We start from the raw sequence: 72,089 nt of genomic DNA on the forward strand, positions 1-72,089 counted from the left end.
TTATAGTGTGTGTTTGGAGTGCAAAGTATTATAGTCTAAAACATAGCCGTTTGTAAAATAAATATTGATTATCTTAAATTATGTTTTTTTTGTTTCACTATTATTTTTTGTCATACATATTCAAACTAGTTTATTACTACATGATATGCATATGTTATAAAATTTAATAATATAACCTCTCTTATAAAAATTGATATTTGGTTTTATTAAATCTTGTTAATTACGTTAATCATTTAATAAATTTAATATCATCTATATATATGCTTTTTAGATTTTACTGGGATTTGAAATAAAATTTCAGACTTTTGTCACTTTTAACTACTTTTAAAAATGTCATGGTTTTTTAGGGCAATCTATATATATATATGTGATATTTAGATCGTAGACAATCGTGTACTATAATCTAAATGATTTAGACGATTTAGATCATATTTTAAACAATGAGGAAAATGTTTCAAATTTAAATGATTGGATAATAAATTCTAAACGACGTTGAGAAAGCTTCAGGCGTAAATGATCTTATACTATAATTTAAATGATCATCGAATTCGAATACACGATTGTTTAAATGATATGGTGTTTTGTTACATTTATCATAAACTATTGTTTTATTCCAAACGATTGTTTTATCAGCTTTTGCTTTTTGTTACATGATCGTGTTGATATGGTTTAAATGATCATTTATCATAGTCAACACGATTGTTTGACATGGTCAACACACATTTTTCTCATCGTTTAAAAATTACACGATCGTGTGGATATGATTTAAACGATCACTTACCATCGTCAACACAATCGTTAGCATGGTCAACACGATCGTTTAGATTTGAAACGCTTTTTCATCGTTTAAAAAGAAACTGCACGACCATGTGGATATGATCTAAACGATTGCCCACCATAGTCAACACAACCGTTTAGCATGGTCAACACGATCATTTAGATTTGAAGCCCTTTTTTCATCATTAAAAAAAATCTATATGATCGTGTATAATGACCTAAACAATCATAGATAATTTGTTTAAACTGTAGTACACGATTATTTAGAAGTAGATTACTCACGCGCACGTGTCGCCGATTAATCTCGTGGTTGACTAGGGTATATTACGTTTTTTTACCAGTTTGTTATATTTTTAATAAAAAAAAAACCTTTTAGTGTTTTATCAATTAATATATATATTAGATTTTTATAAAGTTTTTGGGATTAATTTTTCAAATGAAATATAAAATCAGCTTATTCCCATACATTCTTAATACCATTCTCATGTACAACCCAACACAAATATTCTTAATTTCGCAATCTTATTCTTTGATTTATTATCACGACGCATCATTAATTTTGAGTAATCTTATTTCCATTCAAATTTAATTTCTCCAATCCAAACCGTCCAGTAGATCATAGAACAGTCATCGAAAAAAGTACAGATAATGGTTTGGAGAATAATGCTTGGCTCAATAAAATGAAACAAAGAAATATTCTTTGTTTGGAGTCAATGAGTTTGATAATACTGTGATGTCAATTAATTTAAGAAAAATCTCAAGTTGTTTAAGCAAAGCTCTTACGAAAAAGGCTTCTCTAACACTCCAACCTTATTTTAGGTAATAATCATTTCAAAGTTTTAGAATAAAAAGAAAAGTATGAATGCCTAAGAATTTGAAATCGTCTTTGGCACCTAGTGGGAAAATGGTCCCAAGTGAGGTCCTTTCAATTTTACATTTAAAAAATAACATGCTTTTGGAAAAGTCGTTTAGTGCTTTTTTTTTTCGGTCCTTCTCAACCGGGAGCGTTCCTGAGATTGAGTTTAGAGTAACTATAATTGATAACCATTTTAAAAATAATAATTAAGGATATAACAACATTTAAAAAAAATTACAAATATAGCAAAACTATCACTCATAGATTTGTATGATCTATCAATGATAGACCAATATTTACAACATGGTCTATCGGTAATAGACTTCTATCATTGATAGAATTTGACAAGTTTTGCTATATTTGTAATTTTTTAGAAATGTTTCTATATACTTAATTATTTTGCATCTAATTGCTAAATTTGCAACTATCCCCTTTGTATTCGTAGAAATCAATTACTTACGAGTTCAAAATTATACCCATCGTGTGGGTTTTCTTTTTTCGTACTCTCTTTTGGTTTGACTATACACGGTAGGATCATTTAGATTTTGGTAGTCAAATTTAAACTATTTTTTTCACTATCGTTTCATTTAAATTTAGCTACTTAAATTGATATCTAATGATTTTTTTTTTCAAAATCTTTTATATTCAAACCAATATCCAACAATTTTTGTTGTACTTATTCGTGATACATCATCTTGAACCAAATAGATCGTTGAAAAGAAAAATACAAAATAATAATGATTTTAAAAAATATAAAAGAAAGAATGAAAATGAAAGATAATATTTTTTTAAAAATAGTCATCTTCATTTGCTTTTTGATTTGGTTACCCTGTTTATGAAAATTAACCTACAAAAATTATTTATCCATTCTTATTTTAAATGATATATAAAATGATATAACAAATATATTAAATAATAATGATCTCATACTTCTAATCAAGTAATTATATAATTTTGATTTATATCCATCACAATTCCCCATCTATTTATAGGATAAATAAACACATATATATTCAACTTTGTGAGATTAATAATCCCACTTATTCAATTATAAACATTAATTATCTTAAAGTCATATATATACGAAACAATATATGAGATCAAGTAAAAATCATTTAAAAGAAAAGTAAACTATAGAGTCTTGTGGTCTTCCAATTTTAATATTTATTTGGCCACTGTGAATTTAATTTTAAAATGTTTAAACATGACATAATGAATTGTTTATTTTGTATGTTATCTTTTGAACAAGTTGGCATGCCCCCTTCAACGTCTTAGCTACCTTTTAACATTTCCACATTTTAATACATTGGGTTCAACTTTTACTTCTTCAATAATTTCACATAAACTATTTGTTGTCTTACGTTGAGTGAATTGATAACTGAATTGATAACTTCTAATATATATTAGAAATGATCTTAAAATAATAAAAAAACGTATATTAGATGAACAATTATCTTACATCGATGTTAAGAATGATTTAAAAAATATATAGTTTTCATATATTCATTTTCATATAAATACTTTCCGTAAAAACTCTTTAAAATTAAAACACACCGATGTTTGATAGTATTTGATAAAAAGAAACGCCCATAAACTTTTGTGTTAAAAATGTATAGAATGTTTCAAAAGTTAAAAAATAACTTCCATAACAAGTTCAAAAATATTCTTACGGTTAGTTTCGGATGAAATTTGCTATTATTTTGTATGAAAAATACATCTAAACTTTCAAAAGCTTCGAAATTGTCACTTACTTTTTTTTTTTTGTTAACTATTATTTGATACTTTTTTTTAAACTAAATTAAATAAATAGATAATATTGTACAATTTAATTAAGATATATGAACTATTACAAAAAGTAAGATAATAAATAGAACACCAAATAATTATATGACTCCAATATTTTAACAAAAGTGTACTTTAATAGTTGAGTGCTCGTTAATAGCCATACACTTGTTTTTATTTGACTATTTATTGTTTTATGTTTTAGGAGGAGATTTTGATTTGGAATTTTGTGGAATTTTTAAAATTTAAAGCTATTTTTAAAACTTTTGAAATTTTATGGGAATTTTATTGATAAATTATAAAGTTAAATGACATTTTTTATAATTTATTTTTGTATACACAATTTATTTATTGTGAAAGATGTGAAAGGATAAAGCAATATATAATCATTAGAATAAGGTCAAATAATAAAAATTGAAAGATGTGAAAGGAAAAAGCAATATATAAACGACCCAACGAAGGAGGAACATATTTGTACAACCACTAATTGTAAAGTTACATCATACCAATTCGGTAATATGTACACACAAATGAGAACATTAATTTAATTATATTGACTAATAATATGCTTATGCTCAAATAAATTATTCTTAGTTAACTCTCCCATTCAACAAGACATGCTTTCTATTTCTTCTTTAATTAACAACACTATTAATATTACAACTGTTGTAATTAAATATGTAATATTATTTATTAATATCATAAGACTATGCTTATAAAGAACCTGATCTTAATTCTATCCTTACTATCAAAATCATGGGGAGTAAACCTCTGGCAATTCTTCTCTTCATCTCCATCCTCCCTCTTTGCTTTTCACTTCCATTGCGCCAAGTTTCTCGATTATCATTTCTCAATGACCTCCAAGGAAGCAAGAAAGGTGATAATGTCAAAGGCATATCCAAGCTTAAGAACTTTTTCCGTCGTTACGGTTATTTAAATCATCAAATCAATGTCACTGGTCATTTGATCGACCATGATGCCGACGACACCTTTGACGATCGCTTCGAGTCTGCCGTCAAAACCTACCAACAATACTTCCATCTAAACTCCACTGGATCTCTGAATGCCGAGACGCTATCCCAACTTGCAACACCTCGGTGCGGTAATCCAGATATCCTTAATGAAGCCACTGGTCGAATGCTATTAGAAAACAACAACAACGATAGTAGTCACGATCACTACCACCAACTCTCCCATGCTGTACCACACTACAGTTTCTTCCCAGGAAGGCCTAGGTGGCCACCTACCAAATATCACTTAACATATGAGTTTCTTCCCAACACTCATGCAGACGCAAAAGCACCGGTGACACGAGCGTTCGCAACATGGGCTCGACACACACATTTTAAGTTTTCTTTGGCCACAAACTCTAGAAGAGCTGATTTGAAGATAGGGTTTTATAGAGGGAACCATGGAGATGGGTACCCATTTGACGGGTCAGGAGGAACTTTGGCACATGCTTTTACTCCAACTGATGGGAGAGTTCATTTTGATTCAACAGAGAAATGGGTAGTTGGGGCAGTAAGAGGGAGATTTGATTTGGAAACAGTGGCTTTGCATGAGATTGGACATCTTCTTGGACTTGGGCATAGCAGAGTTAAAAATGCTATAATGTATCCTACTATAGAATCTGGGTCTACTAAAGGCTTGAATGCTGATGACATTGAAGGGATTGAGGTTTTATACAACGTACCTTTACCCTAATTCAAAAGCCTTTTCAACAAAAGTTTTACAGTGTGTTGCATGTTTAAATAATAAGAATAATACTCGGGTGCAAACAAGATTGTATCGGTAAAATGTAAGATTGATAAGCAACCGAAGATGCATGCAAGAATTTTTCTTTTTTCTGATATAGGGTACTGTACGTGCAAAAGTTTCCTTTTAAGTCATTCAATTTTCTATGTCACATATATCTAAATGTCTTCCTTTAATTTGATTATATTTTCAATGTTTTTGTTGGGTTGTTTTTCATTGACCTATTTGATCACATAAATTTCAAACCATTATATTGTTTGAAAACTTTATATTATTAACTTATTTTATAGGGTATCATGAGTAATGAGCATAGCTTAACTTGTCACCACGTGTCCCGAGATGGTGTGGAATAGTCGACGTCGTTGAAAAATGGTAAATTTTAAAATAAAACAAGTAAGAAATCACCATCAATCCTTTTTACGATGTGATTAGACGTCATAATAAAGTAAATATTGTTTTAATAAACTTAATAAAAATAACCTACGAAAAAAGCTAGAGTTGAGCTTTGGTGTCATTTGTATATGGGGAGAGTGTTAGCACTTCATAACACCTGTTTAGAAAACAGTGGCCAAATTTTATATTTTGTCACACCCCATTCTAGGTTTTCCTCTTTAATCTAGATCGTGGCATGAAAAAACACTTTTTAAAACAACTTTTTCTAACTTAACTTCTATGGAACGCATATTATGAATTTATATAGAAATTTTGACAACATCTCTCCTAAATTATGGGTTAGCCCAAACCTGAAAAGGAAGAGATTTTTAACTTCTATATGTATGTAAATTGATACTTTAGATCTCCCAACACAACAAGTGTCTCACCACACACATCCGGAAAATTTCAAAGTTTCAAGGAGAGTTAAAATTCAAACTAAATATTACATACAAAATAATTTTAGTCTAATGAGGGATCTCTCAAAATACAAGTCCTTAGCGTCACTCTTGTTACATTTAACTACCTCATGATGCAATGCAAAAGTTAACTATATCCATACAAAATGAAGGTCTACAACGTTTGGCCCTTGATCACTACCTGATGTGGGGGTGCTGGAGGGTAGAAAACATTGAAAACGTAAGCTAAAAATTCAGTGAGTGGCAAGTTCTTAGAAGTAAAAACTTGTAAAACATGCTAAAAAAGAACATGTGTAAATATGCATCAATAATGAAATACTAGTTGAAACGTCATCATCACATAACCACCAGTCAAACCAACAAACCAACAAACCTAAAGCTGGATGTTGCACGATAAGGAGAAAGCGTTAAGACTTAGGTTTCTATGTATATAAGCATGATTAGTTCTATGCCCTAAGTCATTGGCCATGATCATTGTATACGAAGTACTCACTATGTTCCTCTTTATCATGATTACTAAGTTTGTATCGCGTATAAGCTTTCCTGCTGCTTGCCCAAGTATAAGTAAAACATGTTTTCCTAATTGAACCAAGGTTGAACAGAGAGAATTGATATCAAAACTTAGTTTTATGATCTACTTCTCAATTATGCGGTATAAAAGAATAAACAATTAACATCTAAAAGTAACTGGAAATAACATTACTTAAATATGCCTAGAGAACCTATAATGGGTGGAAATGAATGCAAGATAAATGTGTGAACTAACTTGTATGTGATACGAAGGTGAAGGAAAGTCTATGCACTATTATATAATTGACCATGTGATAGTGTTGATGCGAAATATATTTACTTATTTATCTTATGATTAAGGCGTGCTCCTTTTAGAGTCATTAAACACCTTTACATGATTGCCTGTCAGGATCCATGTGACTAACTTAACAAAGTGATATAATTCTAGAAGTGGTCATTTATACTACTTATAGCGCCCCACGTTAAGAACGGGAACCTCTCGACACCACATGTCCACACTTGCTCACCTTTCAGGATACAAGTAATGTGAGTCCTCTCACCAAGGAGGAGTTTATCGCCAAACTCATCCTTGTGCATTAGTCTTGTCCTTGCTACTTGCCCTCTTGGGTAGTTGACGACATGCACCGACTAAGTGATGAGAATAGTGTTGGAATTTATGTCCTAAAACTCGTAGACTGTAAATATAATCCATTGATCGTTGTTAATAAAGTGTTATTGTTGTAATTTCAATAAATATTATTGATTATATTATTAGTTTTTTCTTAATAACCTAAATCCAATAAACTAACATCCTAAGTTGTTTGATGAATCTGAAACAGTATGTAGAGACATACATGAATCAATGTTCAAAATTAGCTTAAACAGTCTACATTATAGGGATAAGGCTGAGTACCTTATCTTGATAACACTATGGATACAACTCACTTTGTATTTGATACAAATGCAATGATCTAACGCGTTCGTGTAGTTGACATACGAGTGAGGGTATCCTATGCAATGAGTTTGCATAAGACCAGACCACAAAATAGTAACTACTAGATGTAACTCCGTTAACTAGTTAGGTTTCTGTTTCATTAGGATGAGCTAGGTAACTTAGTCTTCATCCTAAGTGTATTATAAGCTCTTGTTCGTGAGAGATTATCCTTTGATTTGTATGAGTGAAAGTGGCCAGATCGCTGACCCAATAAGCTTATCATTTTGAGGATAAGACTGAGTGGGGAGCTAAAAACATAATTACACAAGATGAAATTCACTTTTTCCCTACTTTAGGGTAAGTAGATGAATGTTCTCTTAAATGGTGTCTCCGGGACTTAAACAAATGACCTCCAGATTTTTACTTACATTATAATATCAAGTTAATCCTTCAAGAATGTTTGTAACACCAACTAGCTAAAATTACCATTTTATCCTGAGATTACCTCTAATCCTTTAAATACTAGTGCTCCTCGAATGAACAACATGTTTATGGTCCACTAATAAATAGAAACTCCTCTCGTGTCATAGAGAGGGTAGAACCCTTTGTTCAAGTCTCGAAGACACCATTTAAGGGAACACTCATCTACTTACCCTATAGTCGGAAATGAGTGAATTCCATCTTGTGTGATTATGTTTCCAACTCTCCACTCGATCTTGTCTCCAAAATGAAAATCATATTGAGTCCACAATCTGGCCACTCCCACCCGTACAAATCAAAGGACAATTCCTCACTAACGGGAGTTCATAATACACTCAGGGTTAAAACTAAGTTACCTAGGTCATCCTAATGAAATAGAAACCTAACTAGTTAACAAAGTTACATCTAGTGGTTACTATTTTGTGGTTTGGTCTCATGCAAACTTATTATATAAGATACCCTCACTCGCATGTCACATTCACAAACACTTTGAATCATTGTGTTTGTAGCAAATACAAAAGTGAGTTGTATTCATAGTGTTACTAGAATAAGGTGCCTAACATTATCCCTATACTATAGACCCTTTAAGCTGATCTCAAACATTAATCACTTTATGTCTCTACATATTGTTCATGACTTACCAAACAACTTAGAATGTTAGTTTATTGGATTTGGTTTATTTAGACAAAACTAAAAATATAATCAATAACATTTACTGAAATTACAATAATAACACTTTATTAATAACGATCGAGAATAGCTCACACGTGATTCATATCCACAAGAACACACGCTGCCAAACTGAGCTCATCCATACTTAGTACCCACCACAGTAACAATCTACACATTCGCTCATAGTGTTAAATTAGGCTTGAAGCCATATCTCAATCCTCCATCCATATCCACATCAAGGCTCAGGTTCTTGGATCTCCGATCACAACCTCTTTTTGCTTCGGAACCCCCTAACAACGTAGGTGGTGCTATGGAAAAGACATTCACATAGCCTCAGGGAAATCACCTTCTCGTTCATCATAAACATATCGATCAATCATATTTAAAAAAAACAAGTACAATCAGAAACTTTATATCACGTTTTTATAAAGTTCAAGCCATACACATTCTTAAAATTTTGATGAGTGTAAACACATTGCTTAAGTATAAATGAAACACATAGTCATAAAAAGTTTAAGTCATGGTAGTTTTCAAGTGATATCATAAAATGACATGTACAAATTCAAAGAAAACTTAAAAATGAGCCACTCACAATCAATAACTCAATCCCCCGAGGTTATACGCTTTCCCCACAATAAATTGGCTTGAAACAACGATCAAGGTCTCTTAGTTATCTTCATAAGACATGATGCTACAACTATATGTAAAATACTTCACAAGGTCACCAAAATATATTTGATGCTTCTAAGGTCTTTGAATTTACAAAGCGCTTAGGATTAGACTAAACTTTCCACATACGAACCCTTGGGCTCGAAATCTAGATACTTAACTCAAACCTAACTTAGTTCAAAACTCAACGATTCTTTTATATAGATACACTTTTACCTCCATTATTGATGATGCTTGGGATTTATACTCAATATATTACTATGAGTCAAACAACTCAAACACTTCCTAAAATCACCAAAATTCATTTTATAATTCGAACTTCATAGAAGTAAACACCCAAGCATACTCCAAGTTAAAGAAAAACTCAATTTCAACCTCTAACATTTATCTTTAGAACCCGAGTACTATGGGTAATTTAATCTTAACACTTAGACTCAATAGCCACTTGTGAACTTGAAGAAAACACACTTAAATCACTCTGACCCTCAACAAGAACTTAGCAAAGTAACTTTAACTTCAATGGAAAACATCCTAACCACTTTCTAAATTCACAAACAAGCATACACCATCCCAGATTACACCAATACTATCACGAGGATTAGATGGGTACTCAAGGTCAACCCCAAAACTTTGAACCTTACCCAAGTGGTGCCGAAACGCCTAAATTCGAGCTTTTGAGTGGCTGGGCAGCATCTCAAACTCTTCTAAAACTCAAATCTAGCATTAAAACGTTATGGGTAATGTGTAATTCAATCAAAATTTTAATGGGTATTCGAAAATCTAAAAAAAAAATCCAAGTAAAACAATGAAACTTACTCCTAATCTAAAATTTGAGGTGAAATGGTCAAAAAAGAGCAAGGCTAATGGCGATACAGCTCCAAAATAGTGACGAATGGTGACTGGGTGTTAGAGTAGCTGGACTGGCAACAAAATTTGAAGAACTTGGACAGAACGACAGATCAAAACCGCAACTGGAGTAGCGACCAAGTCTGGCGAGGCGAGCGGTGCACAATGACTGGTGGAGTCGGTGTGAAAGAGTGAGAGAGAAATGCAACGCATAACGACTGGGTGTGATGTTGTTCCGACGTGTGTTGCGGTTAATGTGCAAGGGAAGTGAAAATAGTGTTCGGCGATCGAGAGAGAACGAGGTAATGACAAATGGCTCCAAGAGAAGAGATGAGCGCTTGCCACTCGTGAAGTTTCCCGAACTCCTTTTATCCCTCGTTTTTTCTTTTAAATAACTCACTGAAAGGAAAGAAGAAGAAGAAATTAATAATAATAATGAGAAATGACCAAAATGCCCCGAACTTAACATTTAACTTCTACTTTGGCCTAGTTTTTCCATCTTTTCAGCACTTAGTTTCCAAGTCTTATTCCAAACGAACTTTGTCCCAGTTTTTTTTCTAATTATAATATAATAAATTAAGTAACAAATAAAGGAGAGTCGAATGAGAGCTTACAAGTTATTATCTCCTTTTTAAAAATTTTGTCCTTGAAATTAAGTCAAGGTGATGAAGTGAAAAGTTAAAGGTATCAAGCCTTCATTGCCTGAATCAGTCTCTCGTGTTACTTTTTCAGTAATGGTTCCTTCCAAGAACTTTAACTAACGATATGATTGTGTTCCTTAGCACTTGCTCTTTCTTGTCAAGAATTTGTATTAGTTCCTCTTTGTAAGACAAGTTATCTTTCAAATGAACTGGTTGCACCTCAAGAATATGAGAGGGATTGAAAATGTACTTACACAACAACGACACATGAAACACATCATGAATCCTAAAAAGTTCCATAGGCAACGCCAAACAGTACGCCGCAGGCCCTATACGTTCTAGTATCTTATAAGGCCCAATAAATCTTGGACTCAGCTTCCCTTTTCTACCAAAACGAAGCACATCTTTCCAAGGAGATAACTTTAGAAAGACCTTGTCACCAATTTCAAGTTCCATGTTTCTCCAACGCTTATCTGCACAACTCTTTTAACGATCTTAGGCTATTTTCAACTTTCCTCTAATAACTTTTACATTCTTTGAAGTGGTTGGTACTAATTATGGCCCCATTAATTATCTTTTTTAACTTAATCTTAGCACACATGAGTTCTACAATGTCTACCATACAAAGTCTCATATGGTGTCATTCCAATACTTGAATGAAAACTTCTATTATACACAAATTCCATCAATGGAAAGTGAGCATCTCAATTACACTTCAATTGCAGAACACAAGCTCGAAATATATCTTCCAAGGTTTAGATGGTTCGTTCTGACTGATCATCTGTCTAAGGATGAAATGCGGTACTGAAATGTAACTTGGTATCCAAGGCCTGTTGTAAACTCAACCAAAACTTTGAGATAAACCTAGAATCTCAATTGGACACAATAGATACCGAAGTTCCATACGCAGTTACAATCATATCAATGTTACAATTTGGCCAGCTTATCTAAGGTGAAAGTGACCTTGACTAGTAGAAATCTTGTTGTCTACATAAGCCTATCAACAATCACCCAAATGCCATCATACCCACTCAATGTGTAGGGAAGTCCAAATAAAAAGTCCATTGTAATATGCTCCCATTTTCATTAAGACACTAGAAGTGGATTTAGGAGTCCCGCTATTCTCTGTCCTTCAGGTTTGACTTACTGGTAGATTAAAAACTTAGCCTCATATTCTGTAGTCTCACTCTTTATATACCTTGCCACTAATAGTGCTTCTTCAAAATCTAAACATTTGCGTACTACTAAGATGCATTACATATGCAAAACTATGTGCTTCCTCTAAAATTTGATCTTTTATTGCTTGGTCTCTAGGTACACACAAACTATCATATTTTATTAAGGCACCATCACCCCTCAAGCTATAATTCGTTCTTTGGTTCAATCTTACCTCTTATGCTAACTTCTTTGGCATTGAATCCTCTAGCTGAGATTTAATAATATGGTCTATCAAAGTAGGTCGAACTTGGAAGTGTGCAATTAAACTTCCTAACTTGCCTACTAACACAATAGCCTCACCTATCTTATTTTTTTTCAATAGAGAGGAACCAATCGTATTTAGAGTGACGTTAGAATGACTAGACTTCCTCCTTAAGGCATCTGCCACCAAATTAGCTTAACCATCTTCTTTGTCTTAGATTCAGTTCCTTATGATCAAATATTTGAAGCGATTAAAGCCCTTGGTAGTGGAAGATTTTACAGAACCATTCCTCAATTTAATTTGAGAATCCCAAAATACCAATACATAGGCAATATTTAGAAACAAAATTCTAAAAGGCTAAGCATGCTTTTAAATTAAAAGATACTCATGTAGTTTGAGGCCTCTGAATCTACTTAAATGCCAAATTGGGGACACCACTCGTCGAAGACCTTCTTATTCTTTGGGATGAGATTGGTTTGTGAAAACTGGTTGGGGTATTTTCATTGCGAGGACTTAATAACTTCGTACTGAGAGACCATCATAGCAATACTTCACTAAGTTAGATCACTGCGCATAATGCACTCATCATGACTTTCAATATTGCTTGCATTTTGCTCTCGTGCGATAAGTCATGAGTAATGATCATTGCATTTGAGGTGCTCCCATGTACTTTTGCACCGCATAGTTTCTAAGTCCTTGTTGAATACAAGTTTTTCAACTACTCACCCAAGTGCAAGCGAACAATAGGTTTATCTGGATGATCCAGGATCAAACACAAGAAATTATTTTAGATGTTAGTTCGAGATTCTTACTTTAGCATTAAGGTGTTAAGACAATTAAGCTGAAAGAATGTGATGCTAACTATAACTAATTATTTACGGCTTGAGACTGATGCACAAAGAGTAAATTAAGCTAGGGGAGAGTGACATGATCTAACTTGTATGCAAATGAAAGTTAAAGGAAACTCTACGTGCTATCGATTGCTTAGATTTTGTGATAACCTTAACATGCTATAGTTGCATAATGGACACATGATTAAGGCGACATTCTCTCGAAGTGTTCAAACGCCACACTTGTTTGCCTTTCAGGATACATATAACTATGTTTGCTTAGGCAAATTATACCTAGAGAACTTGACTTATAATACTTATAGGACTTCTCGTTTAAGGACAGTTATCTCTCAGCACCTATTGTCCGCATTTGTTCACCTTTCTAGATACAAATGTTGGGAGTTACCTCGCTAAGTTGAAACTTGTCTCCAAATTTCTTCTTGTGCGCGCTAGCCTTATCCTTGTCACTTGTCCTCTTGAGTAGTTAGCGATTGACACTTGCCAAATGATGAATATAACTCAACTAACGTGACAAAAATTATAAGTTGAACTCCTTATCAAGAACTTATCACATTCTTCTTAGTTAGTAACACGAAGATGGATGAGATGTCAAGAAATGGTAGATTGAAAAGGCATAAATATGCAGTCTATGTATAAAGAATATAGGTCTTTGGCCACTGTACAATATGAATGGTACATGTATTACAATGAAATAACAAAATGGAAGGACAGAAGAATGGACCTAATATATTACAAGCTAAGAGATAAAAACAAATTAATCTTTCCTTTTATCATGACTATTTAATCTTCGGGTGTTTTATTCAAACTCTGTCTCTCTCTGTGTAATTTTCTCCGATCACTTGAGTCTCTCTCTTTGGCCTCTTCAGGCTTCAAGCCTATTTGAGTCACTCTTCCTCTTCTTGGTGTAGATACAGTGCTTATTATAGACTGCTTTTTCGACGAAAAAACTTTGTTCTTCTTAAATCTTTAAATTGTTAAAATATTTGAACTCTTTTATTTCTTAAACTTAACCACAAAACATATATCTAATCAAATTCAATGATATGAACACAATTATCCATATGCAAACATATACATTTAAGTTTCAAAGCTTTTTTTCTACAAATATCCTAAACCCAATCACAACAGACATTTGAATTATTATAGTCAAATTCAAGCATTCAAACACAATTTATAAATTAAATGCATTGAAATACATTTAAATTATGGAGTATTAAAGCATTTTCTTTATCAATATCCTCAATCTAATTACAAAGCATTGGTTTAAAGTCAAATGCAATATTTAACACAAAATATATAAATAAAATGCAAAATATTATTTATGAATTTATATAGTGTAATTTGTACTCTTCTTCATATATATCTTCAAACTTCATTGTGAAACGTTTATTCTAACTAAACTCAAATATTTAAACACAACTTACTTATAAATACAAACATATAAATTATTGAAATGTTATTTGTTTTAATCTTTATCTTCAACCAAAAAACACAATATTTAATTATAATCAACTCAAAATATTTAAAATAGGATACATCGATTCAATCCAACCAACGCATATTTTAAAATTATTAGAGCAATTGAAATTTTCCTTATCCATATCTTCATTTGAATACCAAATTAAGATTAAAAGATACTATTTTAATCTTGATAATTTAGAATGATTTCGATTTTAGTACCTATTGCTTAATCATATACGTTAAACAATAATAATAATTTTAATAATAAAAAATACAAAATATATTTTCAATTTTATAAAGAAAATATTAATAGAGACTATTGTTAGGACTTAGGAATAATTAACCCCATAAACTATAGAATATTTAACACGATAATCTAAACGATCACTTACTATATTCAACTTGATCGTTTAGCATGGTCAACATGATCGTTAGATTTAAAAATTTTAAAGATCATTTACATTAGACTACACGATCTCTTACCATAATCAACATAATCGTTTCTCATGGTCAACAAAATTGTTTAAATTTGAAGCAATTTTTTCTATCGTTAAAAAAGAACTATACGGTCATGTATCATGATCTAAACGATCACTTACCATAGTCAGCACGAGCGTTAGATTTGAAGTTTTTAATGATCATTTACATTGGACTACATGATCGTTTATCACAATCAACACGATCATTTTCCATAGTCAACACAAGCGTTTACCATGGTCAATATGATCGTTTAAATTTGAAGTATTTTTCCATTATTAAAAAAACTACACAATCATGTATCATGATCTAAATCGTAGATCATTCGTTTAGAATGTAGTACATGATCATTTAAAAAAAAGATTACTCATGTGTGCGTGTGACCGATTAATTGCGTGTTGACTAGGGTATTTTTTGTATTTTTCATTATGGGCCTGTGGGTTTTTTCTATTTTCAAAATTGTTCTAGACAATGTAAATATTTTACCGATTTGTTATATTTAAAAAAAAAAAACTCTTTATTTTATTGAAAATTTAGTGACTAAATAATACACACAACAATCACAATTAAACGGATAAATTGATAATAAAATGTACTTTAATTTATATCCCAAATGGGTAGGTGTGTTAGCCCTTGATTGAGATATATATATATATTGTCACGTCCTGTTCCACTAGCCACTTCATGCAACCAAAAGGAGAAATTTCGATGTATAACAAAAACGTCAGAAAAGCTCTCCATTCCCGACACCATTCGTCTTACGTCAGTGGTAAATCCCCAATATACCAACGCATTACTAATGACATCAAAAATTCTAATCCACTTTTCCGACGCCATGCATGACACGTCAGAGGACAGTAAATATACATTTAATTCTTTGACTTGTCTCGATGCCATAATGGTCAACGTTGGCAGCGTTGAAGGCACTCTCGACGTTTATGTTGGCCACGTCGAGGATGGACCACATTTGTCCGACGTCAGAAGGACTGCGTCGGGATAAAGGCAGTCTACCAACGTAGTAATTTATGCATAAAAAAAGCTCAGTTTTTTCAATGTTCCTTTCCCTGACACCTTTTTGTGTGTTGGAAGGACTCTGATTTCTTGTAGCGTTACTGTCTTGCTGCACCATGAAGCCAAATCCAAACTTGACACGTAAGTCAACGGTCACCTCAAGATTAGACATCCCCTCGAGACACTAACCTTATCTTATCGAGAAGCTAAATTCTTGTTTGTCTTCTCCTTCTCATGAAACTAAACTCTTTTTCCTATCTTCTTCTTTCCCACCATCTCTTTCTCATGGCAAACCACAACGGATTTCCTTAGCATTCTTTTCTGACTTTCCTTAGCATTATTTTACCAAATCACCTAACTTTCTTGCAATAGAATTCCTTCGCAACAACGACAACTCTTCTTCAATTGCAGTCGTGCACACACAATTACACAATTATGTAACTTTGCTTCTTCATGAACCAAAAAATGTAACTTTTAATTTTTAAAAAAATACAATGACATCAATTACTCCAACATATTAGGATACGTTTATTTAACAATCATCGGCATACTAAAAAAGAATTATTATTATTAGTTGTTAATATTCTAATTAATCTATATTTGATGAGCAATTACATTAAAAAAAATTAATTATGTTTAACCAAATGTTTAATATAAAACAATTTATTCACTTTGAATTTTAAATGATATAAAACAGTATAACAAATATATTAAATAATAATATTGATCTCTAATTTTAGTTTCTATCCATCACAATTCCCCTTCTATTTATACAATAAATAAACACATGCATTCAAGTTTGTTATTCAATTATAAACATTAATTATTTAAATTAACATTTAAAAGTAATAAAATAAATTAAAATATTTAGAACCTATCCATTTATATGATTAACCATGAACATGGTTGATAGATTGAACGTTTCTTATTACTAAAATAAAAAATTATACTATAGTTTTTAAATATTTTGTTAAATTTACTATTTTTCATAATTTTTTCTTTTCTTATTTCAAAGTCGGATTTTTAAATTTAGATATTCTAAGATTCATATATGTAGAAACAATACATGAGAATGAAGGAAAAATAATTTAAATGGACAATAAACTTACCAAATTCTTTGAGAATCCATCTTGTTTTTTCTCTCTCCAATCTTTTTGTCTTCTTCCAATTTTAATATTTATTTTAATTATGTGAATTTAATTTTAAAATATATGTTTAAACATGATAGAATGAATTGTTTTAATTTTGTATGTTACCTTTTGAATTGAACATGTTGGCATGCCCCTTCAACATGCTAGCTTTAAACATTTTGGACCTTGGCTTGAACTTTTACTTGTTCAATACCCCCTGGCTGCTATCCTATTTTCGTGTGTCCAAATATATTAATAAAACAATAATTTAACAAACTATTGTTATCTTACGTTGAATTAATTAATCGAAAACTTCTAATATCTTTAAAGTGATATTAAAAAATAATGTATCTTAATTAGAGGTTGTTAAGAATGAATTAAAAAATATATATTTTTCATACAAATACCAAAAGAAAAACTCCTTAAAATAGAATCAACCCATGTTTGATAGTTTTTTCAAATTTTTAGGCTAGTTATTAAAAAAACGCGCCCATCAACTTTACACTTTGTGATAAAAATGTCTAGGAAGTTTAAAAAATATCTTTTAATTTTCAAAAAAAAGTTTAAAAATACTTTTAAAATTAGTTTTGAATGAAAATTGTTAATGTTGTATATACAAAAATATCTTTAAACTTTCTAAAGTTAGTTTTTAAAAAAGATTAAAAAAGATATTTAATGTTATATATGTATATATATAAGAAGGATATAAATAAAACACCAAATAATTCTAAAACTTAAATATTTTAACAAAATATTGATTGGATGGACAATTTAATTTTGAAATTTTTGGTAAAATTTGATGTTTAAACTTAATAGTTAAAGGGTATTTTTGAAAATTTTAAAAAAAATTTAGAGGTATTTTTAAAATAAAATTTTAGTAATTTCCATCCAAAACTAATAACAGTAATTCTTTTAACTCTTTTTTAAAAATTAAAAGTTTAAACTTTATGAATATTTTTTACACAAAGTGTAAAATTCAATAACTTTTATACACAATTTATTTATTTTATTATATAATAACAATCCTTTTATTAATCTCAAATTAATATAAATATAAATTTAGTTAGAGCTAGCAATGGCTAGAAGTTATCGTTGGAGGTAGACTGATGGTGAACGTCAAAGACTATGGCCAGAGGTTGGACGATAGAAATAGTCAATGTAATCGAATAAAAGAGGAGTCTAGCGTTAGCCAATAATGATCACAGGAGGTTTGTGGCTAAAGTTTATAATACAAATAAAAATGTGATTAATTATTAAACACTAAAATTCTTATTAAATATTGTCATTGATATGGATAGCCAAATTAGTGCTTAACATATGAAAGAAATATTATAATTTTATTAATCAACATTTATACTTTAAGGTTAACTAGCAATCTCATCTCATTATCATTACAATAATGTCAAATAATAAAAATCGAAAGATGTGAAAGGAAAAGGCAATATATAAATGACGCCTTTGCAAGTTCGCAGGCACCATTTAAGAACCCAACAAAGGACTAACATATTTTGCTATTGAACTTTTTTTTTTAATTTGTTTAAATTGAAGTTAGAATTGTTGTAAATATATACAACTAATTGAAGTTAGAGAAAAAAAAAAACTAAATTAAAATATTATTATAAATATTTATAAATATTGCACAATTTTATCTTTGTACAATCTAGATAGATATGTATTACACACAAGAGAACATTAATTTAATTATATTGACTAATAATATGCTTATGCTCAAATAAATTATTCTTAGTTAGCTCTCCGATTCTACAAGACATGCTTCCCATTTCTTCTCTTTTTCTTCTTTAATTAACAACACCATTAATTACAACTGTTGTTTATAATTTAAATATGTAATATTATTTATTAATATCATAGGACTATGCTTATAAATAACCTCTCCTTCATTCTATCATTACTATCAAAATCATGGGGAATAAACCTTTGGCAATTCTTCTCTTGATCATCTCTATCTTCCTTCCTCTTTGCTTTTCACTTCCATTGATCCAAGTTTCTCCATTTGCATTTCTGAATGACCTCCAAGGATGCAAGAAAGGTGATAATGTCAAAGGCATATCCAAGCTTAAGAACTTTTTCCGTTATTATGGTTATTTAAACCATCAAATCAATGCCACTGGTCATTTGATCGACATTGATGCCAACGACATCTTTGATGATCGCTTGGAGTCTGCCATCAAAACCTACCAACAATACTTCCATCTAAACCCTACTGGATCGCTGAATGCCGAGACGTTATCCCAACTTGCAACACCTCGGTGTGGCAATCCAGATATCATTAATGAAACCACTGGTAGAATGCTATCAGAAGATATCGACAACGTTAGTAGTCATGATCACCATCACCTTCCCCATGCTGTATCACATTATGCTTTCTTCCCAGGAAGGCTTAGGTGGCCATCTACCAAATATCGCCTCACATATGCATTTCTTCCTGGCACTCGTGCAGATGCAAAAGCACCAGTGGCACGTGCGTTTGCAACATGGGCTCGAAACACACATTTTAAGTTTACTTTGGTCACAAACTATAGAAGAGCTGATTTGAAGATAGGATTTTATAGAGGAAACCATGGAGATGGGTACCCATTTGACGGGCCGGGAGGAACTTTGGCACATGCTTTTGCTCCAACTGATGGGAGATTTCATTATGATTCAACAGAGAAATGGGCAGTTGGGGCAGTGAGAGGGAGATATGATTTGCAGACAGTGGCTTTGCATGAGATTGGACATCTTCTTGGACTTGGGCATAGCACAGTTAAAAATGCTATAATGTATCCTTATATAAAATCTGGGTCCACTAAGGGTTTGAATGTTGATGACATTAAAGGGATCAAGGTTTTATACAACAGACGTTAGCCTAATTCAGAAGTCTTTTCAACAAAAGTTCTACAGTGTGTTGCAAGTTTAAATAACCAGAATGATACTCGGGTGCAAACTAGACTGTATCTATGAAATCAAGAAAGTCTACTACATAACAACTTGTTATTAGATGATAAGGTGAACTATAAGATTGATAGGTGCAACCTGGGATGCATGTAAGTATTTTTCTTTTTTTTTGATACAATATTTGTCTACGTGCACAAGTTTCTTTCTTAAGTCCATCATTTTTCTATCTCATATACATCTAAGTGTATTAATTTAATTTTACCTACTTATGTGATGATCTATAGTAGTGTTGTATTTAATTTGACAATATTTTCAATGTTTTTGTGGGGTTGTTTTTCATTTACCTATTTCACATGAGTTTCAAACCATTATATTGTTTGAAAACTTTATATTATTAACTAATGAATATCTTATTTTACACCTGATTGCTTCAATATTCGAAGCAACAATTCTATCAAATAAATGGAATAATTTTTTATCAATTTGACTACATTATCATTGAAAAGAGATTCCTCACATTGAGAAAGTGAGAAATTACTACAATATTTCAAAATCCTATTCTAATATAGAGATTTTTTAAATCATTAACTACATATATTTTTCTTGAGAACAAATATTGGAGTCCCAAATAATTTGACCTTACACAATATTTTAAAAAATCGAACGTTCAAATTTTTGAACCAAACAAATATATAATTTGAAAGAAGAATTTTCATTAAACCAAATTTTATCAAAGTTTTTAAACAAATTACTTTGACAAATTTTTAATTAAAAATTAAATAGGAGTTAAAAAGATGAATAATAAACCAAAAAAAAAAAAAATCAAACATGCATCATACTAAATTAAGCAAATATAAAAAGTACAACATTTTAACTCATTTGAGAACGAATGTTAAGACTTCGAAAAAATAATCAATCTTCTCACTTTAAGAATCTAACGAAGTAGACTTACACATATTTTTAAATTATATTTGTCGACTTCTTTTTTAAAAAGAAAAACAATTAATTACAATTATGGAGATTAATACGGCAAAGTAGTCTAAATTTTATCAAACATAACAATCAAAATAATGGGAAGATTTCAACAAATAAATGAGTTAAGACAATAAAATCAAAATATATAATGTGGGATGATATACTAATTGAATTGATAATTAAACTAAATGCATCAAACAACAACCAGAAAGTAAATATTAAAAATTAAATGATCATCAAAATAAGAATTAATGAATAGAAAGAAAAAAAACTACTTACCAAAAACAAATGTTATAAAAAATTTTGCTATTTTTAAAAATGCCCTATAACTATATTAGAAAAAAAAAACCTGTAAATAAATAAATAAAGATAAATCCATTTTTCCAACCCTTAATTATACTTTCCCTTTTACACATTTCACAAAAATTTAAGAAATTTCATTCTCTCCGATATGTATTTTACTCAAGGGTGTTCAAATAGCTCGAGAACTTGAACAATGGAGATTATGAAATCCAAATTGTAAGGAATGGATTGGATTGTGTTAAATTTTTTATGTTTTTTTCGGGTTGTGAGTTGGGTTCGGGTTAGGTTTTTAAAAATCCGAGTTGATCTAACCGAACTCGAATTTATAATATTATTAAAATATATCTTACAATTTATAAATATTATAATTCAAATATATTATTACTAAGTTTTTTGAGTTTGTAATAGATATGTTTTGTCCACGCGTTCTGACTTCTCATAACATCATTTCTTATAAACAATTTATAACAAGAGTTACTTCTCAACAAACGTTATTTTTTTTTAGAAGAAAATGAAATCGCACCAAATGACAAACTTATAGCTTTATTTGTGAGTAATATCAAGAGAAGATCATTTGACATTCTTTTTCAAAATCAGAGTCAATTGGTAATTTGGACCCAACTTTTAAGTCATCCATAAAAGAATTTCCAATCTTTTTTTTTTGGGGTTAATTTATTTTGGATGAAGTGACCTATTTTCAATAGGTCAAAGCACTGATGAATATTTAAGGAATATATTACTGAAAATATTGATTTACTTCTTAGGTTAATTAATTAATATTGAATCATGTTATCATTATTATCACTATAGGTTAGAGAGCATTATTTGGAGAAAGATAAGACCATAGATTATGGAACAGCCGCCCAAAGCGTAGGGATAATGATTTGGAGAATAATGCTTCACTTATTAAAATAAAAAGGAGAATTATTATTTGTTTTAAGTCAATGAATATGATAAGTAAACGTATTGTGTTATTGTGATGTCAATTAATTTAAGGAAAATTAATTCTCCAAATGTTTGAGGAATCTCAAACCCTCCTAGAAAAGGTTTTCTTCAAAACCACCAATTTGCAAGCCAACGCTTGATGAACGATGGAAGCCTCACAGCAAAATTGAAAGAATTGTGTAATCACATTATAATTGCAAGTTTCACAATTGAAATCACAATTGAAAATGCTTGAAAATCAAAAAAACAAAGTGCTGCAAGTGCTCGATCATCACCATGCCCAATTGCAAGCTAATTCGATCTCATTAAAGCAAACATAAACTAGAGATAACCTTGGTGCAAAACCACAAGAATGTGTCTCAATCACAGAAATGCAACAAATAATATATAAGAAGTAAACATCGCCACAAAAAATCCACCCAAGTTTTGATACATACTAATAAGAACTACCCAGAAAAATTGATTCAAATGGTTGGTAAACTAACATCAACATCTATTCTTCTGCACAAATAAAAAAACACACATTTTCCAATGCCACTAATCCCCTATTAAAGGATTTACCGATTGTATCTTTGTACGAAGGGAGAATTCTTCACCTCTTCCTTAGAAAATTCAGTAGTCATCTCGGTAAGTAAGGGTTCGTTTGATAACGTTTTTGTTCTCTGTTTCATGTTTCTGTTTTTATTTTTTAAGAAACGGAGATGTTTGGTAACGTTTTCTGTTTCTTGTTTTAAAAAAAAGTACAAATGTTTCTCCTTTTATAAGGAATTAGTGGGAACAAAAAAAGTAGTTTATCCCGTTCCGTTCTCAATTATTTCTATTAGTTTTTTTTTCTTTTTTCTCAATTATTTCTATTGATTTCTTTTTCTTTTTTTTTTTGGATTTTTTTATTTATTTTCTTTTCTTTTTGCTCAATTCTTTTTATTGGTTTTCTTTTCTATTTTTTTCAATTATTTTTATATTTCATTTTCCTTTTTCCTTTTTCTCTCCTGATTTCCTTTTTCTTCCTCTTATTTTCATTTTCTTTCCCAAATAACCACTCTCAAGGTGGTTTCCTTTTTCTTCCTCTTATCTTCATAGTCTTTTCCAAATAACCATTCTCTTCCTCTTTCTCTCATCGTCTTCATTGTCTTCCTCTTCGCCTCACATTGTCTTCCTCTACACGACACCTTCCTCTTTGCTGGATTTAGGTTTTCCTCTTCCTCTTTGCGTGAATTGTGTTTTTGCTGTGGGTTTCACCGAATTTATGAGTTTTTGCTAGATTTTTGTTTTAGCCGTGAATTTTTGTCGTGGGTTTCGGTCCTCCTTTTCATTGTGGGTTTTCGTCTTCCTCTCGTCGGTTTTGTCCTTCATATCCCAATCTTCATCTCGTTCTCCATAAGATTAAAAGAAGACTTTCCTATCTAGGTTTGATAATTTTATTTTTTTTATGTTTAATGGGGAACATATTTTTGTTTGATGTTTAATTGAATTAAATGTGAATAAAATAAAAAACGAATCTCAAAGAAAATCAATAAACAAGACACAGTTAACAAACCATTTTTTGTTTCTGTTTCTTTTTTTTTCAAACAAGAAACAAAAATAGTTATCAAACACATTTTTGTTTCTTGTTCTAAAAAAAGAAGGAACAGGAAACTGGAAAACTAGGAACAAGAAACAGGAAATGAGAACGTTACCTAAGAGGCCGGTTATGACGCACCAACAAGGAGTGGCCAGTTCCTCTTCCATTCTTGCCCGAAAAACATCGACCATGGATCAAATTTCCTCATCTTCCTTCTATTGTTTGCGTTTGTTTGTCTCTTTCGCAAGTGAAAAAAAAAAGGGATTTCTTTAATAAACAAAACCCATCCCTTTCTATTTATTTTCTTGCACTTGCAGCAATTCACCAAAATCCTTTTCTCCGTCTTCTCTCTTTCAAATCTCTCTTCTAACGTCAAGAATTGAGTTACCCATCCCGCGTTTGCGTTACCCAATCCCATCTTTTTCTAATTTTTTCTTTCACTTGTCGATTTCCCGTCGCGAGGAATTGAATCTGATAGAGTAGGAAGAGCTACCATGGTCGGAGAACGAAGAAATGGAATGGGTAAGAGATTGAAGAAGGTGAACAAAGAGATGAAGCCCTATCCGAAGAGCGAAGAGAAACATCGAAGGAGAAGAGAGAAGAGAGAAGAAAGAGAAGTCATGAAATTTGAGAACGAAGAGAAACAAAAACGGAAGAAACTCTTTTTTCTTGTTCCGTTTCTATTATTTTGAGAACGAGAAACAGAGAACGTTATCAAACACATTAGTTTCCTAAAAAAATTAAAAACAGAAAGAGAAAACAAAAAACGGAATCGTGACCAAACATGTTCTTAGATGCCTTTTCTATGGCTATAGAGGTCTCTTCAATCACTTCAAGGTCTATAATACTTTCTTCATATTAGTTAAAACATTCTCAGAGTGTCTATATATATACGTAGTATTTTCCAGAAGGTAATGCAATCAAACACCATTCATGATATTCTTTATCACACCACACAAGTCTTAATCTCTTATCAAAATCCATGCATAAAGTTAGAAATTGTATCTTATTCCATTTGAGTGAATTTATCTCCCTTTAACAAGTTCTAAATTTCAATAGGGCAGAAAGCATATTAGTGCTACAATGCTTAACTTCATGTATTGTGCATGCCTCCTACATATTGTGTTTTATCGTTATAAACAAATTGACCTCCATGATGTATAAACACTCTGAATATACACTCCCCCATCTACACACATATTACATATTGTCAAATAAACAAACACAGTCAATGAGATTATCATATAATTATAGCAGAACACATCCATCATCTATTAAAATCCACCCACGTTGAGAAGAGAATAACAGTAAAAACACCCATAAATCTTTGTTAGGAAAAAACTACTGTCTTAAGAGAATGTGAGAAAAAACACACCCGGACAAGAGCAACCAAACTTTTAAACTTTTGCTAGAGTAAATACTATTTTGTATGGTTGATTTAAGGAGGTGTTAGAGGCAAAGTCTATTCTAAGACTATATGAACTAACTTTTGCTAGAGTAAGTACTATTTTGTTCGTCCAATTAACTAAAATCAACCGTATTTTAAAACTCAAATATGCTACTATTTTTACATTTCTAAAATAAAATGAATTACATCTTAAATATATACTATTGTAATTCAAACAAAAATTTATTGTACATCTAAACACAAACTATTATAACCCATCCATAATAACAAACACCTTGCTCTAAATTCCCATATTATTAAAATTAAAAGTGAAAGAGTGAAATTGTAACTAACTTCATAACTCTATACTTTAGGGTTGGTTGTTTAAGTTGAAGATTATGCAAAACTATAATAACTAGCTACAATAAAAACTATTTAAATATTCGCAATTAGATTTGGTAAACACTATTTCAAACTCCAATTTACTATTTGACATTCATTGTTTTTTTTAAAATTCTTTTCTTTAGTGTTTACTATTTTGTTTTCAAACCTGACAAACAAAAATTTAAACTAAAATAATATAGGGTAATTATAATGGATGACAATTTGAGAAATAATAATTAACGATATACCAACATTTAATTTTTTTTTGCAAATATAGCAAAATTATGACCGATAGACTTGTATCGCTGATAGAAACTTGATAGTATAAGTTTTTTAAAATATTGTCATATATTTAATTATTTTAAATCTAATGACTAAATTTGCAACTATTCCAATAATCTATACTCCAAACATAAACTCTATTGTTAACGTATGAATAGCCCATAAGTAGTGTATTAGGTAGTGAGTAATATCTGTTGAGGACTTCACTTTTGGCCTCAACCATTGGGACCTGTTGCAATTCGGGAGAAGACGAACCGACCATGCCTTTTTGCTTTCCTTGATTGTTTCCTCGAAGGTCCCTTCAATTCTTCCACTGTAAGGTCCTTTTTCTCATTGGTTGTTTGTTTAACTTTTTGATTTTCTGATGATCTTCTCAATAATTTCATTCCCTCAACTGTACTCGAATGCCCATGTGAATTTATTTGCTTCTTGTTCTCTCTGATTTTTCCCTTCTGTTTCTGTTTGATGCTCCTTGGTTCTTCGTTTTCAGTTTAAATCTGTTTCTGGGTTAGTGGGGTTTTCAGTTTTCATCGGCATTATGCGTTTTTGGTTTGGGTACCTGCATTGGTTCTTTTTTGTGATAAACAATGTGTTTACATTTCTGCAGTTAAGAACACGGGATGGCGTCGAATATGGAAACCGAGAATGAACAGCTAGTGGCTGATCCTTTGTCATTTGCCAGAAGGTTGTGTTGTGTGCAATGTTTTCTTTTTTGCTGCATTATGCTTAACTTTCCCTTTAGTATTGGAAGCTTTTGAATGTTTTTTTTTTTGTTTTTTTGTTCGTTGGATTGTTGAAGTTAGCATTGTTCCTTGTATCTTATGATGGATGATTGTTGCAGTTACCAGTTGGAAGGATTGGAAAAAGCACTTAAACAGAACACCGTAGTGTTTTTAGAAACTGGCTCTGGGAAAACTTTGATTGCCATCATGCTTTTGCGCAGCTTTGCTCATCAACTACGCAAACCTTCACCCTTCGTTGCTGTTTTCTTAGTTCCACAAGTCGTTTTGGTTACTCAAGTATGAACAGATTCTCTCCCTCTCTATGTTTTACAAGGGAAGCTAAACAATAACTTCCATTAATAATCAAAGAGATCACAGATGGCGTGGTCAACTTGGAAACTAAAGAAATCATCCGAATTTTGGTTTGCATAATATATGGAGTAGTTACATGAGAGCTTATTAAGAACAGTCCAACAAGTGGATGTATATTGTTGAAGATCAAAAAATGACAATGACCTATAGTGCACTTATCACACAAAATCCTGTTCTTTCTCTCCAACCAAATGGATTGATCTGTTAGGGTTTTGTGGAGCCAGAGTGATGTAGTTACATCTTTAGAAAACATCAAATGAAATGGAATCCATTCCAACGGAAGCTCTAGCAGTTCAGGTTTCTGATGTCCAACTGTAATTCAATAAAAAGCAGTCTAGAGTATTTTGTTCTCTCTTCTTCACAGATGCTGTTTTTTCTATGTTTAGATTCTATTTCTAACATAACTTAATTTTATAATACTTATCTATGGATGTAGGACAATTTGGCCTGGTGAAATTTAACTCATATTCTTACTATTTGATTCAGTAGGTTTCTCGAGTTTATTGAAAGAATGAAGAAAATATCTTTTAATTGCGAATTAGATGTTGGTAATGATTCAGTGATTCTTGTTGTTAATTAGAGATACTAATTTTGAACATGATTAATTATTTTTTCAACAAAAAGGTAGAGATTCCGGAAGGATTATAAGGAACACTAAGCAAACATTATGATTATTGTTTTAGTTTGGAGGCTCATTTTTCCACCACTCACAGTTTTGTCCATTATGTTTTGTAATTTTAGCAAGCTGAAGCTTTGAAGATGCATACTGACTTGAGCGTTGGTTTGTATTACGGAGATATGGGGGTAGACTTTTGGGATGGTGCAATTTGGAAGCGAGAAATAGAAAAACATGAGGTAACGTGTATCTTTGCATTTATTTTTAGTATTGACTGTTCATTCATTAGTTGTTGTCTTGTTGACATATACTCCATTCTCTTAATTATTTTTTCCTTTTACTGAAATGACTAATACAATACTATTGGCTTCTTCATGTTAATGTCATCTTCCATTTATATAACATGCCATCTAATTCCTTGTCTACTCTTTTCATGCTACTGCTACCATTTCTTTCTGATATATTTTTGACATATTAGGTGCTTGTGATGACTCCTGCAATTTTGCTAAATGGCTTGAGGCATAGCTTCTTTCGTCTAAGCATGATAAAGGTCTTAATATTGGATGAATGCCATCATGCTAGAGGAAAACACCCCTATGCTTGTATTATGACGGTACTTTTTATCATACCATCTAAGATGATATAAGTTTTTTTATTATTGAAAATATTTTCTTATTGTACTTTTTCTTTCCTATCTTCAACCACAAACTTCTTCCCCTTTTTATGTATATTTGTCGTGAATTTAATCTTTTAGCCACCTGCTAAGAAGCATGTATATGAGAATGAGACACATATACAACATGGGCATGCCAACCGGCCTCGATACATCATTTAAAAAAAAAAAATCTAAAACATGGACATGGCAAGGACGTGTCTATCGAAATGTACATTTTAAAAAGTGTATCAATAGTTTTATACAATAAGGAAATTCAAATTTAGTAAGTTTGTGAATGTGTATGCTAAGATGACTCAAAATTTATTTAAAGGTCAAGTTTTTGATGTATGTTTTACAAATGTTGGGACCTATATTGACTTTGTATCACAAGTGCCTAACACATTCATCGTGGCGACAAGTGTTGGAGTGCCCAAATGTCCCATATGTGTCGGTCATAAATACATTAGCTAAGCTAAATTTTTTGTGCTTCTTAGGGCACTAGAAAGGCAACATGCCAATGTTATAGATTTGTATGTTTGTTTAAATGATTATAGAATGTAAAAGAATTATAATATGCGTCCGAACTAGGGGTGTAAACGGGCTGGGGGACATTCCCAACTCAACCCATATTTTCGGGTTGGCTGGGTTGACAAGCTGAATAACCCAAATAGTATTCCCAACCCTTAAAATATGGGTTGCATTGTTGGGTTGCCGTCCTTAAGTATCAACCAACCTTTTATTTTACCCGATTTTCTTCAATCAATAATAATATATATATATATATATATCATTAATTCGGGTTGGGTTGGATTGAACCCCATTTTTTAACCCCCAACCCGAAACCCAACCCAATTCGAAAAAAACCAAAATTTTGAATCCAACCCAACCAACATTTTAAACTAACCCAACTGGTAGTCTGGATTGTCAGGTTATTCGGGTTATTCTTACACCCTTGACCAGAACTGACGAGAATGCTAATTTATTGAATATATAAATACATGGATATAGAATGATAAAGAATCTCTTCTTATTGAAAGAAATTTAGGAAAATATATCCTCTAGAATAAGAAACAGATAAAATATGTTTCAATAGTTCATTCTTTAGATCAATAATATTGAAATAATTCAACTTTAGGCCAAACATAAAAGATATTGGCACACTTGTGTCTCTCACAGTTGTATGTCCCAACAAATGCAACGAAAATCCCTTTTCCTACCTATTAATTGAACAATCCAAATTCCATTGTCGGTTAAACTCAACATTTTGCAGGACTCAAGGATATCATGAAACCTTTTTTTTTTCTGAAGAAGCAAGGAAAGAGTAAGCTTTGAGGAATTTTGAGGTAGGACGGTTCCGATGGGGTGTGAGCCTCAACTTTTTGAAAATGCATTAATAAAATTCATAAAAACGCAGATACTATTATATGTAGTGATTACCCGAAATACAAAAAAATGGACATCCATCAATTACCACATTCTCATGTAATGATTCTAACAAGTCTTTTAAAATTAGTAACGGTTTGACTTTCTCCAACTCATTGTTTATTGGCATTACATGGAAAAACTTTCATATTTTTTGAGAACTAGCTGAGACATAAATAATACCCCAAACCTTAACGATCTCATGGAGTTGCAAGCCTCAACTATAAGACAAATAAGCCTCTTATGAGTCAAAAGAGAGGTCGAAGCCTTATAAGTAGTCAAATTAACTTCAAATAATTCAAAGAATGTCAAATAATTTGAGTCTCTCCTTGTGAGGTCCCAAGGTGGAAGGCTTAAAAGTTTTTTAAAATATTAGTTAGATTTAAGATAGCTTACATAGTTCTCTCTCTCTCTCCACACACACACACATATAAAAGTGCGCACACACACACACATATACAAGCGCGCACACACACACACAAATGTATGTAATATCTATTTATGTATGGATGTATTTATGTATGCACTTTTCAGGAGTTCTATCACCAACAGTTATCTCTTGGTAAATCTGATCTTCCTAGAATATTTGGAATGACTGCTTCTCCTATAAAGTCAAAGGGTATTTCAAGCTCATTACTTTTGTTTTTACTTATAAACTATATCTGTTACTATTTCCTTTTTTTCTTTAGGGTACTGAGGTTGTGACAAATAAAAGTGGCCTCTTGATTTGCTTTTCCTTTTCCTGGTTTTTATTGGGGGTGCTGGGGCATTATTAGGTGGCAATTCGGAATTGAATTATTGGCAATATATACAAGAACTTGAGTCCTTGTTGAATTCAAAGGTTAGTACTAAAGTGTTGCATTAGTTCAATAGACATTTTTGGTAATTTAGTGATTGCTCATTTGGGGTGTTATGATATATATATATTTACAATATATGTCCTTTATCATAATTGTACATATAGTCTTGGGTTTATTTGTTCTCTCTCTATATATGTAACTTAGAATCTAAATGAAATAGAGAATTATTCAAGAAAACAACATGGTATCAAAGCTCCAGGTTTTTTTGTCTCATTATATTCTAGCTGCCACATCCCGTTCGTCTGCCTCCATTGGTCATTCGTTGACGGAGGCAGAGCCATCTCCATTAAGGTTTTTCTATTGTATAGTCATTGTCCAGCCATGCCTCCCAGTCCGTTGATCATTCTGACTAACCCACTTCTGTTCCATAAACCCAGATCCATCTCCTTTCCGTCGTCAAACCTTTATGTTCCAAATCCAACCTTCCCAGCCGTCGCCGCCGCCCCTCCCTTTTGCAAAGCTCGCTGGCAACGACACCTGTCGCAAAGATGGGTTGGTGTCCACAAGATATGTGAAAACTGGAGACAATTGGGAGATATTCTGACTAAAGCTTTAAATGAAGCAATGATAAGCTATCTGTGCAACAAGCTGGGCATGATCGACATATTTGCTCCAGCTTGAGGGGGAGTGTTATGATATATATATTTATAATATACGTCCTTTATCTTAATTGTACATATAGTCTAGAGTGTATTTGTTCCCTCTCTATATGTGTAACTTTACTCAGATTCTAAATGAATAGAAAAATACTTTCTAGATTACATGGGGATCTAGTGATGTGATCATGTGAAAGACATACTTCAAAATGAATGTGCAGTTTAATAACATATCATACTCTTATTAAAAGGCGTGAACCTTTAGAGATTAATCTTTATACTCAAACATTTAATACACTATTATTCTTACATATTATGTGTCCTCACATAGGCTTGCGTTCTTTTTTAGGGGAATCTCTTGTGCAGCTTCCAGAGGACTATTGTGCCTCAAGCTTTGGCATATTAGTGTCAACTAATTATCTCCAAGCGTCTGCTAGGGTTTGTTAATAGGAGTTTGGTTAAAAAAACAACTTAAAATCCTATGAATTTCCATATTGCCTAAACATTGTAGGGCTAGATGAGATTTATCTTGTGAGATTAGTTGAGGTGCCCGCAAGTTGACCAAGACACCTAACAGGTTGACCGAGACACCTACGGATTTAGAAAATAAAGAACAATTGAACTTTTAAATCATGTTTTTATGGGAGTTATTTGTCATTCTTCTAAAATCCATTCTGGTTTAAGGCATTGGACATTTCATTTAATGTCAAAAAGTAGGAATGAAAGGGTGGGAATGGGAGTAGAGATCGCTTCTAAGTTGAGGTAGCTTAGAAAAGCTGCTCTAATTGGTTTCATTGAAGTTTATGAGAGATTTTTTATGGGAAAGGGTTCTCATCTCGTTAGTTGAGAGGTTGTTAGGCTCCCTGTTAATCAAGGAGGTTTGGAGATTGGTAATTTAAGGTGTTGTCACAATGTTATGTTGGATTAGTGGCCTTGACGTTTTGCCCATGAGCTTAAATCCTTGTGTCATAGGATTATTGCAAGTAACCATGGTAACCTTTAGATTGGATGGCTAAAGGGGTTAAAGGCACATTATCTAAATGCTTAGGAAAAATATTTCTCGTGAGCTTCTCACTTTTTCTCATTTGGTTCATTGTATTGTGTTGTGGAGGATGGCAAGGTCACATAATTCTAGGAAGATCAGTGGGTGGTGGATAGATCCCTATGCTCTGCTTTTCCCCATCTTTATCATTTCTCCTCTTTAAAAAATTGCACGGTCTTTGAGTTCTTTGTTAGGTTTGGAAACTCTGTATCATTTTCTTTGTTAGTTGGTTTGGAAACAAAAGTTGCTTCTCTTCCTTCGTTATTGGATGAATGCACTTTTAGGGACGAGATGAATATTCTTGCTTGGACTCCTAATCCCAATGAAGGCTTTTCTTGCAAGTTTCTTTTAGGTTGTTGGGCTTGTTAGGGAGTCAGTTTCTGATGTGGTTTGGAGGATTCAAATTCTAAGAAAAGTTAGGTTCTTTACTTGGCAAGTTTTGCTTGGCTGGTAGAATACTTTAAATAGACTTGCTAGGAAGATGACCTCATTAATGGGGCATTTTTGCTGCATTCTCTATCGAAAGGCGGAGGAAGATTTAGATCATCTCCTTTGGGATTGGCAGTATTTGAGGGTTATGTGGAGTTTTTTTTTTTTTTTTTTTTTTTTGTTTGCAGGAGTTGGATGTTTGAATAGTTGGCCAACATTATATTTGTGTGACAATCGAGGATTCTTCCTCCTCTTTCAGAGAGAAAGGCTGGTTTTATGGTTTGATAGAGTGTACTATTTTGTGGGATATTTGGGGGTAGAAGAACAATATAGTATTCAGAGTTAGGGATAGGGACCCTGTGAGGTTTGATATTTAGTAAGGTTTCATGTTTTGCTTTGGGCTTCGGCATTGAAGCTTTTTTGTAATTATTCTCTAGGTAATATTGAACTTGGTTGGATTCCCTTCCTTTAGAAGTGATTTTTTTGGTGGGCTTGTTTACTTTTTGTATGTCCTTGTATTCTTTCATCTTTTCTCAATGAAAGTTGTTTTTTTCTATAAAAAAAAGAACCAAAAAAGAATAATAGTTACGTAAAAATAGGTATGTTAGAAATTACTTGAATATTTGCAAATTGTTGTAAATTTCCATATGTTGATTATTTTGTAGTAATTTTGTAAGAAGTTTATTTCATTTTTGTTATAGTTTGGGGGATTTCTTTCCTTATTTGTCACTTTAGCATGCATTGTACCGCTTCCCAAGGAGTTGGTTTTTCTAAGTTTTTGTGAATTGTTAACTTCCTCCCCTCTTCTTTTTCTTTAATTATTTTCTTATTGAGCAGTAAGATCATCTCTTTATTTTGAAGGTGTATACTGTTTCTAGTGAATCTGAGCTGGCTAATTTTGTGCCCATTTCAACTCCAAAGTTCAAATTCTATATTCGCAAGGACATTCCATATGCATTATATGAGCAATTAGCAAATGCATTGAAGGTTTTGAAATCAAAGGTGTATATTTCATGTGCATAATTTTATTTGTACGATTAAAGTTGATTAACCGAGCTGGTATTATAATTGCTGTATGTGATTCGATAACAATTGCTCTATAATGGATAGAAAAAATCTCTAATTTTCACTTGAAGTTGTCTGTATCATGCTGTCTTTTGGGAACTACTAAATAGAAAGTGTAATTGAATTAATATTTCATCTGCAAACTTATCAAGGCATGAACTTATTAAAATTCTGCCGTAGTGTTATTTAAGTATTATTTTTGAAGCTCCTTGCGAGAAACCATTTTTTAGAATGATTACTAGTTATTCTTAGCTTCTATTTCAGAAAATTGTTTGAAAAAATATATTTTTTATTATTTGTGTTTTTAAAATTTAGTTTAACATAAATTGTAAGATAGTATTCCATTTCTAATTAAAAAAGATCTCATTTCTCCTCTTCCGTTTTTCATTCTACACTCCATTTTTTGCTTTCATCCATTGTAGCTCCTTTTGTTCAAAATAATCAATGAGAAACTTAGCTTTGCTTATTGCTTTATTTGAAAATGAAGCCTAATAGCTGTAGTGTGGTCGGAGATAATTTTGAAGCTATTAGAATGTTTGAATTTTTTTATTAACTAATGTATTCCTTTTTTTATAAGAAACTTTGAGAATAGTTTTTATTTTTTTAAAAACTTTTTTATTGAATACTGTTAATTGTAAAAAGGGAGACACAATCTCAATAACTAACTTAGAGGTCATGGGTTGAACATCCATGGTGGTCACCTGCCTAGAAATTAGTTTCCTATGAGTTACCTTGACACCCAAATGTTGTAGGATCAAATGAGTTGTCCCGTGAGATTAGTCGAGGTGCATGTAAGTTGGTCCGACATTCATGGATATAAAAAAAAGAAAGATATTGTTAACTGTATTCATTTTATCAATGTTGCAAACTCTCTCGTATTTTGTGTAGGGTTGCTTAGAAAATAACCAAGAATATACTTGATAACAGAAAAATACTACTAAATAGTAAAGACTGTCTTTGGAACATGCCAACATGATTCCTAGTCTACAAAACATTTTTCTACTATAAAAATATTATGTCTAAACTCTAAATTGCTTCATCTTTTATACAAAATATATATATATATATATATATATATATTTTGGTGCTTATGGCCGTGTAATCTGATTTGCAGCATGAACAATCCCTGGAGAATTCAGATCTCAATCCTTCAAATGTAGAACCAACTAGGAAACGGATATCAAAAGCTTTTTTGGCTTTGATGTATTGTTTAGATGAACTGGGTCTTTGGTTAACCTGGAAGGTACGTGTTTCTATTGTTTTGGTTTGATCCGTAGCATTTCTGGCATCACTTGACTTGAATTGCTGAGTAGGCTGCTGAGTCTTTATCATGGATGGAAGATGATTTTTCTCCATGGGAAACACTGGATATTTTTGGTGAGGCAATAGTGAAAAGTTTCTGTTCCGATGCCTTGAAGCTACTTGCTAACCCTGTAAAATCAGGTACTTTGTGTTTCAGTGTATGATGAATTGGTATATGTTAGCTTATTTCCTATTCTCACGTCTCAAAAAAATATTATAAAAATGTGTACTTGCAGGATGTTCCTATGGGTCTATTGGTGACAATCTTGAGGCTGATATGGCTGCAGGTCTTATGACTCCAAAAGTTGTCTGTCTCATTGCATCCCTGCTTGAATACAGGTATCTGTTATGTGCATAGTTGCTTCCCTCACCACAGTTGTCTCTTGTGTTGAAAAGTTCTTTCTTATCAATTTATGAATTCAATTGTCGTTTGTTCCTACAGTACAAGCACAAGATTAAATTTGGGGAAATATAAAAGGCTTTCAATTGAGGCTATTGTCTTCGATGGAGTTACTGTTTTTATTATGTTTTCTGCATCGGTGTTTTTCTTTCCTTTTGCTAGATAGTTTTGGTCCCTTGTCTTTTTAGGAAATGATGAGAGTGTTAAGAGGTGTCAAGCGAGTTGAGATGTTTGAGTGCCCTTGATGATCCTTTCTTTTATTTATTTTGTATTGTCTCATTTTATTTCCTTAATAAAGAAGCTTGTTTTCTTTAAAAAAAATGTGGTGTCCGTTCCCATTCCAGTTTTCTCTATAGCATCGGGAACTTTGCTGGTTATTGGAGGCATGAATAAATCTTATATGTGAAAGTTTTATATCTGTTTAAATGCTACAAACAAAAATGGCCCTGCTTCACAGGCAGAGCCAGTAAAGTTTTACAGAGGGGACGACATTTTTAATATATATATGTATTCATATTGAAAAAAGAAAAGAAAGAAAACAAACAATCAACAATCGTATATATGGGTCTGTATCATTTTAATTTTGATAAAGACCAACAAAGTAGAGATAATACTTCAATTCCATACAATTCTTAATCTATGATGAACCAAGAGAAGGCAACTTCTTTTGCTCCATCCCTAGTGATCTATTTGATAGACCTCCTATCATTCATCAATATAGTAGAAGGGGGAAGAAGACTAGCACGTGCTAAGGAGTTAGTGGCACGGGAGTAATAAATAAGAATTAGTTAGGCTTGTATAAATAGTATTTTACGGATGAGAGGGAGAGTTAGTTTTCATTCTGGAAAAGTTGGTTGTTCACTATTCTTCTTTGAGAGATAGGTAAACAGTTGAAGCCCTAGTTTGAGAATTGAGATTTCCTCAATTGTTTGTTCTCATTCTTGATATTGTAGCAAGGAATATTCCCATCAATTCTATCGATAATAATCTGAAATTAGATCCAAACCTGGTTCCTATCACTATCCTCGTCAATGTTCGCAATCATGTTTTGAATGCTTTGAACAAACTTTTCTTTTTAAATATAATTTTATTGAAACAACTACTAAGAAATAAAAAAGAAACCCACAAAGCCCTTTTAAAGAAAGGGTTTTCAACTAAGTAAGGTACTACTCATAGGATACTTACAAAGTCTTTGAAATCGAAGTCCAAAGAGAAACATGAAACCTCACCAAGGACCACACATCGTCATGGCCCAGCTTCACGCCTCTAAATACCCTGTTATTCCTCTTCCCCTAAATATCCCACAAAATAGTACACCTGATTTTGTTCAAGCCACTGTCTATCGGTTTTTTCTTGGTGTATTCATTTTTATGTTCATATTGAAATATTTGATTATTGATTTCTTGACTGATTGAGGCGGCATTATCTGGTAGGTCTATTGAGGATATTAGATGTATAGTATTTGTCGAAAGAATTGTTTCTGCTGTGGCTCTTCAAACTCTACTGAGCTTATTGCTCCCAAAATACACTTGCTGGAAGACCAAATATATAGCTGGATCGACCTCTGGTTTGCAAACCCAGTCAAAGAAGAAACAAAATGAAATTGTGGAAGAGTTTCGTTGTGGCAAGGTATGCTTTTATGTGTCTTTACCTCCATGGAATCCTTTCCTTCATAAAGGTGTTTTGGTGGCTTGTTTTCTTGTATGCTTTTGTATTTTTTTTCCATTTTTTCTCAATGAAAGTCACTGATTCTAAAAGGAAAATAAAATTAGAAACAAAACTGAAAGCTTAGGGATTTATTAGACAAAGACACTTTTGAAATTTTAGGGACCAATGCACAAACCTTGAAGTCTAGCGGCTAAACTTGTGATTTAACATCTCACACTTCTAGAAGCCTTAATTGGCTTAAAAATGAAGAAATGATCTAGGGGCTAAATGGTGTATTTTTTGTTCCTCTCTCGGGTTGGTTGTTTATTTGCTCAGTTATCTTCTACCGCTTTGTTTTGTTTTGCTTTTCATGACAGTGTTGGGGTGGGGCGTGGGGGGGAGGGGAGGGGGTGATTGAACCTGTAACATGGAGGTTAGTAGTACAAGTTTTATATTAGTTGAACTATGCTTATTTTGGCATCTTCTTGTGCTTCTTTGGTTGTTTTGTTTTATTTTATCTCCTTTAAGAGATTTGGATCCTTAAACTTCTTTCTTCCTGTTCATCTGTCAATGGCAATTTTTTTTTACTGTCAACAAAAGAAAAGGAGTTACAACAGTACATACGACTGTACTAGTGTTTGCATAATGCCTAACTTGACATGTAATTACATTTTCTTAGGTCAACATCATTGTTGCAACCTCAATTCTTGAAGAGGGTTTGGATGTCCAAAGTTGCAATTTAGTTATAAGATTTGACCCGTCATCCACAGTATGTAGCTTCATACAATCAAGAGGTCGTGCAAGGATGAAAAATTCAGATTACATCTTGATGGTAAAGAGGTAATTGAATCCTTTCCTACACCTGTTTTACCATGTGCTTTTCTTTCTACCTTTTCTATGAGGGGTAATTGCTTTTATATTTCTTTTAGTTGACGTACTTTAGGTTATGTCTTTATCTTGTTTTTGTATGCACCAATTTTACATGCTATTGAATTATCTATTTTTCTTCTATATTCATTGGTTTACTTGTATGCAGTGGGGATTCTACCACTCTCTCTCGACTTCAAAGATATCTTGCTAGTGGTGAAATTATGAGAAATGAATCTTTATGCCATGCTTCGCTTCCCTGTGTACCTTTTAGAAGTGATTATGATGAGGAATCCTATTATGTTGAAAGCACTGGTGCAGTTGTGACTCTAAGTTCCAGTGTTGGCTTGATATACTTCTATTGCTCTCGCTTGCCATCTGATTGGTTAGTCATTTGATATTGTAGTTTACTGTTTGAGAACAATGCACAGCATTCTTGTTTGTTAAATTATAATTAATGATGACATGTGATGGAACACTAGTATAGTTGTTCTTTATTCAATTTGGTAAAAGAAGTTACAGATTGAAAGTAAGATTTTTAGTTTATGAAGTTACAGATTGAAAGTAAGATTGATAGTTTATCAATCTGGAAATTACACACACCAAATACAGTAAGAAAGATAGAAAAATCCACTCTGTACTCCTCCTCTCAAGGATGCACAGCCTACACACCAGAATAACTGATCCCCCCTCCTCTCACTTACCCTCCCTCTATTTATAACAAGTTGTAACCACCCTGGTAACCACACATACACAATAACTACTAGTAACCACCTTTAGGCATTAACCACTAGTAACTTCCTATTTTATCCAATTACCCTTGTACCCCTAACCCTATACTAATCTAGGTATTTAACAACATGTTTCTATATCGTCTCTTTTCTTGTCCTCCCTTTATTTATTTATTTTTGTTGTGTAGTTATTTTAAGCCTACGCCAAGATGGGATAAGGAAACATGCACCTTGCATCTTCCAAAGAGCTCTCCTTTGCAGACCTTTTCCAGTAAAGATGATGCTAAATATTCCAAGCAACGCGCTTGTTTAGAAGCATGCAAACAACTTCATAAGTGTGGTGCTTTAACTGATAATCTTGTCCCCCAAATCGTTGCTGAGGAATCCGTGGCACAAGAGATCGGTATCATGCTTATCAATTTTCAATTTTAACTGTTTTGATTATATCATGCTATTTCATGTTGCAGACACATGGTGCCCATTATAATTCACTAAGGAAAACTCTAATTTTACCTAAATTGTTCAGGGAATAAACCACTTGATGATGAACAACCAATTTATGTTCCGCCAGAATTTGTGCATTGTTGTCCCCATAATTCCAGTGTAGTGTATCATTGCTACCTGATTGAATTAAAGCAGAACTTCCATTATGATATATCAGCACACAATATTGTGCTAGCCATGAGAACTGAGCTTGAATTTGAAGTCCAAAGCATGTGTCATGACTTGGACGTTGACAGAGGAAGCTTTGATGTGAATTTCAAGTATGTAGGCATTATTAAACTTAGCCCAGAGCAGGTAGTTTCCGTTATTTTTCAAGGTTTTGATTCATTTAAACATTAGTAGATTATAGATTAATTAATGAAACAACTTAATTATAGACTTCATAGTTAACTTTTTCTTTCAGGTTCTTTTATCTAGACAGTTCCAACGTACAATTTTCAAAGTTTTGTTGAACCATACTTGGACCAACAAGTTGAGTGAAAATAACGAGATTTGTTTGGGAGATGGTCCTAGAGTTGATTATCTTCTGCTCCCTTCAACTGGTGGTGAACTGATTAGCTGGGAGATTGTTCTGTCTGTATTGGTTTCATCCCAAGAATATTGTGTACATCGTGGTATTTCCTCATCCAAGGACGTTTCTTATGACGTACCGACCAAAAGCGGACTTGTTTGCATATGCAGACTCCAGAATTCTGTGGTGTATACTCCTCACAATGGTCATGTATATTGCATAACGAGTGTTTTGAGTGAACTGAATGGAAACTCATTACTCAAGATTAGAAAAAATGAAATGATGGCTTACAAGGAGTATTACAAAGTGCGGTAAGTGCTCTACTCTTGTTTCCTTGATGTTCTCTTAAAAAGTTGGTTAAATCATTAATTTAGTGCTTGAACTTTGATGATTGTCTATTTATGTCCTAAGCTTTAAAGTTCTAATTATATTCTTATACTTTGAATTGTATGCTTTTTTAGTTCTTACTCTTTACTAAATAATGATGTGTATTTATTAGAAAAATATCAGTCGATTTGACATATGATGTGACAAAAAATTGAAGAAATAGATAATTTGATATATGAAATTACACATGATAAATGAAATTACATGTGTAATTTTTCTTCGTTGAAGCAACGAGTCAGATTCTTTTTGTAGACTGTACTACTTTATATTTTTGGTTAAATTACTGGTTCCGTTGAGCTCTGAAGTTTCTATCCCTTTGGTCTGTGATTTTTAGAATTACTAATTTAGTCTCTGAATTTTGATATATTTTTTTAGTTAAATTACTGAGATATATTATTTTTTGTTAAATTACCGATTTAATCTGAACAATTTTTGTCGATTTTCTTTATAACCACAATTGAAAGTTTAGGGATCTATTAGGCACTTTTAAATGTGAATGTATAGGAACTGAATAAACACAATCCTCAAAGTTTGGACTAAACTTGTTATTTCCCTATATTTTTCATCTCACTTCTTTTTGTCATTTGTTTATCGTGTTGTACTAAATTTGCTAATATCTTTTAATTGAGATGTGATCACACCATTTAGTTAATACTATTAGTATTAACAATAATGACTACATATTATTATAATTTAAAATTAAAGGATATAACTAGAACCTCTAAAAATTTAGTGCATATGAAGACACACCTATCAAAGTTATCTACGCTCTTAATTTAACTTAAAAAGTGTTATTTTTAATGTTTCACTCCAGTGATTAATTTTCAATTTTTTTACTTTGCAGTCACGGCATTGACTTGCGTTTTGAGAAACAGCCATTACTTCGTGGGAAAAAGATCTTTCCAGTGCATAACTACATCAAGAGATTTAGGAAACACAAGGAGCAGGGAGGTGATTTTAGTTTCTTCCACTTGAAAAACCTCTACGCTTTATGATGTTTTCATCTGTTTAATCGGAACTAGCAAATGAGTATCAAACAAAAAAAATTTCAAATTGCTTTTCTTCGCATTAATGCCATGCTATAAACCCTAACCACACTTTAGTTTCCTCACGTGAGCAAGATTTTTTAATCGTCCACCTCCAAGCAGTATCCATGATTTCTCCCGGCACAATCAGTTTTAAGCATCTTTCATCTCTGCTCTGATCTTGGGCAGAGAAAACCCCTCACTTCAACAACCCCAAATAATGGAGTTACAAGCGTTTGGGATGATTAGCTTGAGACCGTCTTCTTGACCCTTGCTAAATTGAGACAAATGAAGTTACTTGATTTGGTATGCTTAGGACCTTCTTTGGACTATAGATCTGCTGGAACAAAGCCACTGCCATTCCTTTGTTGATGATTGCAGCTTCTACTTCGTCCCTCCCAGCTGCTCATTTCTTTGCAAATTATCTCATTCTGTTAGGTTTGTCCTCACAAACCCTGACTAATTAGCTCTCTTTCACCTCAGCCTTTCTGCTCTCACATGATTCCCCCAGGAATTGGCTTGACAATTCAGCCTACCATCTTTTCTCCTCATTGAAGCATTGTGTTAGGCCTCTGATCCTTCATACTTACAAAAGAATGGGCAAGAAGGGAAATTCACCAAAGAATACAACTAGGAAGGCTATTGGAGAGGAGAAAATTGTAATTCAGAATTTAGAGAAGTATATTTCTTATTCATATTGAGTCAGAGAAAAGTTACATATTTATATAGAGAACAAAATAAACCGTAGACACTATGTACAATTACAATAAAGGACATATGTTATAACTATATATCATAACACTCTCCCTCAAGTTGGAGCAAATATGTCGATCATGCCCAACTTGTTGCATAGATAGCTTATCCTTGCTCCATTTAAAGCTTTAGTCAGAATATCTCCCAATTGTTCTTCAGTCTTCACATATCACATAGCTCGTGGACACCAACCCATCTTGGATTTTCTCAGGAATGAAGTGACAATCCACCTCAATATGTTTAGTTCGTTCATAAAATATTGGATTAGATGCAATGTGAAGTGCAACTTGATTATCATACCATAATTTAGCTGGCACTGTAATACTGAAGTCTATCTCAGATAATAGTTGGTCAATCCATACAAACACACAGATTGTGCCATAGCTCTATATTCTGACTCAACACTCGAACGAGAAACAACTTTTTGTTTCTTATTCTTCCATGATACTAAGTTTCCACCTACAAAGACACAATATCTAGAAGTTGATCTCTTATCCTCATGAGATCCCGTCCAATTAGCATTCGAAAAACATTCATCTCTCGTATGTCCATGGTCTTTGTATAAGATCCCATGTCTAGGAGTAGCTTTCAGATAACACAAGCCCTATGATCCACTGTAGGGGAAGACATGAACATACCTACAACACTTACAGAATAAGCAATGTCTGGTCAATCACTGTTAAGTAGTTCAACTTCCCAACTAATCTCCTATATCTCTCAGGATCTTTACATAATTCTCCTGTAACAAGTTGCTGATTTAACATCATCGAAGTGCCACTTGGTTTGGCTCCTAATTTTCCTGTCTCAGACAACAAATCAAGTACATATTTTCGTTGAGAGAAATAAATACCTTTCTTGCTTCTCATCACTTCAATGCTCAAAAAATATTTCAATTGGCCGAAATCTTTCGTATAAAGTTGACCCTGAAGGAAAGTTTTGAGAGACAAAATACCTGATGCATCATTTCTAGTAATAACAATATCATCAACATATACAACTAGTAGAACTATACCATTATTAGATCAGCGATAGAAAACCGAATGATCAGATGTACTCTTTTGCATACCAAAGCATACAAGAGCTTGACTAAACTTACCAAACCATGCACGAGGATTCTGTTTCAAACCATACAAAGATTTTCGAAGGCGACATACTTTATCACTCTCCCCTGAGCAACAAACTGAGTTGGTTGCTCCATATAAACTTCCTCTTGAAGATCACCATGCAAAAAAGCATTCTTAATGTCTAGTTGATGCAAATGCTATTTATGAGTAGCAGCTATGGAAAGAAATAAGTGGATGGAAGTTAATTTGGCAATTCAAAAATGGCTTGCTAAACTATTGTGTTGTGATTTTGTGATACTCTATTACTCGGGTTTACAGAATAAGATATCTGACATGCTATTAAAGTTAATCATCAAGTTGAATTGTCAATAATGACGACACTGGGATTGGTAGATGTGGAAGTGGTGTTGAAAGAAGCTAAGGAAGATGAAAAACTACAAAAGATCGTGGGAGTATTAAAAGGGGATCTAGAGGGAAAACCCAATTTTCAATGAGTTAACAACCGATTGCTCTACAAAGGCAGGTTAATACTATCCCGTAATTCGTCACTCATACCATCCCTTTTACATACATTTCATATGCTAGGGAGACACTCCAGGTTTCTCGAAACTTATAAGAGAATGAATGAGGAGTTGTACTAGTTCAGAATGAAAAAAGATATGAAGAATTATGTTTGAGTAATGTGAAACATGCAACGAAACAAGGCTGAATTGTTTTCTCCTGTAGGTCTTCTCCAACCTTTACCCCTTCCTGAGTTAATTCTTGAAGACTGGACAATTGATTTCATTGAGGGATTGCCAAATGCAGGAGGGTAAGATTACATAATGGTTGTGGTGGACTGCTTATGCAAGTTTGCTTCCTCAAACATCCGTTCACTGCAAAAAAAAAAAAGTTGCTGAGGTTTTCATTGAAAGGGTGGTAAGCAAGCAAGAGATTTTGAAATCTATTATTACAGGTTGTGATAATATTTTCCTCAATCATTTTTGGAAGGAACTTTTATCCGATATGGGGACTGTTAAAAAGGAGTACTGCATTCCATCCCCAAATCGACGACAGGCAAATGAGAGAGTCAATCAATACTCAGAGTTGTTCCTAAGGTGTTTTTGCAACGAGCAACCATCTAAATGTAACAAATGCATTCCATGGGCAGAACTATGGTACAGTACATGTGAAATGCGCGTTCTGGAATAAAGGGGTTGTGAAGGAGGTTGTAAGTACTTAGTTATTAGGTATTTTGAAGGAAGGCTGCGCGCTCGCGAGGAAGTAGCTATGCACATTGGCTATGCAACGCGAGGGAAAAAAATGAATTTTTTAGCTAGGCAAGGAGAAGAGCCAAGCGAGGAAAGGAAGGTGGGAGATCTGAGAGGATTCATTAATTTGGATTAGTTAGTATGTTACGTGTTGAGATAAAGTTAAGTGTGATTAGAGGAAATATTAAACCAACACATGTAAGTTTCAAAGAAGGAGCTAGCAAGCTAAGGTGAGTTTTGACTTAAATAAGCTATGTACGCTTAAAGGAAAAGTTTCAAAGAAGCGTTATGCTTAAGCTCTGTCAAAGAAAGGCCAGGTGAGAAGAGGAGACTTTGAAGTTAGGCGATAAGAAGGGATGAGAAAGGAAGATAGTGTTAGGCTTTGTGAGTGACCTTCCAAAAAGAAAGAATAAAGACTTTAAAAGTTTTTTCTGTAAAAGTCATGTCATGTTTGTACAGTACAACGTATGTTATAAACTTGTCTATGACTTATAAGAAAAACATGACTCTTTGAAAGTATGTTTTCAAGCTAAGTATTTCATTTTATGATTCTAGTATGAAATGCTTGTGTGCGAGTAAACCATTAGTTTTATTCTTATCATGAGCTAGCTATTATTTGCACATAGGAGTAGAGGTTTCCTTGCGTTGAGTAGTCTACTTGGTATGGTAGAAGGATGGACGAATGCGTTGAGAGGTTCGTGTTCTAGTCTATCGCTAGAGCAACTGGAATTGAACGAGGGTCCGCAGAGAAACTAATGGTGAAATGAGTCATCACAGTAGTTGATGCGTTGAGGAAGTTTAGTGCCCAAGCGAGAGGAATAAGTAGAGGCTAATGTGATTTGGGTTATTTAATTGCGTAAACGCGGCGTTATGATGTTTCTGAAAATAGGAAAGTTTTGTTTCATGCAGTATTTCCAAAATGGTTTTTCTAAAAAAATTTCACTTGCCAAGCATTAGACTTATGTTTTAAGTTTCCTTTCCCCAGGCAAGTGAGGTGTTGACACCGTTAAGGGGAGGCGAGCTGCCAGGCGTTAGGAGCTAAGCTAGGCTTTGAAGTTTTGAAGCTTAGTTTAATTCTTTAAAAGGGTTCTGTATTTTTATAAAGTTGCATGAAATTAATAAAAGTTGTTAAGTTATATTTAAGTTTGAATTGTTGAGTTTTTACTGCATAGCATGTTCTCATCAAATAAAGTTTAAGTTTAAGTTTCGGGCGGTCTGGCGCTTCGTTAGTGCTGGTGGAGCTGCCCAAGTCGCGTTCGCGCCCGGAATCGTAAGGGAAGGATGCGTTTTTTGTGGGGGCGTGATAATACAACTTTCCACACTTCCATGCCAAGACCACTCCTTATCAAGTCAAATAGAGAGGGTCAATCAATGCTTCGAGACGTTCCTAAGGTGATTTTGCAACGAGCAACCATCTAAATGGAACAAATGCATTCCGTGGGCATGGTACAATACAACTTTCCATGCTTCCATGTCAAGACCACTTCTTATCAAGTTGTGTATGGAAGACTGCCATTTGCACTGATTTCTTATGGTGACAAAATCTACTAATAATAGTGCGGAACAACTTCTCAAAGATAGGGATTTGACAATTAGCTTTCAAGGAACTTGGTGCTAGCACAAAATAGAATGAAGAAACAGTTGGATTTGCATAGGAGAGAGCTGAATTTTCAAGTAGGGGATGAAGTCTCCTTGAAGTTGAAACCTTATCGTCAACGTTCTTTGGCTAGGAAGCATTGTGAAAATTATCCCCCAAGTTCATGGACCTTATCAAATTTTTGTAATTGTTGATGTTTTAGAGGTGAAAGTAAAAAGGTGATAGTTATTTAAGAGTATTCAATTGTGAATTGGACCATATTTTGTTAGAGGCAGTCTTCAAGTTTCCGATTCCTTGACTTGTTCATTTTCTAGTTGCATTTCTGATTTCATATATGTACTTTTCTCCCGTTTCCAGGTATATGCTTTTGTTGAACAACCCGACAATTTCTTAATAGATTAAAAAAGAAAGGAAATTGATCCACATATGCTTCCTGAAAGCTTTCTGAAATTTCTTCTTCCATGCTTTATGAATAGTGCTATATAATAGAACTTGGGGCGTTTCCATCTCTTATATTGAATCTTTATTCTTACATGACTTCTACTTGAACACTAATGATTGTCTTCCTTTTGCAGAATCAAGAAACTCATTAGTTGAACTGCCACCTGAACTTTGTTCTATAATAATGTCCCCCATATCTGTCAACACACTTTATTCATATTCATTTCTTCCTTTTATTATGCATCGACTTGAATCGATGCTAATAGCCAGCAACTTGAAAAAGTTGAATTCGGATCATTGCATGCAAAATGATATTCCAACCACAAAGGTAATTTATTATTTAATAAAGTACTACTAATTATATATATATTTTTATTTACAACAAAGTTAATTTCTCGTCAGTTTTGGTTGGTGAAACGTAGATGGGGATGGGGTGTCATTCACATTTTCCTTTCCCATTAGGGATAAAATAAAATAAAAATTGTTCATATTTTTCTTGTTCAAAAGATGAATTCATGCACTCATAAATTAGAATACCCAATTTTTACTAGTAGGATCGACAATTTATAATAGCGGTGTTGATACTATCCCTGTGACATTTGATGTCACCAAACTTCAAGCTCATGCTTCGTTTTCAATGTCTGATGGCTCACTTGTTTTCTATTTACTACCGGGTTTGGGGTTGGACTGGTCGGTTACTATTGTTGGTGATATATAATTAAATTTGCCTTCAACCACCAGCTTAAGCTTTTGGGTGAATCGGTGATTTAATATGGTATCAGAGCAGGTGGTCCTGGGAGGTCCTGTGTTCAAGCCCCTGCATTGTCGTTTCCTCCCCAATTAAAATTGATTCCACTTGTTGGGCCTTTCAGATATTTCAAGCCCACAAGTGAGGGGGAGTGTTGGTGATATATAATTAAATTTGCCTTCAACCACCAGCTTAAGCTTTTGGGTGAATCGGTGATTTAATAACTATATAGGTTTGTAGTTACTCATTATCCGGTCCTTATTCTTGGGCATGTTGGGGAGTGATTTTGAAATGCTTAAAATTGATTCAATCATTTAAATCATTTGCATGCAGTGGGCTATTATCAACACACTTTTATATGCAATTTTCATTCAAGTAAAATTGATTTAAAATCATTTAAAGTATGTTTTAGATTGATTCTGAATATGATAAATTTGATTTTAACTATTTCAAAATTAAGCTTACTCCCCTAAATGCCTTTAGACTGTATTTTGGAGTGATTTAGAATTTACCAAAATTGCTTCTATATTAAGTTTAACTCATTTAAAATCACTTTAGAAGTTCAGAACCAAATGTTAAAATGATTATATATATGAAAATCACTTTTAATGAATCTATTCTAAACAAATCATTTTTACTAAAATTGTCATTTCAAATCATTTTTACTAAAATTGTCATTTCAAATAATTTCTAAACATGTTCTTAATAGTTGAGGCCTTATTTCTGGTATTTTCTTGGCTGCATTTTTATTTTATTTTAGACTTTTTGTATTGCGTATAGTATATGCTGTATATCTTTTCATTCTCTCTCACTGATATATATACATATATAATATACTTATTTCTGTCGACAATGTTTCTTTATCTCAGGTGTTGGAAGCAATAACAACAAAAAAATGCCAAGAGAAATTTAATCTAGAATCCCTTGAGACCCTTGGTGATTCGTTTCTTAAATATGCGACCGGTCAACATCTTTTTAGAACTTTTCAAAATGATCATGAGGGCCTTCTTACTTTGAAGAAAGATAGGATAGTTTCTAATGCTGCTCTCCGTAGGCGTGGATGTGAACACAAAATTTCGGTAATTTCTTCATGAACCACAGTAAACTGTTTTACTTATTTTGTGAGTCTGACAGTATGAAATGTATTATGTGGCTTGTGTTAACAATGCCAAGCATTCAGATGGGCACAGAAATTAATTGCTGTAAAGGCTTTTGAGTTGTCACGCCTTATACTTTTGAGTTGTCACGTCTTTTGTTCACCTTTTCCTTGTGTCTTACATATTCACACCTTCTCTGCGTAATTATTACCTTAAAATTATAATTTTCTTAGTTCTGTTCCTATCTTGACCACCCATTTTCACTGTCTTCATTTCTGTTAATTTCAAAAATCCCTTACGGTTTTGTGTTAATTTCTATTCTGAGTGATTTTCAGATGTTACATTATTTTCGTACAGTCCTTAAAGGTTTTCTCCTCCAAATTATGTAACTTTTGCAAGTGAAGTGTAAATTTATTCAAGTTCTCTAATCATCCGTCCATGTTTAGGGTTTTATTCGAGATGAGGCTTTTGATCCTCAAAACTGGGATATTCCTGGTGATACACATGAAGTTTACCAATTAAGAGAGGAAGTCCTTTTCAGTGGGAGAAAAGTTTATGTTCAGAGAAAAAGAAAGATAAAGAGTAAGAGGATAGCTGACGTTGTTGAGGCTCTAATTGGTGCCTATCTTAGCACTGGTGGAGAAAAGGCAGCGATGCAGTTTCTAAATCGGATTGGTATAGAAGTTAATTTTGATTTTGTACCCTATGAGAGACCTTTTAGAGTTGATGTGCATAAGCTCATTAATGTTGGACATTTAGAGTCCCTGCTAAAATACACATTCAACGATCGCTCATTGTTGTTAGAAGCAATGACTCATGGTTCATACATGCTTCCTGAGATTCCAAGATGTTATCAGGTAACCTTAATACACGCATGCAAATGTACATACATTAAAGTTATCAAATATCTACTAATTGTAAATAATGAAATCGTTTGCATGCAGCGACTGGAATTTCTTGGAGACTCAGTATTGGATTATGCAATTACTGTGCATTTATATAACAAATACCCGGGAATGACACCCGAATTGTTGACTGACATGAGGTCTGCATCTGTGAGCAATGATTGCTATTCACGAACTGCATTAAAGGCTCAGTTGCACAAAAGCATACTACATTGTTCTCATGACCTCCATAAACATATTAGTTCAGCCGTTCAAAATTTTGAGACGTTGTCTTCAGAAGCAACCTACGGATGGGAATCTGAGATTTCTTTTCCCAAGGTTAGTTCTCATTGTCATATAAGGTTCATATTTTATGGCTTTTCCTTCAGTTTTTTCGTAATGAGGAACAATTTATTAATCGAAGCATATGGGAGATACGAAAGTGAGAAACTATTTGATGTAAATCAGTGCTGTTTTTTTATGAAAATGATCAAAAGACCTCCCATAATTGCAGCAGATTCCATTTTATAGAAGTAAGCTTAACCCACAGAATAACTAGACCTCCGAAACCAGTAAGTAAACTTACACCTCTTCTTAAAGAACTGCCCAGTTTCCCAATAATGACAAGAAACACAGATTTCAAATGCACAATAATGACAACAAACACAGATTTAACCCCAAATGTAAAAGACTTTAACTAAGTGACAATAGGCAAAAAACAAAAAGATTTAACCCCCAATGTAGAAGACTTTAACTACCACAATGACAAGAAACAAAAAGATTCAACAAGAAAGCCCAAGATGTTTGTAAAGCAGGTGGATAGATTCCACTACTCAAATCTCCACCTTGAATCTAACAAGGGAGATAAAGATGGCTCTGTAATTTCGGAAGAATTTACCAAAATAACTCCATAAAGTGAATGGATTTTAAAGTAGAATTTATTACCGTGGTGTCTGTTTTTACGGATTCAGTCTCTCTCTCTCTCTCTCTCTCTCTCTCTCTCTCTCTCTCCTGTTTCTAATATTTCATTCATGCCTCTTCCTCCCTACACGAATCCCTTCTACTAACTTCAGACTGAGAATTTTATTTGAGATGGATTTTGAATTTTCATACAGGTTCTTGGAGATGTTATTGAATCTTTAGCTGGAGCAATATACGTCGATTCTGGATACGATAAAGAAATAGTTTTTAGAAGTATAAGACCACTGTTAGAACCGTTAGTGTCGCCTGAAACTTTGAAGAAACACCCAAGACGGGAGCTAAATGAGTTATGCCAAAAAGAGAATTACAAATTGAAGAAAACTGTTACTTCTCGTGTGAATGGAAGATCATACGTTACAGTTGAGGTTGAAGTTAATGGGAGGATATTCAAACATACGGAAATCTCTTTGGATAGGGAGACAGGAGAGAAGGTTGCTTCCAAAGAAGTTCTCAAATCTCTAAAGGAGGCCTATCCTATGCTACATAAATAAATCCCAGTGCTGTAGTTTTTTGGTATCTGATATTTCTTCCTATAGTGCTTTTACAGGTGTATTTTCCTTGTTCAATATTATGAGAACTCTGGTCAGTAAAAAAGAAAAGTAAAAAACAACGCAGCAAGTGTAATTTATACGCATTTGGAGTTGAGATATAAAACTATTTTGAAGGCTGCTCTTTTAAATGGCATACAAACTCTATACAAATTTCCTGGTAAAAAATTCTGTTCATATGATCAGTAAAAAGTTAAAATTTAATCCTTTTAGTATTGAAAAATTACAATTTAGTCACATTGGTATAATAAAATCTCATAAATACTACCTCTTATGGTTTGATAAACTTCTTATGGTTTAATAAACTTTTCATAAATAATTATTTTTACAAGGTCTATTTGTGTATATTTTATCAAATTGTAGAGACTAAAGTCTAGTTAAAACCACACGGATTCAATTCTATCTTTCTCTGAATTAGTCTCGTAGCCTTAGCAAGTTGAGAATAGTTGTTTTTTTAGATTTGGATAATTTTTAATCCATCCAGGTTATTTTAGTTTAATAGTTTTGTATATTATAGGGATAGTTGTAAATTTAGCAATTAAATTTAAAATAATTAAATATATAGTAGCATTTTTAAAAAATTGCAAAAATAGTAAAATTTGTCAAATTCTATCAATGATAGAGTCTATCACTGATAGACTATGTTGTAAAAGTTGATCTATCACTGATAGATCATACGAGTCTATCATTTATACAAGTTTATCAGCGATAGTTTTACTATACTTGCAGATAGTTTTACTATACTTGCAAATTTTTTTAAATGTTGCTATATTCTTAATTATTATTCCTCAAATGGTCATTCATTACAATTACCCTATATTATAGTGTTGATGACACACTTTCTTCGTAAATGAATTTGTAGGAGATTATGTTTGAAGAACTCAATCAAGATCTTTAGCCCATTTTTTTATAAACAAAATTCTTATCTCATGCATGCGTCGTATGTCTTTTGTCTAACGAAATTAGGTCTTGCATTTTTAGAGTTGTGCTATTTGACTTGTATTTCTGCAGTCATCTCAAAAGACCCAACTGATTAAATTGTCTAGCATGACAAATAGTAATGTAACAATGAGTAATAAAAAGTTACTTATTTGCCTGTAAAAAAGAAACAAGGCGGATGAGAAAGGAGTTAGTTGCCGAGAAATAACTATTGTGTTAACAAGAATATCAAAAGAACGATGAAAAGAAAAGAAAATAAACTTGCAATGTGTTTGCAGGGCTCGAGGTAAAAAGAGCTATCCTTGTTGTGATTAGTTAGGACACCTACGAGAAAAGAATGGGAACAAATCTTATGGTATGTAGAAGCTGGTGCCCATACGGTAAAAGAATGCAAGTTTAGAGTCCTTAGAATTTCGCCTCACATACCTTCAGTTGATATATCATTGCTTTGATGCTTGAGGTAGAGTAGGTGGAAAATAGACTGAGAGCCTTATACAACTGTGGTGTGTTGCGTGAGCTTAATGAGTTCATTCACGCATGAATAGATTTAGTCTTAAGTTGCTTCATTGATTGATTAAGTTCTGATTTCATGGTTGATTCCAAGTTTATTCTTAAAAGACTTTTGAGACTTGAGTAACGAACCTTTCAACTGAGCAAGCAAATTCTTGTATGAATGAATGGTGATGTGTTTCTAGGTGGCTCGAACACAATCAAGTATAAAATTGGAGGTGGTGTGATAACACCAAAAATATGCTATGACACCTATGTATGTAGGTAGGGATGTATGCATCTTTTCTCTCTATGAGTAATTCTTTGTAGTCATCCCCTCTCTTCCATTGGAACTTCCATTCATCATTTATTCACTCATTTGGATGATGCTTAGTGGTTAGAGGTTAGTTTTGTAGCATGGCCGGTTTGATAATTTTCCCCTTTTTAGTTGAATTGTGGGACTTGGTCTACATTGTACATTGTTTGAACTTCTTTGTTTATGAGTTTTGAATTTGATTCTATTGAATGAAGTGTAATTTCATGTTTAGATTGACAAATTTTAATTGAAATTTGTACTTCAATGCTTTGATTTATCCCTGATTAAGGTAATAAAACTTAGCAAGCAAATAGTTAAATTAACTTGCTTGGTATTGGTGTTGAGTTAATATTAAATGAGATAATTAGATAGTCAAAATTAATCCGTTCATCCTAGTGTTTCCTAAAGCATATTACGATTAGTTAATGCGTATGGTGCCAGTTGGTCAATCGATGTTTAGCCAATTAGGTAATAAGGATGGTTGATTAAGGTCCTAATTAATTTGGCTAGACTTGAGGAAATAAACTTGATCTAGAGTTCAATGATCAATTGACTAATTGGAGAAGCATAACATCAAATCCAAGCTAGGCCTTTCTACTACTTAATTTCTCTAGTCTCTTTCTAGATCTCATTTAGGCTTCATGCAAATTTACTTTCATTTGCAACTATTAAATAACAACCCCCTCTTTGGTTACCGTGCTAGAAGCATTTTAATCGAGAAATGTGTGGCTCGTGTGATTTTGACTCGTGCTTCTTTATACTACCAAGTAGGTATTCGCTCTCTGAAGAAAAGATACCACTCTAAGAGGAGTCTCACAAACGAAGCCAAAGTGGAAGTTACTAATATTTACTACCCTCAGGAGTAGTCTAAGTACGTGGAAGATGGAGGGATCTCACACTTACTGACAACCTAAGTATGATTGGCAGGGAGCGTAGGTGATCAGTGAATTGAGTTATTGATGCAATTATAAACAGTGCAAACATACAGTCATTAACTATCTTACTATTGGCTGTTATTTCTGTTTTTAACCGTTCTTTGTTAGTAGCTGTTATTACTGTTTTATCTGTTAGTAGCTGTTATTTTCGTTTTCAACTGTTCTTTGTTAGTAGCTGTTTCTTCTGTTAGTAGCTGTTGGTAACTGTTAACCAACACTCACAGCTATAAATAATCATTCTCCTATTGAGAATGGGAGGATAGAATTCTTGAATAAAAAAGAGAGATTAATTCCAGCTTTGAATTACATCAGTTATACAAGAGTCACAGTAGTAGTTAAGTATTGCATATAAGTATTACAGTGCAAGCTTGACTCTTTAATATTAGCAGATTATCTTTTTTAGACATCCACAACCTCCAGACATTGGTTGTATACTGTCGATTTGGATTCACAACTTTTGCTCTTCTATATTTACTTATTGTTATTTTACTTGTTATAGTTGTTGTTTGTGCTTTCTATTCGATGTTTGTATGTGATGAGTCATCTAGATCATTGATTTTTCAATCTCGATTTGTATTGGGAGAAAAAAATGTTTCGACATTGGAAAATCCAATCAAAACCAAATTGAATCAGTGACTTACATACCAGTTAGTATTTGAATTGTTATGGTTTGTTGTTTAGAAAAAAAAGACTCATTATTGTGAGATGTATATATATATACACACACAAAAGAAACAGATATAATTTTAATTTGAAATTAGCCGAAAGGACCAATTCAATACAAAGTAGAAATAAAACAAAAATCGAGAATCAAACTCCTTCAAGAATGGTTTGTCAAATGGACTTTGCTTAGTAGGACACAATTACAAGTAGGCAGTCGGGTCGAAATTGTTTGGATTCTGTTAAGTCGAAGGTAATTGAACTCGAGTAAAAATAAATAAATATATGTTATAATCCAAGTTATGATAGTATGTGTTTGTTGTGTACATTATTATAATACGTGTTATATAAGTTTATTTTTTGTCTCGCTATTACATGAAATACCATTTTTGAAAAACGTAGTTCGTACCTTCCACGAATTTATACAAACTAATTTATTACTAGTTGAGATGTATGTCTTCTATATTTTTATATTATAACATCTTTTATAGAAATTGATATGTGACTTAACTAAATATTGTTAATTAAGTTGTTTATTTAATAAAATTAACTACAATCTCCGTATATGACTATTTACAAGTTCAACTAGTAGATAAAATAGTTTTTAGATTTGTTCTAATGTTGTGTTTTATATTATGTAAGAGATACATCCCTAAAAATCGTGGACGAATTACTTTAGATAAGAAAACAACACAAAAATGTGAGAATGTGGTTAATGAAATTTAAATATATAAAGTTAGTATACAAAATTAGAGAATATGTTCACAAAATTTATATCCAAACATGTACAAAAAAATAATACAAATTAATATTGTTTATTATCGAATAATAGTCCAATTCACGAGTTGGTCAAACGTTATCTCATACTTCAATTACGAGTATGTGGGAATGGACAAGAATCCTTCTAAATCATTCACACTGTGGAATATGATTCGTATAAGTTTTACCCCGTCTGACTCTACAATTCAGTTGGAATATCATCCTGCGGTTTTTTCACCACTTCTGCATGCGTTGGACCTTTGTTGCATGCTTTTCTTTTGGCTAATTCGCAATTTACTTTAACGGGTCATTTGCAAATTCCATTGCATTCCTTAACACTTCCATCATTTCATAATATTGTCCACCTTGTTTCCTCTTGTTCCCATTGGAAGTATTTCTTCCTTCACTTGTTTGACCTACACATGTTCCTAACATCTCATCCGATGACATGTCCATTCCTTGGCTATACATCATAAGGATGTTTGGATCATGTGAATCACCAAAAGGAACACCATCATTAAACTGGTTTGGCACATTAGACTTGATGTCAACAAAGATCTCTAAGCGTCCTTCTGTAGCCTGATCTTTGATGTCTGGATCATGTATAAATCTTTGATTTGTGTTGAAGCCCTTTTTGCTGCAGAATGGCTCTATAAGAAAAGTTAAATCAATTAGCTGATTATTTGGATTATAATATCTACCGTTTTATGACGATTCATTGAAATTCTTTGTTCCATCTGAAGCCACTGCATGATGGCTTTCTCATTTCTGTAATTGCTTGGTAGGTTTTTTAAGGATTTGACATGAAAAATCTATAGTGAGTCATCCTTAAATATTACAGTTGGACAACTTCTCTACCATCATACGTTGTAATTGTGCCAAGTACCTAGGTCAAAATGTCCCATTATCTAATATCTATCCATCAGATGAGCCAAATTCTACCAAGCACTCAACCAGTTTCGCTCTTCCTCTTTAATCCAAGTGTGTTTTGGGGCTCTAGAGGAACTTGTCATTCTAGTGTATATAGGTACATGATTTAATAAAATTAAACAACAAATAATAGTATTTTAACTTAATTAATTGTAAACAGTCATTCTCAAAATATAGTAAACATCATTATACGAAGATACGTAAAGAGTGTTACTGGTGCAATCATTTCACAACACATGACAAATTAACTACACATTATATTCAAAATAGTTAAGTAAACACGAAAGACACTACTGGTTACGTAACTTCATTTCAATCAATATCTGGTGTGCCAATTTATCCCACCATTGGCACCCTTCCTATAACATTTCGTGCATAATAATGTTTCATGTTAAAGAGCTCTTATTTTGTTGTTGGTGCATTACTAGCTCCTCCACCTCACTATGAAAGATGATATCTTTCCCCTCTCCATGGGACCAAGAAACCCTTAGTGTTTGGGTATCCAACATACATAGATAATCATACCTTGTTGATCAACCAACCGTTTCAAATCTTATCCTATGAATACAAAAAGTATTAAGAAATAATATGTGTAACTAGTTACCCTTGGAAACCATTAATCTGTTAGGTTGTGATATTGCTTCTCTAAGAACTCGAGAATCGGCTGTCGATCCTTCCCACCCAGATAAAACAAAAACAAAATTGCCTTTAGTATCGCAAACACGCAATACATTTATTGCAACTTAACCTTTATGTGTCCTATACCTTGGATGATCAACTGCACCGACATTTACCTTGATGTATGTCATCTAAAGCACCAAGACAGATTTTCGGTATAACAAAATTAGATAATTATTTTCCACATATGCTTACCAAGTAAGGCACGTTGAACCAACGTCCAGACAACCAATATTTACCTAAAATCATTTTCATCTCGGTTCCATACATGAGTTGGTTACTCTCTGGGATATTTTCAACAACTCATTGTGTAATTGTAAGCTTTTTAAGACAATGTTAAAATGTCTAGAAACAGTTTCATTGGATTGTACAAATTCTCTTTGAATTATTTGATTTTTCACTTCATGAGCCTAATATATGCAAGAACGTGGCAATCATATCCTCCACATCCATAACTTTCATTCCGACTAATCTATAAGTTTTCCTAAGTAAATGACATAGAATAACAAAACATCTTCTATCCATTCTTGCTATTTGATGAAAATATAGGTTGGACCCATGAATTAGTTGAAAGTATGCTAATTGTCTAATCTGATGTCTATTGTCATGTTGCGTGCTTTATTCTCTTATTATCTATCAGTAATAATTCTAATGCCATAAGTAACGAACATTGCAAAGTTGTGAATACAGTAAATATCGTAACTAGTTCTTGTGGATCCATTATGTGCTAAAGAAAGAAGAGAATGCCGTTAATATTAAATGAATTTGAAGATTATAAGGTATGCAAACAAAATTTTGTATTACTTTAATAAAAAAAAGTTCTGATTTTTTTAATACTGCTTTTCCTTTATATTTTTCTTTGTTTGGATTTTCTATCTTAAAATAAATTGGATTGGAGATCATTTGTTTGTAGAAAATTTTTTATAATGAATTAACAAATTACTTCTAATACTTACCAACAATATTATATTTATTTACAAATCTACGGGCAAACTATTTCTAAAAAATAATTTGTTAGGTTAATATTAGAAAAATTGCATGAGATGATAAAACATTTATAAAAAAATAATCAATTATATTTCTTTTTCTAATATTGCGAATAAAACAAATATGACAAGTAATTAGTGATATCAGAAGGCTATTAGATGACTATCAAATAGTTATCGACTTTTAAGTTTGCTATTTTTGCAATTTAGAAAATGTAGTGACATGAATTCTATTATTTTTTTGCTATTTTTACAAGCACTAAAATAGTACATTACTTTACTATCATACTCATAAATAAAATATTAAAATAATTAACAATGTTCTTGTGTATTTGGATCAATCTTTTTTAAAAACTGTGTCAATTTAAGAATTGTAGTATGAATTCGATACATCCAAAATAAGAAAAGAAAAGAAAACATATAGATTAATTATATAAATTTTTTAAAAAATTATTCCCTAAACTTTAAATTATTGGCAAAATTATCCAACATTGTGAAGATTGTTATGAAATAGATTGAGGAGAAAAATATATTAATAAAATAAAAGAAGAAATTATCAAACATATTCCAAAAATATGGGAGTGCATAATAAAAAAAAATATAAACAATAAACTATTACAAAAATGATTAAGTATATAATTAAGTAAATATTAATTTATGAAAAAATATTAAGAATATTAAATCATTCATGGTTAAAAATAATTAAGTATTTAATAATAAATATGAATTTGTAAAAAGAATATTAAAAAGTCATTTAGTATATAATTGGTTAATAAATTATTAAAATTAAAAAAATTATAATGATAAAGAAAGAATGAGAGAAAATAAGAAGTGACGAAGTGATGTTTAAAAAAAATAAATAAATAAGGAATCCAGTAAATGACAAAAAAAAAACAACCCCAGTTTTAAAATCACCAACTTTTTTCAATTTCAATATAAAAATCATCCTACTTTTCCAAATCATGGTTAATTAAATATCAAAATTAGCGAAACTAACTCATTCACTTAATAATTCGAACACTAAAACCAAACCATTTAATTTAAATCTTTTAAAAAAATAGTTAAGCAAAACCATCTAGTTTAAATTGCTAATATCAATCTAAGCTTAAAGTTGTCTATAGAACATCAAGAACACCTTTATTGGATCAAATGAATTTGATATTATGTTTATAAAAAGAACTATTTAAATGAATTCGATATTATGCTTATAAAAAAAGTATTTAAACAGTAAATTAGAATTAATTTTATGAAATTGTTTTCAAATTATTTAATCTAAATTCTAAAAAAAACATGAATGTTTAGCTGACAGTATTGATCATGTTTTCAAAATTTGTTTTAGATTCTAATTAAGCTATGAAAACAATAGGTTTAGTTTATCGATCTTGATTCTATTTTATATGTTTTTATATTCACTAGGTTAAAAAAATAGTTGGTTTCGTCTACTAAAAAAACAAACACATCGACTTATGTGATATACTAATTAATATCCACACATTAGTCATTTGAATTCTCATTATCCGAAAAAAAAAAAACTAATAAACAAAATTTTATAAAAAAATTCCAAACATCTCTAATAGATCCATTTTTACAAACCTCAACTAACGATTGAAAAGGTTATCATACAACCTAAAATGAAGAAGAATTTGGTGTCAAAATTTCAATTGACATTAGTAGGCAACTTCGTTGTGTTTTGGACCTGATGGTGTCAAGGTCTACCAAGATTTGAAGTTATCTGTGGAACTGTTGATGAAAGGACAAGAGATAGATTCCATCTATGTGATGTTAGTAGAAGACACCTACATGGATAAGCAAAGGCACACAATGAAAGAGTCTATATTGATTCCATTGGTGAATAATGCCATACATCAAGAAATGTTATAGTTGAGGAAGCATTATCATGAAAGACACTTGAATCATAAAAGACACTTAAAGATGAGAGGTCTTTTGCAGAAATGATCCAAAGATTGGATAAAGTGCAACATGATCCAGTAGAAGAAGAAGAAAATGATGAAGACGTAGAAGAGCAATTAAGTACACAAAGATCAACCATATCACATAGAACATCAATTTCTAGGGAATGTAAATGTAGCATTAACAAAATTTAAAGAGGGGAAGAAGCACCACAAAATATCTAATGGAGAGAGGTCATGTGGAAGAAGACGTAGACGCATTGAGAAGACGTAGACGTTGGAACAAAGTGTCAAATGGCCCCAGTGCTTCCAAGCATACGAAGTACTAGAAGACTAGAATAGTGTTGAGGGGAAATATTAAAATACATGGCAACACTAACTAATCTAGAAGAGTCTTTAAATATTTATAATATGTCATTAATGTGTAAACTAGATTTCTCTCAAATTACTTTGAAAGATGTAAATGTAAATAAATATCTAAAAGAAAAAATCTAGAAATATTCTAGATTTTTTAGGTTAAGAAATTCTAGAGAACCCTTTTAGATAAGGTAAAGATTAAAACTATCTAAAATAGTTAGAATTCTAGAGAAATCTTTGTCTTCGACTACAAAGATCTTACACCTATAAATAGGAGTTGTTTGACCAACCAAAGAAAGAAAAGCAATCAAAGTAAGCAAAGAAAGAAAGAAAGAAAGTGAGTTAGAGAGAAACTTCAAGTGAAAGTATGAGCGAGTCTTTTGAAAGGTAAAAATGTGTTATTTCTAAAACTTTATTGTTTGTAATTTTTTTAAATAAAAGTTTCTTTCTTCTAAGTGAGTGTCTCTTTATTTTGTGTCAATTTCTTCAACATGTCCTGACAAGTTCTTTTTTCTTTTTATAGAATATTATTGGTTGAGTTAGTTGTTGGAAATGAACAACAAAGTCGATGATTGAAGTTAGTTGCTGAAGACGATCATAAGAGTTGGCCACAAATGTGATCGTTGCTGAATTACTTGATCGTTAAAGGTGGTATTTGTCATTCTTAGTTGTGTAAGGTGAATGTTGATATTTGATTGTTTGAGGTGATTGCCATCTATCATTGAAGTTAATTATGCAAGGTGATTTTAATTTGTTGAAGTTTATGGTTTAGGTAGTACGTTATTGGAGCCCAAAGTTGAAGGCAGTTTTTGAAGATGATTATCATAGTTGATTTTCACCAAAGTTTGTAGTCATGGGTGGTTGTCGAAGGTAGAAGTTGGCACTACAAGAAATCGATGTTCTTCCAACTGCACTTTTTGGCGTCAGGATAAGAAACGTCAAAAAATAGCACATACGTCGACGTCGTAAGGTGTGTGTCGACAAATTGAATCTTTCTCAACGTCATGAATCCGATGTTGATAATAGCTAGCCGATCCCCAACGTGGTACACGTACATGTTGGGAAAAAATAATTAAATAATAAATCTCTTTTTCTCGATGTCATGCATACGCACATAACATTTAACATTATAATTTTCTTTTTCTCGATGCCATGCATATATACATAAGAAATAGGTAAGTTGTGCCTGAGGTGGACATTTACGACGTTGAGGGAAAGGAAAACAATCAAATAATAATTCTTTTTTCCTCCGACGCCATGCAATTATGTCAAGAGTAAACGATATATACCCGATACATTACTAATGACATTGAGAATATTGTGTCACTAATGTTATCAGAAATAGGAGAGTGCTCCTGATGTTTTCTTTGTGCATCCGGAGTTCCCTATAAAAGGTCTGAGGTACTTGATAATGAGAGACAACACTATTTGTGTAGATATTTTTAAAATCGAGCTGACCCTAATTCGGTAGTTAATCGGGTTGGGAAGCCGTTTTTATAATTTAGCGTAAAAAGAATTATTTGAATTGAACTAAAAAGCCGTCGGAAAAGAGCATCGTTTCATCTTCTTCGTCCTCACTCTCCTACAAAGAAATGGCTTCCACTTCCATCCCCCTCCTCAATCTCTCCGCCAAAACCTCCATTAGAGCAGCTCTATTCCCTCACTCCTCCGCCATCAAATCTCGCCACCATTCTTCTCTCCCTTTTCTCCCCTCTAAGTCCCCAAAATTCACCCCCATTCGCATGTCCTACAACCCTACTCCAGCCACCGACCGCCTCATCTCCGCTGTTGCTTACACTCTCCCCTTCTTCAACTCCCTCCAGTACGGCCGCTTCCTCTTCGCCCAGTACCCAGCCCTCGGCTTCGCCTTCGAGCCGCTGCTCCCGATTCTAGGGCTTTATCGCTCGATCCCGCATTCCAGCTTCGTCGCGTTCTTCGCTTTATACTTGGGCGTGGTTCGAAACCCCAGTTTCAATCACTATGTGCGCTTCAATTCGATGCAAGCGGTGACTCTGGACGTGCTGCTGGTGGTGCCATTGTTGATACAGAGGATCCTGAGTCCGGGAAGAAGCGGGATAGGGTTCAAGATAATGGTTTGGAGCCATAATGGATTGTTTGTTTTCAGTGTTTTGTGCTTTCTATATAGTGTGGTTTCTTGTCTTCTCGGTCGAACCCCACACTTGCCCATTGTTGCTGATGCTGCTGGCAGGCAGATTTAGCTTCCAGGTTTGTTCTTCAACCCTTTCTCTTTCATCTATTTTTGGGATTTTTTTGGATTCAGGAGTTTGTAATTTGGGATTTTGATTTTTCTTTTCTGGAAGTTTTGGGGAAAATCTGAAATCAAATCAATGTAGGTTGGTCTGTACACTTTGATAAGATGTATGCGAGAGGAATTAAGAAGAAGTGTATTTTGATTGTGCATTTTTTTTTTTTTTTTGTTACGAGAGTTCTTTGCAGCTATACTAAATAAGTGTTTTTTGAAGCATTTGTGCAAGGAAACTGTAGATAATGAGATGACTTAAATACTATTTGGTACGCCATTACTTATCAAAAGGTTCATTTTGGTTTACATAGTTTCAAATTTTGTTTATTTTGGTACTCTATTTTCAAAAACAAGAACCAAAAGGTATATAGACCAAATTAGTGTTTGAACGTAATAGATGAAGGAAGTGATGATATTGGAGAGAACCATGTGGATGGAGAAGTGTTATGTGAAATAGGACCTGGTATTTTTTTTTTTTGAATGTAAGATCCACTATTGCAAATACATGTGGGAATCTTAAAACTAAGAAAAGCAAGAAGCAGTGTGTAAATTGAATCTACTTCTATATCCACTGAATATGTGAAGCTTGCAAGAGTGTTGGAGAGAGGATCTCTGTTTCACCGTGTAAGAAATTGGTAGCAATTTTTTTCTTTAATATGATGATAGGTGGATTCGATCTTTTATATTGTATATCATAATTATAATTAGGTGGAAGTTATGTCACAGCTAGGTAGGTTTGTAGCAACTAATGGTGGAGGGAAGCAAGCTGAAGTGAACATTGTTCCACTAGTATAAAGTATGCACCTCAATCTGGAGGTTGGAGGTTAAACCATCTCGCCAAACAATTGTGTAAGGAAAGGATGGTGATTCTTTGTAGTTTGGTTGAAAGAATGAGAGGCCCCATGAACTTTTGAAGAATTGATAGAAAAAATGGATGGGGACTTTCTTTCACTTTTATTTTTTTTATAAAATTTGATCTCTAAAACTTGTGATAGTTGTTAATTTGATCTCCATAGCAATCTTGGCTGACAAGCATCAAGATAACTCATTGAAATAGTTGGCTAAACAGAAGAAACTTATTGTGCTATTTTTGACAACTATCACTATTGACAAACACCTTTATAAAATATAATGGGTAATCTAGTTCATCCTCAATTGTTGGGGTACCGACAATTAGTTGACATTCTCACAAAGTATCTTTTTGGGTAAAGTATGAACATCTGAACTCAAGTTGGCCTGCAAAAGCAAAGTGAGTTATCCAATGTAATTAACATGACTTGCCTTTTGTAAGGTTGAAGGTTTAATCTTCTAATTGATCTATGTAAGCGGTGATCTTTCCATATGTGGTAAACGTATGATTATAGTGTGAAATGAGAAAAGATATCTCAATTCAAGGAAGGTAGATGGAAGTAAAATTACAAAAGAGAATAAGACCTCAAAATTGAAGTGATGTTACAACTACTTGCTTTGCAACTAAGCCCAATGCTAATAAAGACTGGCAATTTAAAAGATTGTATCTTTTCTAACTATTCCAAAGAGCCTGAACATCACATATAATAGTTAGAGAGAAAGAGGAATCGTTTATTGAGTCGTCTAGAGAAGGATGATGGTAGGATAGTTCACCATAAAAATAATGATTAAAATATTAACGAGTTGTTTGAAATAACTTAACAAAAATATGTTTTCCAAAAAATGCATTTTCATTTAAACAGTTTTTTTCTAAAAACTTTTTAAAGAAAAGTATGTGTGTTTGGTAACTTTTTTTTTGAAAAGTGTTTATAGGTAAAAATTTATTTGATCTATTATATACTATTTTTTTTATATGTATAATTTCAAATTATAATAAAAAAAATTTGTCCATTGAGATTTTGATAGGAGTTCGGTATTAATCATCGATGATGGTGATCAGAGGTGGTTGGAGACAGTCATTGTAAAATGATAATCAAAGGTTGGCAACAATGATTGTCGAAAGTCAATCAATGATAATCATCGAAAAACGTTGGCAACAATGATTGTTGAAAGTCAATCAATGATAATCATCGAAAAGCGGTTGTTTGCAGTTGGTCGATAATGGTCCAAGAAAAACGATTTACAAAAGTAAGCTGACAACGGTCAATAAAAAACGATCAACAAAAGTTGACAAACAACGATTAAGAAAAATGATCCATGGAAGTTGGCTGACAATAATCGTCGAACAACAATCAACAAAAGTTGGTTGGCAACGGTTACAAAAAAAATGGTCGTGAGTAGTTGACCATCAATTATTATCAAAAAACAATTGATGAAAGTTGACTGTCAACATCCACTGAAAATGGTAGTAAAAAGTTGGTCGACACAATCACTAAATAAACAACCAATGAAAGTTGTTTGACAATGATCACCGTAAAATGCTCGTCAATAGTTGGACAGTAATAGTCATAAAAAATTGTCGATGAAAGTTGATTGACAATGGTAACCAGACAGCGGGCGACAAAAGTTGACGGATAATGGTCACTTAAAAATGATTGACGAAAGTTGACTGTCAATGGTTGTTGAACAATGATCGACAAAAGTTGGCTACCAACAGTCATTGAAGAAAGGTCACCAATGTTGAAGGTTGGCCAACAACAATTGTGGGAAGAATGGTACACAAAAGTTAACCGCCAAAGATAAAAAATGGTTGCCATAAAAAAGTTCTTCGAAAGTTGATTGATGATGGTTGTTAGAAAAAAATTGTCAAAGGTCGGTCGACAATTGTGGTCGGGAAAATGGTACATAAAAGTTGATCGTCAATGATCGAAAAAAAATAGGAGCGAGAAAAATGGAAACCAAAGGTTCGTCAACGACAATTAATGGTGGACGATAGTTTTCTTGAGGTCATTGCTAGAAAACGATCATTTGAAGTTTGGTCGATTACAATTGTAAAAAAGTAGTCATCTGAGGTAGGTCAGAAGAGGTCGTGGGAGAAACAGTAGACAAAAATTTATTATCGACAATCGCGTAAGTTTCAATGGTTGAAGGTTCGATGATGATGGTCGTTGGACACGGTAGTCGAATGTTGGTAGGTGATAGTTGATAGAGAAAGTTGTCGAAAGTTGATTGGTGTGGATAATTGAAGGTGTTGGCTAGTGTGTTTTAGGTAAATTGAGGAGATTAACCATTAAACACTCAAAATTCATTTTTCTAAAAGTTTGTTTCAAGTGCTTATCCAAAACCACATTATTTTATAAACTCATTTTTCAAAATCTATTTAGGTAGTTGTCAAACACAATTATTTTAAATTTAATCACTTGAAAATGTAATCGAAACACACTCCAAAATACATAAATCATATTTATATTTGAACGGAAGTTGTTTGGATGAGAGGATAAATGAATGGAAGGAAACTGCTCCTCAATTGTTATAGTAAACAATTTTTCTTGCTTGGATTTGTGTTGCATTAAAGTTGTGAGGATGGTAAAAATACCTCATTAAATTTATTGTAAAAAAAGGATGACATTATATAGCCAATGGGATACAAATACTCAAATATAAATACACATCACCTAACAATTTGTTACACCTGATTACTAATATAAGCATTTAAATGGTGCTTATTTTTACTTCTTATTTAAAACTATTTTTATTAGATTAGATTTAATATTTTTTAATTGTAGTATTCAATTTGAGAGCGAAAGAAACAAAAACGAGCCAAGTTGGAGCTAAAACATTACGAAAATGCTCGTGAGTACTGTTCATCATTTGTTGTTTATTACAGCATTGCAACGTTGCCCACCTTTAAAAATTTATATGTTTTGTCCTGAATTTTTCCATCTTTGTTGCCGTTTATAAACAACAGCGTTTTGAAGACAACGTTGCGATGCTTTCTTAGAGTGTCACGATGCTGTCTTCAAATTTTTAACTATAAATTATGTCCAATTTTTGCTTCCATAACACAACCTTCCACACCTTTAACACTTTATTAAAACATTAATTGGAAGGGTGGAAGTATCTGTTTGAGCCAAACTTAATTCATTGGTTGTGGCCGCGGAAGTTTGATGATCTGCTTCAACTTGCAATCAGGACATGATACCTTGTTTCTTGGCTTTCCAAATGACCAAAGAATCATTGAGGAATATACAAAATATTGTGGTGGATTTGCCAGAGTCTAAGCGTGAACCCCAAAGTGCCTTTAACTGAAAAGAAGATAATGTTGCCAAGAAAATTCCTTTGCCATAGATGGGATATAAGGTATTTCAACAGTGTAAACAACTCGAAGGTGAGAATTTCTTAGGCTAGCCACAAAATGGCTTAATTCGTGAACAAAATGTGATGTCTAGACGATATATAGTCAAGTATAGAAGTCTATCGATAACTTTACGATATACAGTTGGACTATCAAGTAAGTGACGTTTACCAAACTCAAGTTTGACATTGAGATCAAGAGGAAATGGTGAAGGCTTGAATGCCAAGAAAACCAACATTTTCAACGAGCTATAATGTATAATTTCATTAGGAAAGAAGAATTTTCTTGGACGGTCGAGCAAGCTCTAACCCCAAAAAATATCTCCTAGATCTTATGCTTTTAAGTTTAAACATCATCAAAATTTTGTTCGACTTTGTTTAAATTAATTCAATTATTAGATTAATTTTTTTCTTATTTTGGCTATTTTTTAATTTAGTGATTAACTACTATGGTAAATAAAAAGTTATTTAATTACTTTTAAAGTTTTGTATGTAATTTGATTATAGTAACTAAATCAATTAGTTAGTCTAACTAAATTTGATGGAGAAATACTAAATATGCTAATTTTTTTTAAATTGGTTTTCTTATTAAAGGTTACATGTCATTTTGAGATGAACGCTAATGTTAGTATTATTTTCAAATTCAAAAAAATCTCACCGTTGTGAATTTTTAATCATTTGAAGAAATGATTTTGACGGTAAATAATCTCTTCTTTTTCATCTAGGTAGAAGAACAAAAAAAGAAAAATATCACACAAAAAGCTCTAGAAATTTTTTACAACCTTCACATCCTCTCTTCTCCATCTAAATCTCTAAGCAAGGTGGTCCTTACTGATTCACACGGGATTCCACGTGTCCCATGCTACTCAGGTGAGAGCGTAAGCTAGTGATGTTTTCGGCTACTGGACTCTCGTAATCTAGGGTGCAACACTCCACCTCCACAGCCCCTACTTCTCTTAACCTTCATATCTTCTTTTATTAAAAAATCAACAGATCTACAACACTTATTTTCTATTCTTTTCTGGAAACTTCCTAAATCTTCATCATTCTCACAAAATCTCCGTACAATATCAAAAATCTATCACACAAGAAAAACTCTAACTTAGTTGGAAGTGTATGGTAGGGTTTAGGTTGCAATATTCCACACTTTAAACAAAGTTTAGTTTTTTGAATTTCATCTTTTCTTTTTTATATATTGGTTCTATTCTTTTTTAGTTATTGTTCATCTTTTACTATTTTCTTTCTCTTGCCTTTATTTATTTATTATCGGGTGAGTTTTGATTTTATACATAATTTTTTTAATACATGTATTTGATTTACATTTTGTAGTTTTTTTTATTTCTTTCATTTGTTAATTTATTTTTAAGTTTTGTTCTCTATGGGTTTATCTTTAATTTATTTATAGGAACATTTTAAAAAATAGAAAAATAAATTAAAATATCACTAATAGTTCAGATGAATGACTATTAGTGATAGAATTTGATATAGGTTGTAAATGTATCGTAAAATCTACTATTTTAAAAATTCTCCTTCTTTATATTTAATTTTTCTTTTCTCTTCATACCATTTTATCATTGTTTCTTTAGTATTTTTCTCCTTGCTATTTAATATTATAATTTTCCTTTAGATTCGTTTATATTTTTTGGTCTTATTTCTCCATTTTTCTTCTTTTATAATTACTTTTTTATTATCTTATTTCTACCTTTTTCTTTTTATCTTATAACAAATTATTTGTTTAGGTACATTATTTAATATTTTGTTTATTTATTTTTTACTCATTATTTGTTCTTACTTTCATCCTCTTTTTCTAGTAATTTTATTTTATTTTATTTATAGATTATTGTTTATTTTACATTTTTGTACATATATGCTTATTTAAATGTTTATGTGTTGGTTTATGGTTCATTTAATATATTCTTTCTAATAATTGTTTAATTATGATGTTTTTCACTCTTGTTTTTACTTATCTAATTTTACTATTAAGCCTCATTTTGTTTTCTATTTAAAATTTTCAACTCTTTCTAATTAAAATTTTCAATGTTCTAAAATTCTTTCAATATAAAATTCTTTTTGTTTTAAAATAAATACTCTTTTTTAATCATTTAGAAATTTTTATTTTTTTTATGTTTTCTCGAGTGTTCAAAATTTATTCTATGATTTGATAAGGTTTTCTAATCAAATCTTTTTTAATAACTTATACTATTTTTCTTAAACAAAATCCTACGATCGAATCTAGGAAATTTGAAAGTCCGATTTTCTAAAATTATTAAGGTGAGGACTAACCTCTTTGATAGTCCAAGATTTGATCTCAAGAAAAAATGATTTTAGTTAATATTTTAAAAAATCTCTTTATTAGAAGGTTATTCCTACGACGGATTTTGAGCAATTGTGCTATTTTCTCACTTTCTTGATCAGATGATAAAATTTTCTTCAATATAGTCTAATTGATGGAATGTTTTTTACTTATTTTATGAGATCATTGCTTCAAATATGAGAGTAATGAGGGGTAAAATAAGACATGGTTTTTTAAAATAAATTAAAGCATATTTTCAATTCAAGATTTGAAATTTGGCCATAGTTTTCTAAACAGGTGTTGCGGGGTGCGTACCTCCCTCATACACAAATGACTCCCGAATTCAATTCTAGTTTTCATGAACCATTTTTTTATGATTTTATTTAAAAATTATTTCACCATAAAAAAGATTGATGGTGACTTCTATTTTATTTTAAAACAAACTATTTTAGGGATGTCGACCGCTCTGGGTCGTCTCGGACACATGGCAACAGATGGCATTTAAAAGGATCAATATTTTCATTCGAAGCTCCGAAATGGTAGTATTATCCATGTATACAAGTAGAGCCATGAAAGATCCTCACCTCTATCAAATAAGGAATATTCACTTTTTGACTGCATTAAGTCACAAATGTCATAATTTGTCAAATCACTACTGAAATGGTTGTTTGGGCCCATAGATAGACTTATGGAGTTTGTACAAGACGCTTTACTGAAATGATACTCTATGCTTTTCTAACAAAAGATCCATATATACTTCTGTAGGAAAGCATTATGACATCTAATTGAACAAGAGACCAATTTATTGCTCTTTTCTATCGAGTTGGAATGAAATGAAAAGACTTGATGGTTGCTCTTGCATAAGAAAAGACTTGTCCATTTTCCTTTGTTTTTTGTTTTAATCTGACTTTTTCTCTCGCTTCAAAAAAGATGAAAAAAGTCATTGAACCTATATTAGGGGTAGAATATGGGTTGAACTCGAATAACCCGGACTATCCAACCCATATTATAAGAGTTGAGTTGAGTTAGGTTAAAATATGGGTTAGGTTGGGTTAAAAAAAAATCATTTTTTTTGGGTTGGGTTGGGTCTTTCTGCCTCTCCCTCGCACAACGCATTGTCGCACACTTCACCATTCACCTTTCTTTCTCTCCCTTGCGCGTCTCCTCCTCTATCTCAGCTTAGACACACACAACTTTTCGCCTCTCCCTCATGCAATCTCGCCCATCTCCTATGGCGTCTCAACTCTTCGGCATCTCCTCCTCCGTCTTAGCTCTTTGACATCTCCTCCCCCGTTTCAGATTCATTCTGTCGGTCTTCGTTTCATTCGAACCTGAGTCACATCCATTCCGTTTGAACCCAAGACGGTTAGACCCGTCCGTTCCGTCTGTCTTCGATCTCAACCTCTACAGTATGATCTTATATTTCAATCCCTCCTCCATCTCCAATCTCTGACTCTTCTTCATCTCTAAGATCTATCCGTTCGTCTCCTCCGCAGGCCAACCCGATAACCATTAGAAAATGGAAAAAGAAAAAAGACAACTCGACAACCCAACCCATATTTTATGGGTTGGGTTGAAAACTAAATTACGGTTATTCGAGTCGTCAACCCTTGATAACTTGTTGTGAAAATGGGGCACAATCGAAATACAAGAGAAAATATAATATTAAAATAATAAAATATAAAGAAATTAAGAAATTAAGAAAATTAGAAATTAAAGGAAATTAGAAAATTAAGAAAATCAAAATCTTATATTTCTACAATTTATTTGGATTTTTCTACAATCTTGGTGTATCTCACAACTCCACCAAAGTCACAAGTAGGAGGTGGATTAGGGCCACTACGAAGCCATGTTTGCACACTAATGGATTGACATGCGGTTATGGCCACTAAGCATACACTAATGAACATCTACTTATATTAGTATTAGGGACATTTTTAAAAATAGCAAAATAAATTAAAATATTTATAAGCTATCACAAAATTTTGGATTCTATCAATATCATTGATAGTCTTATATCACTATAACATATCAATGACTATCAGTAATAGAATTTGCTATAGGTTGTAAATATTTTGTAAAATGTGTTATTTTTGAAAATTTTTCTTAATAATTATTTGTAACACTATGTAATTTTTGTCAAATTTTGGTTTATTTGGAAATAAAAGGCTTTAGATTGTAAAATAGTACAACCATTTGAGATAAAATTATAAATTGTTGTATGAAATTATGGGTAATCAACACAAGTACATAAATATTAAAAAAACATCATTTGAGCTAGTCCAAGGAGAGAAAAAGAACTTCGAAATTTCCATTTGAATCTTGAATTTCAATATGCTCATAAGAAACATCGAGCCTATTGAAATTTCGATCGAAATTTTCCACCGTGAAAAGATCAAACTAATTTGACTTTTAATTGGTAATACATATTTTATCCATTAAGCAAAATAATTTGAGTTTTGACCGTGTATGATGATCCATTTACAGACCTCCCTTATGAATAATGATTCATCTCCACAAATGTATGAAATCTATCACTATTATGTTCATGGTAGAATGCATCGTAACGACATTTAATAACATATCAAGGTAGAGATGACCTTGTGTAATATAGCCCCAACATCATGATGATCATCTCTTAATACGATGATCACCTAGAATGAATTCCATTTTTTTTTCAAACTGTGAGGTGGGTAGTGTGTCATGACGAGCAGTCATTAATCATAAACAATTTGCGAAATGATTAATAAATAAAAACTTTTACAAAATCGAATTTTGAGAATCAACACCAAGAAAATGCTATCGACTACAAATGGGCCCTTAACTATTGAACACCAAAGATTTTGGGAAAGAGAAAACTTTGAATGCACTATAATCCCAAACAAACGAAGGAGCGCCACTCATCTCAGGTCACAATTTTTTCTTTTGTACAATGAGTTTTAACGGCCTCAAACTGTCAACACAGAAACCAAGGCGCTACAGAAAAGAAAAAAGGTAAACAGATATGCTGAGCAGAACAAGCACAGCGGCTTCACATTCACTCATTGTTGCTTCTTCAACAAATGCATCCAAATCCTTTTCCAATTTGAACCGCAACATCCCCAGATTCTTGGGTTTCAACCATTTTTCTCCTAATTTATCCGATTGTTCCTGTTCTGGGTATGTGAGTTTTGGATGGAATACTAGCTCCAACAGGAAGTTTAACAGGTCTAGAATGGAGGGTTTTGCTGTTCGTGCTTCTGCTCAGCCACTTCAAAATGCTGATGAACTCATTGATTCAGTTGAGACCTTCATTTTCGATTGTGATGGTCAGTTCTTTTCTTCTCCCATTTCTCCATACAGTTTTCTTGCATCCAAACTATAGAACTCGTTTGGTTGTTGTGAATGGTGGATCCTTGCCTTTCTGGCTCGTTTTTTTTTGGTTTTTATTCAAGTATTCATGTAATCAATTCAGTTGACCAAGCACATTAGCTTAAATTTTTGTATTCAACCGTGATTTGCCAACAATTGAGCGGAAATGTTAAATTGTTGATACAATTAAGTTTACCATAATCTATCAGCATAAGCTTTTAAGTTATCGATGATTTATCTGTTATTGTTTATGTTGTTTAAATGAGAGAAATTGGAGTTTACTTGAGCGAGGAGGTCTTTGAGGATGATGTTCTAGTTTGTCGTGTTCATTTGTTGTAGACGATGTTTTTGAATAACATAATTCATGTTATTCGAATAAAACACATAAACAATCAGAAAATTAGTAACCTTATATACAAGACAAAAACTGAGCTCTTCACGTTGTCTCTTTAAAAAAATTTTTACTCACTTGAGTGTTTGGTTTCATGAGACATATGAGTGATTGTCTTCTAGGATTGAACATATTACCTTTCTTATAAATACAACGCCTTATCTACAAGATCCAGAAAAGTCTTCCTTATCAAGTAAACCACACTTCAACAAATTTTTAAAATGGATGGAGAGTTTTATATTATATAGGAGAAAA

General features: G+C 32.4%; 5 protein-coding genes and 2 long non-coding RNA genes across 13 annotated transcripts in view; 5 read left to right on the plus strand and 2 right to left on the minus strand.

Annotated features, from left to right (window-relative positions):
• Window positions 1-4,011: 4,011 nt before the first annotated feature.
• Window positions 4,012-5,369, plus strand: LOC101205423 (metalloendoproteinase 5-MMP). Its single transcript, XM_004139115.3, has one exon. It carries the CDS (start codon window positions 4,172-4,174, stop codon window positions 5,117-5,119), a length of 948 nt encoding a protein of 315 aa, XP_004139163.1. The 5' UTR covers window positions 4,012-4,171; the 3' UTR covers window positions 5,120-5,369.
• A 3,267-nt stretch (window positions 5,370-8,636) lies between these two features.
• On the minus strand, window positions 8,637-10,511 carry LOC116401770. Of its 2 annotated transcripts, XR_004214132.1 has the most exons (3): window positions 10,103-10,511; window positions 9,928-10,003; window positions 8,637-8,963 (listed from the first exon to the last, which is right to left on the minus strand). It is a non-coding gene; the product is annotated as an uncharacterized LOC116401770 (long non-coding RNA). The 2 variants fall into 2 exon arrangements; XR_004214131.1 differs by having other exon boundaries at window positions 8,637-10,003.
• Window positions 10,512-19,046: 8,535 nt separating this feature from the next.
• On the plus strand, window positions 19,047-20,387 carry LOC101205658 (metalloendoproteinase 3-MMP). The gene has a single exon (XM_004139116.3). The coding sequence runs from the start codon at window positions 19,047-19,049 to the stop codon at window positions 19,989-19,991; it is 945 nt and encodes a 314-aa protein (XP_004139164.1). The 3' UTR covers window positions 19,992-20,387.
• Window positions 20,388-22,250: 1,863 nt separating this feature from the next.
• On the minus strand, window positions 22,251-24,569 carry LOC116402567. The gene is made up of 2 exons (XR_004215008.1): window positions 23,921-24,569; window positions 22,251-22,565 (listed from the first exon to the last, which is right to left on the minus strand). It is a non-coding gene; the product is annotated as an uncharacterized LOC116402567 (long non-coding RNA).
• Window positions 24,570-26,028: 1,459 nt separating this feature from the next.
• Window positions 26,029-50,542, plus strand: LOC101208698 (endoribonuclease Dicer homolog 2). 4 transcript variants are annotated; one of them, XM_011661912.2, is made up of 23 exons: window positions 26,029-26,173; window positions 26,466-26,543; window positions 26,700-26,877; window positions 27,694-27,807; window positions 28,047-28,181; window positions 30,180-30,264; window positions 30,422-30,486; window positions 33,434-33,574; window positions 34,752-34,880; window positions 34,951-35,080; window positions 35,176-35,278; window positions 36,773-36,968; window positions 37,666-37,826; window positions 38,023-38,238; window positions 38,773-38,987; window positions 39,111-39,382; window positions 39,492-39,910; window positions 40,831-40,937; window positions 46,251-46,444; window positions 47,734-47,943; window positions 48,408-48,818; window positions 48,906-49,184; window positions 49,961-50,542. In XM_011661912.2, the coding sequence occupies exons 2-23, from the start codon at window positions 26,479-26,481 to the stop codon at window positions 50,315-50,317; spliced, it is 4,182 nt and encodes a 1,393-aa protein (XP_011660214.1). In that variant the 5' UTR covers window positions 26,029-26,173; window positions 26,466-26,478; the 3' UTR covers window positions 50,318-50,542. The 4 variants fall into 4 exon arrangements, with proteins under 4 accessions (XP_011660214.1, XP_011660215.1, XP_004139098.1 ...); XM_011661913.2 differs by having other exon boundaries at window positions 26,036-26,178; XM_004139050.3 differs by lacking the exon at window positions 26,029-26,173 and adding an exon at window positions 26,185-26,365.
• Window positions 50,543-60,773: 10,231 nt separating this feature from the next.
• Window positions 60,774-62,723, plus strand: LOC101208943 (protein TIC 20-II, chloroplastic). 3 transcript variants are annotated; one of them, XM_011661918.2, is made up of 2 exons: window positions 60,774-61,559; window positions 62,305-62,723. In XM_011661918.2, exon 1 carries the CDS (start codon window positions 60,926-60,928, stop codon window positions 61,550-61,552), a length of 627 nt encoding a protein of 208 aa, XP_011660220.1. In that variant the 5' UTR covers window positions 60,774-60,925; the 3' UTR covers window positions 61,553-61,559; window positions 62,305-62,723. The 3 variants fall into 3 exon arrangements, with proteins under 3 accessions (XP_011660220.1, XP_011660219.1, XP_004139099.1); XM_011661917.2 differs by having other exon boundaries at window positions 62,327-62,723; XM_004139051.3 differs by having other exon boundaries at window positions 60,775-61,559; window positions 62,323-62,723.
• Window positions 62,724-70,981: 8,258 nt separating this feature from the next.
• The window catches only part of LOC101209186 (phosphoglycolate phosphatase 1B, chloroplastic), a 7,825-nt gene continuing 6,717 nt past the window's right edge, over window positions 70,982-72,089 (plus strand). Inside the window, exon 1 of the mRNA XM_004139052.3 lies at window positions 70,982-71,400. Within this exon, the coding sequence (XP_004139100.1) occupies window positions 71,097-71,400 (304 nt within the window). The 5' untranslated portion in view covers window positions 70,982-71,096. The remainder of the gene's footprint in view (window positions 71,401-72,089) is intronic.

Source organism: Cucumis sativus, chromosome 1 (assembly GCF_000004075.3).
Source record: "Cucumis sativus cultivar 9930 chromosome 1, Cucumber_9930_V3, whole genome shotgun sequence".
NCBI classification, from domain to species: Eukaryota; Viridiplantae; Streptophyta; class Magnoliopsida; order Cucurbitales; family Cucurbitaceae; genus Cucumis; species Cucumis sativus.

Coding starts and splice junctions, on each gene's coding strand:
- LOC101208943 (XM_011661918.2), top strand. CDS start 60,926: ATGGCTTCCACTTCCATCCCCCTCCTCAATCTCTCCGCCAAAACCTCC.
- LOC101208698 (XM_011661912.2), top strand. CDS start 26,479: ATGGCGTCGAATATGGAAACCGAGAATGAACAGCTAGTGGCTGATCCT. Junction 35,081..35,175: donor TGCTAACCCTGTAAAATCAG/GTACTTTGTGTT, acceptor GTGTACTTGCAG/GATGTTCCTATGGGTCTATT. Junction 38,239..38,772: donor TCTCGCTTGCCATCTGATTG/GTTAGTCATTTG, acceptor TTTGTTGTGTAG/TTATTTTAAGCCTACGCCAA.
- LOC101205658 (XM_004139116.3), top strand. CDS start 19,047: ATGGGGAATAAACCTTTGGCAATTCTTCTCTTGATCATCTCTATCTTC.
- LOC101205423 (XM_004139115.3), top strand. CDS start 4,172: ATGGGGAGTAAACCTCTGGCAATTCTTCTCTTCATCTCCATCCTCCCT.